General features: G+C 42.7%; 3 protein-coding genes across 5 annotated transcripts in view; 1 reads left to right on the top strand and 2 right to left on the bottom strand.

The window, feature by feature from the left end:
• Window positions 1–3962: 3962 nt before the first annotated feature.
• gstcd (glutathione S-transferase, C-terminal domain containing) lies at window positions 3963–42445 on the bottom strand. 3 transcript variants are annotated; one of them, XM_061244243.1, is made up of 13 exons: window positions 42351–42445; window positions 41450–41896; window positions 40538–40945; window positions 38292–38558; window positions 36139–36232; window positions 18363–18478; window positions 18028–18072; window positions 16750–16878; window positions 10408–10541; window positions 9247–9277; window positions 7620–7689; window positions 6755–6931; window positions 3963–4517 (listed from the first exon to the last, which is right to left on the bottom strand). In XM_061244243.1, exons 2-12 carry the CDS (start codon window positions 41855–41857, stop codon window positions 6780–6782), a joined length of 1854 nt encoding a protein of 617 aa, XP_061100227.1. In that variant the 5' UTR covers window positions 41858–41896; window positions 42351–42445; the 3' UTR covers window positions 3963–4517; window positions 6755–6779. The 3 variants fall into 3 exon arrangements, with proteins under 3 accessions (XP_061100227.1, XP_061100226.1, XP_061100228.1); XM_061244242.1 differs by lacking the exon at window positions 3963–4517 and having other exon boundaries at window positions 6016–6931; XM_061244244.1 differs by lacking the exon at window positions 3963–4517 and having other exon boundaries at window positions 6016–6931; window positions 38292–38555.
• A 229-nt stretch (window positions 42446–42674) lies between these two features.
• On the top strand, window positions 42675–46681 carry ints12 (integrator complex subunit 12). The gene is made up of 7 exons (XM_061246530.1): window positions 42675–42849; window positions 43246–43406; window positions 43522–43683; window positions 44299–44486; window positions 44616–44775; window positions 45104–45247; window positions 45953–46681. Exons 2-7 carry the CDS (start codon window positions 43251–43253, stop codon window positions 46487–46489), a joined length of 1347 nt encoding a protein of 448 aa, XP_061102514.1. The 5' UTR covers window positions 42675–42849; window positions 43246–43250; the 3' UTR covers window positions 46490–46681.
• Window positions 46682–50101: 3420 nt separating this feature from the next.
• arhgef38 (Rho guanine nucleotide exchange factor (GEF) 38) overlaps window positions 50102–64340 on the bottom strand; it is a 14327-nt gene continuing 88 nt past the window's right edge. The window contains exons 1-14 of the mRNA XM_061246191.1: window positions 64106–64340; window positions 60118–60299; window positions 59473–59590; window positions 58958–59105; window positions 58714–58731; window positions 58292–58491; window positions 56985–57118; window positions 56589–56693; window positions 56243–56365; window positions 54856–55173; window positions 54160–54291; window positions 53516–53717; window positions 52040–52278; window positions 50102–50756 (exon numbers count right to left, since the gene is read on the bottom strand). The exon at window positions 64106–64340 is cut by the window's right edge and continues 88 nt beyond it. Of these exons, the coding sequence (XP_061102175.1) occupies window positions 50574–50756; window positions 52040–52278; window positions 53516–53717; window positions 54160–54291; window positions 54856–55173; window positions 56243–56365; window positions 56589–56693; window positions 56985–57118; window positions 58292–58491; window positions 58714–58731; window positions 58958–59105; window positions 59473–59590; window positions 60118–60299; window positions 64106–64325 (2322 nt within the window). The 5' untranslated portion in view covers window positions 64326–64340 and the 3' untranslated portion in view covers window positions 50102–50573. The remainder of the gene's footprint in view (window positions 50757–52039; window positions 52279–53515; window positions 53718–54159; window positions 54292–54855; window positions 55174–56242; window positions 56366–56588; window positions 56694–56984; window positions 57119–58291; window positions 58492–58713; window positions 58732–58957; window positions 59106–59472; window positions 59591–60117; window positions 60300–64105) is intronic.

The raw sequence follows: 64340 nt of genomic DNA, 5'->3' as shown, positions 1-64340 counted from the left end.
TGCAATATATAATGCAATTATAAATAAATAAAAACACACATTACATTACAAGTATCAATGGTGCTTAAATAGCTCAACCAGAACATTGTGGTCTACCGTGTCTTAATTCGCTATTCACTATGCTGCGTCAGAATTGTAAAATCTCAGACAGTGTTTTCTGAGACCTGATTTGCATTATAATGTTTTGACATAAAACTTTCCATCTGTAGGATTCACAGGGTGCTTTTACTTCTTCATTATTACGGGTTTGTCTGTACAAAGCTTTCAGTCTTATCGAAGATCTGGGAAGACACTCTTACTAATTAGAGACTGGAAGGCACAACTTCTTAAGAATTCTTAATTGTACATAATCCTACATACAGACCTCGAAATACATGAATACAAAGCAGTACATAAATGGACAATCAGTATTTTTTACTTTATTAGGTAGACCATCAGCTCGTAAATGCAAATACCTAATCAGCCAATCACGTGGCAGCACCTCGATGCAGAGATGATCTTCACCATGGAACGATTTTCGTTGCCTGGGTGCTTTATGGCAGGTGGTTTAAGGGAGCTCAATGTATAATGGAATGCATACACGGTCAAGAGGTTCAGTTGTTCACCTGACCAAACATGAGAATGGGGATGAAAAGAGATGAAACTGATTAAAGTGACCTGACCATGGAATGATTGTTGGTGCCATCTGGGGTGGTTTGAGTATCTCAGACACTGCTGTTCTCCTGGGATTTTTAGAAACAACAGTCTCTAGAGTTTACAGAGAATATTGTGAGAAAAACAAACAAACACATCCATTGATTGGCAGTGGATGAAAAAGTCTTGTTCATGAAAGAGGTCAGAGGAGAATGGCCAGACTTGTCCAGGCAGAGAGGAAGGTGACAGGAACTCAAATTACTATGTGTTACAACAGTGGTGTGCAGAAGCACATCTCTGAACCTTGAAGTGGACAGGCTACAGAAGCAGACCAATAAGTGTAAATATGAGTATAATAAATACATAATGAAGTAACCGCTGAGTGTATGTTCATTCGTATTGCCTCGAACCAGCCCAGCAAAGAACAACCACACATTTCACATATGGCTGCATAGCTGCACATACATAGTGACTCTAATAACACAGTTACTTGAGGTTCAAGAGGGATTATTTTTACCATGCTTCGGCAGATTTTCTAGAGCTCTTTCCGATATATTGGTTTTCACTCTTGAATGCCTTTCTTGAGTTTGAAATAAAATGTCTGACTGGACTGTGCTGTGTTTGATTAGACTTGCATTTGGTATTCCAGAATATAGATTTTGCTCTCTTTATATCCAGCTTCAGATCATTATCACACAATAATGTCCTTCTCCAATACTGAGCCTCTCAACAGGGCAAAATTGAAAATGTCCTTGCTGACATTTAAATCAATTTTCCTTAGAATCTTCCAAAAGCACCAACATGTATATGACAAAAATGTAAATAAACCCCAAAGCAAATTACAGTATATCTGCCCTAAATGGTGACATTATTTTCTGCCTCATTTCTCTAGCACCTACTACTAACAGAAGCATACTGCATATCCATACTGCTGACAAGTGTTGTAAAGATGCTGTTTTTTAAAATCAAACTATTAGTTTGATTTTAGGGGCTCTGAGGGGCTTCGTTTTTACTCTGCCATGCATAACAGATGTGCCCAGGGCTTTCCATCCAAAGCACTCTCACTGAATGTCCACCCGGTAAGATGGCTTGCATCCCAGTAGCTTTGAGGTACTTCATAACATGCCCTACTTCATGCAGAAATGTTTAGCGTCTTGTGTTTTCCTAAATAATTATAAATTAAGCCGTGAATCAGACCATCTGAATAATGCAGCCATCTCTAACTTCTATCAGGGAAATAAATTCTACTCAGAGAAATGGCTTAACACCTATGTTCAACCCCTTTTATACAGTATGTTGTGGTTTTAAATGTGTTTGAAGTTTCGGAAGTCTCCATCCACTTCCAGGAAACTTGATGCAGAATTTCATTTACAGGATTTTATTCAGACAGCTAAGTTTACACATATTATTTTTGAAATTTTATTCAAACAGTATACCATGGCACTGTGCAATTTTTGGGAGAACTCAAATTGCATAGTAGAAATCTTCAATTATTAACGAAGAAAAAAATTATTTGTTGCATATTTGTTTTGTTAGTTAATCAAAATTCATTCAATTCAATACATTTGGTGGAGGCATGTGCATATGTGTGTGTGATGTTTAATTCTGAGTTATTATGCAGTAGAAATATTTTATTGCTGCATTTGACTCGACTAATCCACATTACCCTTCATCATTTTTTTATTCTTCTGAGGAATTTCCTAAAGGAGTGTCAGCAGAAAACTCAGATCTAATTCGAGTGAAGGAATTTGATGAGACTGCTGTTCAGTCAGTGTTTCAGTAAAAGAAAAAAAGTCTGCTGATACAGTAGCTTTGCCATGGAAACTTCAGTGTATCTTTACAAATGCACTACATTAATGGGTAATCTTTCAGTGACAAGTCCAACAGCTACAAATTATTAACGCATGCCTTACTGTATGCATCTTATTTTGGCAAACTAGTACTTGAACAAGGAAACACAGTCTTAAATGGATCTAATTAGGCACTTCTTCCTGTACCTTGTGGCACGTCTGAAGGAAGAAAATTACCTACTTTAGTACTTTCCAAAACAGAGATTTCAGTTCAATGTTACCACCAATTTGGACCTTCAGTGTCTAAAATCATAATTGTTTTTGCATGTTAAAATTGCAACAATTGCACATTGCTATAAAAATGTGCACATACTCAATTCAAATTGCTTCCGAAATATTGACATCTTTGAACATGACAAAGAATAAATACAGCCCCATCTTATTTATTATAGATATTTGCTATTTGCTATAGGTCTTCTATATTTGCTGTATAAGAGAAAGGCATCCATAGTGAAACAAAATGAGATTACCTATCTGTAATTTCTAATTAGCCATGTATGATGTCTATTGTAATTATCACACTTTTGTGTTGTCTTATTGCTGCTTCTTGGTTGGTTTGTTGGTTCAAGTTTTTATTTATGTGGTCACTTAATAGCAGTTGGAACTGTTCTTCCCTCTGTAGTGCACTTACAGCATACGTGTCCCTGGTTATGTTTAGGCACTTTGTTGTCGTTGCGCTGGATAAGAGCATCTGCCAAATGCCTATAAAATACAGCAATGTAAAAAATGCCTTGAGTGACAGTGAAGAAGGCCTGTGCCCTGCTTTAGAATATCTCTTACAGGGGGGTGATTTATTACCAAAATTCATGATTAAATTCAAAACCGCATTTAGTGCACAAGTTGAGCCTCTCCATAAAATGCTTGTTTTTATTTATTATTTTTGTTCCTGGCATCTGTGAAGAAATGGCTGTTTAGTCTTTCATTTGAATCCATCTTAAGAAAGAATCATTTCGCTCTTACCCCAGGCAGAGCTCTTGTCCCTTTTATCTTCATATCTTCAGCTGCATATTGGGCCCTGGCATCTATATATTTTACTTAAAAAAGCCCTTCACTGTCCCAAGTTCATATGGAACACAGTCATTAATATTCACAGTAAATTAGAAGGACATAGTATCGCCCAGACAGCAGGACCCTTCAGTCAATACATATTTGACTTAATTCATTTTCTGCAAAACATTCTGAGCCGACACACTGCACAGCATTTCACAACTGAGAACACACATCAAGGTGAGAGGTGTGGTGTAGTCTGCAGGGCGGCTGACTCAGAAGCCATTTACTGCATCCTCCAGCACAGTTGGATGTTCGATCCCCCACCATGGCACAGTCTGCACAGTGATCCCATCTTTCTCTCTAACTTTCTCTGTCTGACTAAACCAACACATATCAAAGACTGTCTGCTTTTCCTCTGTTCTTATTTTTTAAAGAAAAACCACATATCACATTCTCTGGCATGCCTTTCCTGGATATTTTATTTTTGTATCTCTTGATCGGAGTCATATTCATCTCAAAATGGTATAAAAAGGCACAGATAAGGCTTTTAAATTACCATAAATTAAAAGGGAAGATTCTGACATTTGGAGTATGCAAATTATGTGCGTCCACTAGACATGAGATGACATAGGGAAAGCTCAAATTAAAATTAAAATCACATTAAGAGAAAAACATATCCATATAAAAAACATTTTAAACTGCCACAGTAAACTGGATTATATGATGTAGTCATCAATGAGCACACATCCAAGATAGGGAAATACAAAATGTATACCAACTCCACACAAACATAAAACAATAACACACATCTCTGGGTGTGTACAGAAGAAAACATGTGTTGGTTAATTTTATTTGAATGGTAATACAGTCTGTGCTTTGTTTCTATTCATACACAAATGGTCATAATAGTTATCTTATTGTTTCCAAAAAATGAGCGATAGTCCCATCCACAGGCCAGAAAGCCAGCTTGTAGTGGAATGCACATTTTGCAGGCTGCTTGCCCCTCTCCATGCCCATGCGTTTGTCAGGTCCACACGGCCAGGGCTGAAATCCAAGACAGGGAGAGGGTGAATATCCTCAGAAATGATTCCAGCTCTGGGGTAGACCCTCCCTAGCCACTCGCCCTCCGACAGACTGCCTGCGCTCTTGGAATTCCGATGAGATGCAAGGAAAACCCGCTCCTACTGCAGCATCCATCTGGGTCTTACATCCTAAGCAGGGATGCCGCAAAGGTCTGCAGGCAGTGAGAAGGTTGCTGAGCTGCCTAAGCTGACATAAGTGAAATTAATGTTTACCATTTTGCAACAGCTAATGATTTGTCTACTCTTTAAATCAGGGTCTCAAGCTTTTTACCACCAAAACAATTAGGAAAATCTTTGCAATAGCATACAATAGTCAACCAAAGATGTGGATATTGCTAATTCAATTTTCATTAAAGTTTTATTTTGCCCATGGATCATAAAGCAACTTGTTGCAGAACACCAGTGGTACATGGGCCACAATTTGAGAACCACGGCTTGAAATCACACACTCAACATACTGAGCTGCCAGTTTGTTAATGGAAATATCAATGACTAGTAGAGCTAAATGTTCATATAATTACACTGTCTTTTGTGTAAGAAATAAGCTTCCACTCAGTGAGCACTTTACTAGGTATTTATTAGACATATTTTTTAGACTTATTCATCTTCTGCTGTTGTACCCTATCCACTTTTTGACAGGTTGTGTGTTCAGAGATGCTCTTCTGCATACCACTGTTGTAATGTGTGGTTATTAGCCCTTCTCCTCTGACCTCTCTCATTAACAATGTGTTTCTGCCTGCAGGACTGCTGCTCACTGGGTGTTTTTTTCCCATCATTCTCTGCAAACTCTAGAGGAATGTTGTGTGTGAAAATCTCAGGAGATCAGCAGTTTTGGAGATACTCAAACCACCCTGTCTGCGACCAACAATCATTCCACAGCCAAAGACACTTAGATCACATTTCCTCCATATTCTGACATTTGGTCTGAAAAACAGCTTAACCTCTTGACCATGTCTGCATGCTTTTATGCATTTAGTTGCTGCCACATGATTGGCTGATTAAATATTTTCATTAACAAGCTAGGGTACATGTCTACCTAATAAAGTGATCACTGAGGTCACTTTATAAATCTGAGCCACACTGAAACAGTTTGCTGAAATGTTTCATATTTATGTTATTTCCATAATAAACATACAGCCCTTCTCACATCAGATGAAACACAACATTTTTCAATACAGGCACAAAGCTCAACAATGCACACTGCACTTCAAAATGAATGATGTGATATGACTTCAGATACAAATTACAAATTTGTAATAACATGGATCAGAAGGTTTTGAGAAATAAGTGTTTCCCCCTCAAAATACTAATGGATTTAAAACGTTTTAGCAATTGCGTGTGGAAACAATTTCTATTTCCTTTTCACTATAATCCACAGTGGTCTCTACTTCGTTGCTTATCTACTGTGTTTTGCAGACCCACGTTGATAGATTCCATCCAATAACAGTCCAATTAAGAAATACAGTTCACATATTTCCACATTTATTGAAAGTTAGTAAAAGGTCAATGAAATAAAAAGGTAGCCGCCAGCCTTTTCCATGGCGGCTCTGAAATGATTCATATTTGATATGTACCATAATAAGGCAGCTGAATACACAGGTACATGGGGCCTGTTCTAGAGGTGGTAAAACAGTCTCAGCGGTGTTCACTGCTATTCAAAGGGCTCCATCATGCATGAAGACCCAGGAAAGCAGACAGGAAAGGAAGGGCCTTGCAATACCAGGAGGACCAGGACAGAGATCTGGGACTATAGGTGCTCACTGGACCATGAAGGCCCTCAGCACCTGTCTATGGTTTCAGCACGAGGGTGCACGGAGGCCACTCACATTACATTTACATCAGATAGCATAATAATAATAGTATGTCTCAGAATAATTTTAATACATACAACATGATAATAACAATAATAATGTCCATTTGAGTATACATTGAGCTGAAAAATAAAATGAAAAGTAGTTCTAAGATTTAAAAAAAGCGCAATAATAATAACAAATCAATCGTTTTTTCCATTCATGTGATTTTAGGGATCTGATGTCATTTCAGCTTCATGTTCACTTCTGGGAGAGGAGCTTGGACAATACAGAATTCACTGGCATGTCTTTCCACATTCATGACAGACCAGCTTGAAGAACCGTATCAGACAGGCAATCGTTTTTGCTCAAACTCCGACTCTCAGTGCATTACCAGGAATGGTCTCACCATAGGGGCTTCTGGATTGTGAGGATCAATTGAAGTTTTGGCCTGCTGGCACGCCCACCAGCATGTTGTTCTTGGGGGAGCAGCTGTCAGGCTCCATGGTCATCACCTGAACAGAGTACCCATGAGCCTCCGCTGTCCAGGATCGATCGAGGTCCACTAGGCCCATGCACTGCTTCCCTGAGCGAGGGTAACAGGACAGATACAGGAGGAGGCATTTCAGTAACTTCAACATCCATTTGTCAGGGACGCATTGTCATTTCAGTAATATCCACATTTCAGTCATATCCACATTGATTAGTCAACAAAACGTTGCCATTTCAGTAACATCCATATTGATTTGTCAACACATAACACTTCACTGGACCATGGAGCTCACATAATTTTTTATTCATTTATTTTTGTATCGACTTGTTCTGAGCTTTTATGTAACATGAACAGTTTATGAGTGGAATTCCGCTATGCTACCGAATTCAAGCGAATGAATACATTTGACAAACATCAAAGCCGTGATCAAAGCCTGTTAGCCTGTGCTTGCTGAGAAGCTGAGAGTGGTATTTCACTGGCTGTAAGAAGGGAAAGGAAGACAATGTGACAGGCACAGGGGATTTATTTGACGGCAGCTCAAATTGATGAGACCGTGGGGAGTTAGAAAGAAGACTTCATTTGGAGAAAGCATTATTAAGGTGAGTGGAGATCTGCTCACAGAAATGATCAGAGAGATTGCTATTCTTTGCGCTGTTCATGTTCCTTTCTTATTCTTGGTGATAAACAAACCACTAAAATGTGTGGGCAGCCAATCTAAGCCGGGCTGAAAAAATGTTCTAATTTTACTGTGAAAGGATTATGGGGAAAATGTGGTTGTTACCTATCAATCGTCGATCAGGTGGCAACTGGACGGCTGTCTGGTCGGCAAACCGGCAGAGAATCATGTGCTCCTGCAGTGGGGGGGGAGTACAAGCCAGACTTTATGATACTAAACTGCACATGGAACTGCATATGAGCCACTCTACTTCATGGAAAACAAACGTGAACTTTCAAAGGTCTCGGCTTGTGTTAACAGCATGTTTAGCACCAGGCATCCATCAATGAGCCCAGGCCTCCACCGAGAGGGGAAGGGGTCACACACACTTTGGACGAGTTCTGCATTGTACACCTGCTTAGCATGAGAGCAAGATTCACTCCACAACTGCAGACTACATTCCCCAGCAGTAAAACAAACTCTTGAGCATGGTAACCAATTAGGCCTATTGAGTCTAATGGATTCCATTCTTCACCGCTGACGTCAGGAGTCAACAAAAGGGTAATGTGCTGCCAATCAGATTTTGAATAAAATATCGATACTTCACCATTAATGATCTCCTGTAGCCGTATAGCAATTTGTGACCCTCATTTTACTCCGATTCCCTATTAGCAGAAGAAAAAAGAAACCCTACCTTTATCTTAAATAAATGAGCACATTCCATTTAAATGAACTTCTTCCTGCAGTATGCAAAAACTGTTGATGTTACACTAATAGTGCCACACTTAGGCAAACAGATTCAGAGCACTAAAACTTCTCCACAGAAAAGAGAAAAATCACACAGGTACTAACCTTGATAATGAATAAACAGCAAGCAAATTTTGTTGAAAGAAAATCTAATTGCTGCAGTGAACTATGAGGGCACAATTCAGTTACTCTTGTGGGCAAAAATCTTTTACTTTATTACCAATTAATTTACAGTATGTGTGTATTATCGTTGGTTTCCATGATACTGGACTGGCTGCAATAAAAATGTGTCCATTATATGGATTCTTAATGAAAGGAAAAAGTTAGGTTCAGGCACCATTAAGGATAGGTGTTCATTTATTTGAAGCTACTGTCATGGGAGGAGAATGTGATGTTTGTGCTGTGACTTTGTAACGTGCACTGAAAACTTTGTGACTGCTTTGTGAAATTTTGAGAGCTGATGTACGTCAGTTGGATTTTATTTAATCTCCTGCAGTTCAACGCAGTGTCAGTAAAGAAGATGGCACTTGATAATCTTGTGATTCCTGAGAAAGTTAGAATCCCAAGAGCTTACAGGACAAACAAAAATCTATTTTGGAACCCCAAGAGGAAACGGCTAATGTGTGGCTAATACCAAACCACAGTCACATGCCACAACGATTACATCAAACAAATAAATCTGCTCCAACCTGAAAAGCTAAACAGATAAAAAGCCCTGATATATGCTGGGTCTGGCAACTCAGAGTTTGTGTTGGAAGAATTTAAAATGAAAGGCTGCTGATTATAGCATTAATGACTAGCAAAGGCTCACATAGCTGGAAATGTTCATGAAGTACAGCAGAACCAAGGCATATGTCAAGGTGAGCTCATGGTGAACTCAGCATGAGGTTGCTGAACAACCTTGTGGTTGAGTTTATGCTTCAGTCAGGTTGTGATGCAGAAGAACAGCTGAAACCGTGCGTCCGGTATGCGTGCGTGCGACAGGCAGTGATCGCCGTCAACATACCTTATAACTGAGCGTGTCCAAGAACTTCTGGCTGCAATAAGAGAACATGAACACAAGAGACATTTTACAAAATATTTAGAAAAACACATTCAACTCAACTGCATAAAATGACTGTAGTTAATGTGCGACTGTAGTTAATAGATGTCATGTCAAATCTTCAATTTCTGAAACTTTATGAAGTACCCTTATACTCTCTCAAACTAAATACAAAAAAGTCTCTCAAAGAGAGTGCAGTCCATTTATAGTAAGGTCTACATGAGTCATGGGAAGTCCAGACTGGTTTGTGATGTTAAGAAGAACAAGTGAAGCAGGAATACTGCTGGAAATAAACTAATAATCAACATGGCATGAAGGGAAAAGGTCCAAGCAGTCAGGCAGTGCAGAACAGGTCCTAATGTTTAACTTGGCCTACAGCAGCACTGACACCATGGTATGTCTTCATGAGAAGGCATTTCTGAAATAAACAGGGTGCATCAATACAGTGCTTTAAAATGACCTCAGTAAGGAAAAGCACAATTAAATGAATATTAAGAAGTAGTACAGTAAACATCAGCTAAAACTCCATATTGATCTACTGTATAACACAGGATCACCCACTAGCAATTAGCACTTGAAAACATTTTTTTATACATCATACAGCACTAAACTGCATCTGACAGCAATGATACTTTCTTAAAATTAATCCAACAGAATCAAAAACCTGTGAATTGGTAATGGTATATTAAGCCATTACAACTGTAAACTCCAGATCAGCTCAGTGGAGTCCTTTGAGCCAATTCAATACAAAATGGGTAGCAGTTCACTTCATTCAAGTCCACTCAAGCGCCACTCAACATTGTTCAGAGAGTAACAGTCATTTATTTTTCCCCACTTTCATCCCACAACACACTGTGGAGCATTCTACAGTATATAGCGTACACTCAATGGCTAGAGTTGGGATCATCTCCTCAAAACAGGTTCAGTGCATTACGTCCAGTTATGAACCATGTGATTTCTCCTGCATGGGGGCCCTGAGTTCCATGGGTTAACAGGTGAGCATGCCTCAGCAGTTCATACAGTCAGCATGACTGCTCCCGTTTGAAGGGGACGACCGCTCACACAGAACAGAAAAGGTGCATGTGCCGGGTGGTGTGTGTGATGTGGTCAGCGTCGGGGGCTAACCTCCGGGGGAAGGTGAACTTGAGCGTGTTCTGGATGAATCCGTAGCAGCAGGGGCTGACCACGAAGGCTGCTCCCGCGCGAACGCAGTGGTCCATCACCATGTCCGTCGCCACTCCGCACGCGTGCAGGGCCACCTGCAGGGACGCCGGAAGCTTCCACTCATTCACCGGGAACCGACCTTTATACACGGTAGGCTGACTGAGCAAACCTACTCATTTACAGCAATGCCCTGTGAATCCCCTCCCCCCTCCAGTAGTCCCCCGACCAGCATGTCTTTGGACTGTGGGAGGAAACCAGAGTACCTGGAGGAAACCCACAAAGGCACGGGGAGAACATGCAAACACCACACAGAAAAGCCCAGGACCTGCCTTGCTGTGAGGTGACAGTGCTAATCACTGAACCACCGTGCCATCCACAAAACCACACTGTGTGGGGGCTCCTAAAAGGCGCTTGCTTTGGCAGTGGAGGAATTGATTTTCCATCCTTTCTGCAGTCTCCTCACTGTAAGTTGGAGAGGACTGACTTTGTGTGGTGTGCGTGTGTGTGCGCATATGTGTATACATGTTTTTGCGCTTGTTCATGCCTTGCCAACTAATTTAACACCCCATAATTTACCTACGAAAGCTTGTCTCACGTACCACTGCAATTTTCTATGGAACTTGTTGACTCTGTAATGAGTGTTGGTTGTTGCCATGGGGAAGACCAGCACACAGCTCTTTAAGTACGTGGAGAACTTTCAGCAGTAAACAGTCAAATTCACAGAATAAAAAAGCAAAATACATATAGCAAGCTGGTTTATATTGAACAGTGACCAACTGTAGAATATTTTTGCGTTGCATTTGTTCTGGACTTAATACACATTTATCAAAAAGGAATGTCCATTCACTCCTTATTTGAATTTAAAATTTTTACTTACACAGCCTAGCAGTATTAATATTTAAAAATAAAGCACGGTATCATCCATGGAATTTGTCGCAGTGTTTAATGCCGCCTTCAGCACCTCCAAAAAACATCTTCAGAAAAATATAAGAACGTGGGGAACAAGCTGTTCAGCCCATTTAGATCCGTCATGCTTCAGGCTCCCTGTACCCATAACACATCCCACATCCACAGCATAGATCATTCTGTGGTATAATGTGGGAAACATTCTCATTTCAGCAAGAGACATACTGTATGTGCCATCTCCCCAATCTTTGAGCTTGGGATCAGGCTTAATTTTACTTTGTTTTATTTTTTATAAACCATTGAGATCCACTAGCCATGAATACCTTGCTTCTTTCATATATGTATATTCATATCTGATACAGACCAATTGTCATTTATAAATAAGTCCATTATTGCAGTGCTGGCAGAATTTCCAACTAATCTTGTTTAGGCCCAATAAACATCAGCAAAATAGCTTTTGGTATCAAGTAATGCATATACCAGGCAAAATCAGAAATACATTTTAAGTGTTTTTTACTTGAACTGAGCATATCCAAATGGTCGTTGTTTATAGCCAGAAAAACAGATTAGCAGGTGGGGTAGTGGCTGCAGTTTATGATAATTGAACAAAATTTTGTTTAACAACAGTCAAGAAGAAGAAGACAAGAGGTTACTAACAAAGATAAATTATGTAGGTACATAAACACTATATGCTGATATACCATTACATTGGCAGCATATTATCGAAAGCAGAATGATTCATTCTTGATCCATCTCAGGAACAAAACCTCTGGCTGTAAAAATGATGCAGAGATGGGGAGTAAATTATGCTAAGAGGAGTTTGTTTTGCATAACTACGGGGACCTGTAATGCTCAAGAGCAGCAGCCTGTTTTTCAAACACAAAGTAAGCCTTACATTTATATATTCTGTTTGCATTTGCAAACAAAGTATATGAGGCAGACACTGAGGATCACTTGCACGGGAATTCTGAATTGTTAATATCTGAGCACTGGGTGAAAAGGGAAATGTTTATATGAGAGAACTTACTTTCATTTTCTTTTTTTTGTGCTGAGATGGTAATAAATGCAAAGAAATTATTAAGCACTGAAGAGAATTGCAAAAACAGCTCTCCTTATTAGAGCCATCAGTCTTTCAGAGCACTTTCTATTCTTGCTGAAGAGTTTATGAGCAAAGAAAGTTAACCTCAGCTCATAATTAACCAGAGAGCCCATACAGGCTTGGCCTTGAATGAAAGCACTGGAACCAAATCGGAATTCATTTCTCTGAGCTGCTGAACTCAAGTGACGACCATTCATTTCCTGTGCACAACAGAAACGCATTTCATATCTGCCCCTTTAGGGTCATATTTCCCTGAGATATCATACGGTGAACCTGGCCGAGTGTTTTCATACACTGATTTAGCACAAACTCTATGTTCTTGGTGATAAATCATTGCTGGCATATAATCAGCTTTCTCTTTTTTACTTTCCAAGAGCAATATCAAACTATTATTTATAATTCAGGTGACAGACATATCATCAACATTACAGAGACTTACCACTAAAAGTTGTTTTAATCATCACCCAGCCACCATAACTGTCTTTAACAACTGATTGGTCCATGGTGGGAGTTGGCAGTTTATCACCAATGAGGCATCAGTCTCCCAGCCACAAGTCAAGTTAGTCATTCACACTGTGTGACCCCCTGAGGTGTTCAGACATAACGAGGATCTAAACTTGATCTCATCTGGTGCAGGCAATGGTGTCACAGCATCAACTACTGTAAACATGCAGTCTTTTAACACAGTGAAGCAGGTTCCCTGTGTTTCGTCTTCACCAACGGAGGATCAGCTTGCATGCATCATTGCTACACTCCTGCCAGCTGGACCAAAGGCCTTGTGGTTGCATCCGTTCACCAGATGACCCATATCAGAAACTGTACTGATGCATGCAACCCTTCTGCTCAAAACATGCGGCACAACCCCATTCTCCACTATACACTTAACCAGCCCAAATATAACAGAAGAAGAGAGACACTAAATATACCAAGAACAATTCAGACCGTATCATTAAGCTAATGGATCTACAAATTACCCAATATATAATACATATTGCTGTATTAATCAACGTGATGTAACCATGTGAGGAGCAAGGAATAAGAAGCATTTAGCATCTGCCCAGGCCGGCATCGAAACAGTATGGTGTACTAGGAATGTTTTTAAAATTCAAAATGCTCCTGGCACAAATGACACACCTGGAGAAGCAAACGTCCATAGGGCATATCAGTGGCCTGTCTAAGCAGGAGACCAAATTGATGTGCACAACACACCTCCTCAGTTTCGTGAGTGCAGTGCGATTCCTTTTCATAAATTGGAGCAGGTCTCCAAGGAATGTTTGCTGGAACAATGAGCAGTTCTAATTAAGGGAAGTACAAATATAAGCCCATTTGTCTCAGCCACCAAGCAGCAAAACCCAAAGCCTTTCCCACAATTCCGTGCACAGATTCCCACATTTCAGTGGCGGGCATCTCTTTGACCTTACACATCCACCAGTGAAGAATTAAAGTGAAAATATTGATATCTCTGCCAATGAAATCTAGATTCTAAATATGTGCATTATGGTAAATGAAAAAAATTCTGAGGAGGAATACGCCTGAGGACATAGGAATTAATGATGCACTACTGCTTGCGTTAGTGAATTTGGTTTTCCTCTAGTCTACTCAATTCTATTCAAGTTGGAGTTGAGACCTTCAGCAACACAGCTGGGATTTCTGCAACTGGGACAAAATTTTCTTACTCTGTGATTTGGAATGAACTGATCCATTCTCATCTGTAGGCATATCACATTTTCACATAAAAAGGGCTATCATCTGTCAAGGTACCACTCGCCACAGAAAAACAGAAAAACACGTAGAGGGTACTAGTGGAGTCCTGAATAACAACTATGTAAAAAAATATATATATATTTATGTGGCCCTATTTTACATTAGAGCACAAAAACTGCAACCAAGTTTCCAGAATCATGGAAGATGTACACACAGGAAAAATTCAAGAAATGATTCTCAGGCAGATGTGTCTAAAGAGCTACTGAGTCCCAGGTAAAGCTTTGCATGTGAGTTTGCTTGGTAAAAATGATTCATTAGAAATAAATAATAAATAAAATAGGCTCAGATGATCATGATTAGACTATTCTTTTGAGCAGGCCATCTGTACAGCATCATCTCTGGTTCATGTAAGCTATGTTGCGTCATCATATTGGTATCGCTCAATACCGATAAGTTCACTTTAAGCCATTATTGGCCGATACCAATATGTCCCAAGATATTATCATGCACCCCAACAGCTAATCATTGTCCTGAAGGTACATTAATACACAAGTCACAGCAGCCAAAGTCAGTATATTCAAACTAGTCTGCCGCATTAGAATAGTGCAGGAGCCCGGTTGAAGGAAGTGTCGCAGGTACAGCAACACAGTCCAAGCTGATTCTGTGGCAACAATACCACAGATGACCTTGCTGCCATGTACTATATTGGTACAAGGGTTTGTGACAATCAAATATTTTATGAGGAACATTTTAAACCATGGACTCTGGATAGTTATAGACAGGAAGTTGCCTAATTATTTGCAAGCAGCAGACCCCCTATTACAAGACAGGTGTTCCATATCAATTTGATTGCAAATGGCAATTTGGATCATACAGATTCACCTATACTGGTATTTATGCATTTGCACAACAGGAGTCACAATTGATTTTACGATCGCTAATTATTATAATTCAGATGCACAAAAGTACATTTCACATTCAGGAAATGGCTGCAATATCCCTCCTGACTTAGTCAAACAAACAAATGAACAGGCAGGATTTTTATCAAATGGAATATAAACAGCATGCTTCACTCCTATAAATTCTTATTCAGGGTTGCTAAGTCCCTGATAAAGAGCAAATGAAATTGAAGAAAAAGAAAAGCACAACCCTATTCCCAACCAGATTTCATACTTTTATATTATATTATATATTATATTAGTGGCATTTGGCAGACGCTCTTTCCAGAGCGACGTACAGTTGATTAGACTAAGCAGGAGACAATCCTCCCCTGGAGCAATGCAGGGTTAAGGGCCTTGCTCAAGGGCCCAAAGGCTGTGCGGATCTTATTGTGGCTACACCGGGATTAGAACCACCGACCTTGCGTGTCCCAGTCATTTACCTTAACCACTACGCTACAGGCCGCCCCGTACACAAATACACAAACATTTCAGCATTCAGCTTTCTCCTCAGTCAGCAGATATTTTAGCCTTTGGTATTTTTTATCATTGCATATAAATTTCATCAATCTCCTCCACATGCAAAAAGCACAGCAATTGGTCATGGAAACATTCAAAACATTTGCTGTGACTAATGTTTGTAAACCAGAAATCGATCTAACAGGCCGGAGTCGACCACTATTGCAGAGGAAACTATTTCTTTAATATAGGAGAGTGGAAAGCCTACTCTTCTTTTGTATTGTTTTCTGTATTCAGAGAGGGGTCATAGGTCAGAAAGTGTCATGAAGAAGGATCGTTCCCCTCCCACTAAGGGGGACTCTTATACGGCCAGAGAATGGGCTGTCCTGTAGACCACTGACACACGTCCCACAGCCGTGGAAACTTATTATGGCAACCTTTATGAATAACTCCTAATACACATTCACAGACTATAGAAAGGTGTACTCTTTATTTTGGATAACGGATCTAATGGAGCTGTTAACACTGGGAATGTAGCACACTACTCCCACAAAGAGGAACCTAAGAGGTCTACACAATCAAAGTGAGAGGGTGCTCCCAGGCAATGAATCGAGTCGACGTCTGTTTGGAGAGCAACCGATTACGGCGGCGGGCATCTCCGCTCCCTGGGAACGGCTCCGCGTGGGAGTCCGTCTGTCTGTCCTCTGCGCCTCCTCGACCCATGCATCAAGGTGACAGGAGCAGTTGTGCGAGGCCTCAGATCAACACATGCTCAGATACTCCCGCTTCTCAACACGCACTACAGAAGCGCGCTTATGAAAACACCACTGACCCGCAGGGGGAGAAAAAGCACATCTGAGTCTGATTAAAGTCGCCGTGCGTAACCGTTTAAGAACGCCTATAAAATCCCAGGCTGATTACAGCCGTGGCGCGCAGCCGCTTTCCACATGTTAAAACTTGGCCTGGCTTTTATTCTGCTTCTCTTAAAAATAGCAAAACCCTGATCCAGCAGCCCCGTTGCACCTGTTCAATCGGTGGGTGTTTTCTGTGTGCACAATTAGCACGTTAACCCTGTAAAACCTGAATGTAAGAAACACGCACGGAACCAGCACTGTGCTCGGACGCAATGCCCAGAGCAGTCTCACTGTGGGAAAAGCTGCACTCGAGCGTGGATTTGGCAGACAACGCTGTACTCACGCCTATCTGAAAGGGTCCAGTGAAGTAGTCCAGGTTGGCCTGAACGAAGCCCACGTTCCTCAGGCCCAGTTCTGTACAACGACTCTCGGCCCGAACCAGAGACTGCTCCTTGTTTTCGATCAGAACCACCTGGAATTACCGTGAAACAAAAGGCAGCTGTAAATTAGGTTATCTTTCAGAGCACATCAAACTACCCCCTACAGTGAGTGACTGTTTCACACTTCTTTTAATAGACTTTTAAAACATTAAATACGAAGTTTGCAGTTTGTGGCTCTACATACACTCACTGAGAACTTTATTAGGAACTAATACTGGATAGGGCCTCCCTTTGCTCTCAAAACAACCTCAATTCTTTGTAGCATGGATTTCTTTGAGATTCTGTTCCATGTTGACAGGATTGCATCATGCAATTGCTGCAGATTTGTCAGCAGCACATTCATGCTGCAAATCTCCTGTTCTACCACATCCCAAAGGTATTCTATTAGATTCAGATCTGGTGACTGGGAAGGCCACTGAAGAACATTAAACTCATTGTCATGTTGATGAAACCAGTTTGAGATGACTTCTGCTTTGTAACATGGTGCATTATCATGCTGGAAGTACCCATTAGAAGATGGGATGCAAATGGTCAGCAACAATACTCAAATAGGCTGTGGCATTCAAGAAATGATTGATTGGTATTAATTGTCCGTAAATATGCCAAGAAAACATTCCCTACAAGATTACACCACCGCCACCAACCTGGACATGCTTTTGCAAAATTCTTACCCTAACCCACTGAGATCAGCAGTTACAGAAATACTCAAACCAGCCGCCTGGCACCGACAAGATGTTTTCTCCGCACTATGATGGTAGATGTGAACATTAACTAAAGCCTCTGACCCATATCTGCATGATTATATGCATTGCACTGCTGCCACATGATTAGCTGATTAGATAATAACATAAATAAATGTTCCTAATAAAGTTCCCAGTGACTGTATATAGCAATATAATATCTGCAAACATCAGCATTTATGCAGTGTACATAAAGCTACAGGAAAATGAGTTGGGCCTGTTTCCAGACAAACCATTGGAGCTGATTGTATTTCGGAAAAGGACGATCTGTGATCGTTCACAAATGTCTGCGGCTGTTGGCCACGTGATTGTGGTGGGAGAACTGCCATACCGGCTCCTGGCCTGTTTTTCTTTTCCGTTCTGGTCACTTGCGGTGAATGAGTGTGCTGAGCCTGAAGGAACCCCATAACAACAGACTGGGACGGTGAATCTAAACCTTACCTGGCAGTCTGGCAGGGTGTGTGCGAGAGCAATCCCAACATGCCCCTGTAAAGACACACATACATACACACAGAAAGAAGACAACCATCAAAGAGGATATCAAAGGAGTTCTGATCCAACCTCAGCTTTCTTTCAAAATACTGACCCATTAACCCCCACTCCTCCATGGATGAGGAGTCTCACTTGAAAGACTTTTCTCAGGCTCTTTGCTTGTGTGCAGCATATCAAGAGCACAAAGGCTGACTGCAGTACAGGAGGAGAAGAGGAGGAGCGGTGATTAGCCACTGGGAGGAGGAGGAGGGGGGGGTACCCGCGTTTCCCGCCGGCCGCCTTACCCCGCCGCTGCAGAAGTCCACCACTGTGTCTCCGGAGCGGGCCAGCCTCGTCACCATGGCAACCAAGTTGTTCAACTGTTGCCGTTTTCTCACTGCCCTGACATCTGACATTTTCCCTGGAAACAGACAGGTTTCTGTTTTTGAGTACAAGCTATTTATATATAAACTCAATAATCTGTCAATGAATTGCCATTTCGAAGGTATTGAATAAGAACAAGCAAAATGGTAGAATTGTGGGGGCTGCTTTCCAAAGGGGCACAAAGGTGTAAACCATAATATGTGTTGTTTGTGTAAGTGTGTGTGTGTGTGCGTGCGTGCGTGTGTGCGTGTGCGCAGGGGTGCATGTGTGTGTATGTGTGTGTATGTGTGTGGACAAAGAACATTAGATAACAACTTAGACATTAGACAGGACATAAATGCGGGTGTAACAGAAACCTAGATTATAATGGACACTGACAAAACGAATACCTGTCTGCATTTTTTTAAAACAAAAATGGCAATGAGACAATTTCTTCTTCTCCTTCCAGGGCAGAGAGAGACACTGGAATATTCATTGTTCTGTTTGATAACACATTGCATGGCTTTGCACACTTCTTTTGCTCCATTGTTTCCCACAGCACCAGTGCAAACACTAACAATTATTAATTATTATTATTATTATTATTATTATTATTCAGACCTTTTCTGTCTCGACATTAAAATCGGCGGGGAACAGATCTCTGAGCTGGCTGGTGAAATGTGCCGTTCCGGTGGTGAGACGAGGGGGAAATTGAGTTAATGCCGGTGACTACTGCGGCGAGATACGGAGCCTTCGGAGAGCACCTTATTAAAAAATATATAAAAGTAAAAAATCCCCAGCTGCTCTCCCCTGCCAGCCACAGGGACTTCTCCCTGCCACATCGGGGACCATAAATCACCGGTGACGATCGTTTCATTGGTCCCCGTGTCACGCAATTATATCCCTCGCTGGAATATCAGTATGGTATTATCTATGCTCGTGTCTCTTTGCGCGGCTCCCACAGATTGATGTATAGTGAAGTGCTTTAAGCAGAATGGGTATTCTCCCCACCGCAGGGCCATTGCCACCTCTGTCGTGAAGATGATTTCACCACGAAGACTTTCAAAAGCCCACACACAGTGATGAACAATGGTACATATTGAAAACGTACATTTTTTTTTTGCTCATGAAACTTATTTGCGTTCACTCTTCCTGTTCATTATAGCTGGCGTTTGGAGACCCTCTCAGTGAAATATCAAAGCAGCTGGGGTCTTTGTGCTAATATCAAAGTGGGGGTCTTTGTTCTACCTGACCATTTTTGGTGTTTATTTCTTTCAAATCCCTGCCTGCACTCCCACTCGGCATCCATTCAATTACACAAAACAAACTAAATAAATAAATAACGCGCGTCAATGCTAAATGGGGGGAAACAATGAATGGGAAAATTCAGGAAAAACAAAAATAGGAGGAGGTCCACCTCTCTCCTCACAGGGGTATACTCAAACAAAGATTTGCTCAGCAAAGTAATAATTAAAATTATAAAAATTAAACCCATTACCGACAAGAGTCACTAAAACGACTTCCAGAAATGGGGAGGAGAGTAAACCTGATCCAACTGGAAGACCTCTCTCTTATCATCAGGGAGAAAATTATAGTAATTTCCAGCCAGCAGTTCCTCAGGCCAAAAGGTTTCTATGAGAAAGGTTAATGTGAACTTCCTCCTGCTCTGTCACAGAGACCAGGGGACAGCACACAGCGCTGGGGTCTGACTCACCTCTCTGCCCAGCAGATTCGGCAGGGCCTGCAAGATAAACCACACGCGCTCACAGGTCGAGCACACAGTTGCTAGCGAGGTACTAGCAAGGCGCGACTCTGCTCTGCGCAGTGGCCCCCCGTAATTACAGATGCAAGCCGCCGGCCTTCCTCCCTCCCGTTTTATGTGGTCGTAGGGGCGAGTAGAAATGCCTCAGCCCCCTGAGAGACGCCTCGTTCAGCTCGTCTTCCCGTAGCTCCAACCCTGCAATTTCAGCTATTCAACACCCGCAATTTCCAACCCGACTGCTCATAAACAAAGGAATTTACTTCAAATAAAATCGCTCACAAGCCGGACCCTTGTCAGACAAAGCACGTATTTCGCAGGAATGTAGGCACTATAACAATACAATGGATATCCAACTGGTGAAAAGGTTGCGTTTGCCCGTTACGTGACATCACAGCGGCACAGAAATTCCTATTCAATGTAGCGCCGCTCCTGATACAGCATCACTGCCGTTCGCTCCGTATCAAATCCCTCACAGACGTCAACCCGCTCCGGTATAAAGAGCGTGAAAAACCATTCCGACAGCTTCACAGGAGCCATTTCACAAGACAGGCTTCAGCACTCTCAACAATGGGGGCGTAGGACATTTTTGACTGGCAAGAGTTCGCACCAGCAAGACATCCTTCAGTGTTATTTGAGGCCTTGCCTCGGCAGACCACAAGTTCCGCAGAGTTGCCTCGAAATCAGCTTGGCCGCATTGGCAATCTCACTCCGACTGTGCATGCGAGTTAGGATGCAACTCTTGCACCTCTTAAAAAGCATGTTGCATCATATTTAGGCTACATTCATATTTTTTACGCTGACGTGACGACTATATACCGGCATTCCTGCACACATGTGGTCACAACATTGGGCGTCCTGACGCGCTGGGTTTTGGTGGCCGCTCCTGAACAGCTCTGCAAACGGCTCCTTTATAACCCGCTTTACTCATGCGCAAATAAAGAAGAATAAGAGTTTGCTCTGGGGGTTCCTGGAGACAGGGCCGCCAGCACAGTGCAGAGCTGATGGTGCTGCAGGTCTGGAGGTGTTTTTTTTGGAAAAGCGCTTTGCGTGCGCAAACCGCAGCCTATCTTTAGTATTCTGGAGCGCTGGCGGCTTAATTCCTTTTGTTGGCAGGGGTTTGCGGACGCGCATGATCACACCTGAATAACGCTGGCTAAGGTGAAGGAGGAATATAATTATCTCATATAGCACTGAATAGTTTCATGAACCCTGTCAGAACCACCCGCAGCTACCAAACTGTAAATGCTGTCATTTCCAAAGTTGTTTTTTTTTGATGACAGGACATTCACTCATTTTAATATCTGATCCAGTTACCTGGTTTAATCAGACAGAACCCATTACTGGGAACACATCTTAACTCCTCAGGTTACCTGTTCATTCAAAACTAATTGCTGGAAAAGTCGCCGTGCCTTTTACCGAAAGCCATCGGATTTGTTTTCTTCACATCATTTGGTCACAAGCACCACACATATTAACAATCTTTTGATCCACTCAAGAATGTGGCAATTTCCTTTCCCATGCAAGTGTGCCAAGTCCTATTCCTCTAAACAGATTCTGCTTCTCAAAGGAGGAGCAAGAACCAGACATTCTGCCGCTGTTTTGGCAAGGGCCACAAATTATTTTGCGTCTGCTATTAAAGATGAGCTAGATTTGAACACCCAGCTCGAATAAAAAGCACAATAAACACAGTTCTGAAAGCCACCAATGTCAAAGTAAGGCCTCTTCCACTTGTTATACATATGTCTGTAAATACTGTATGATGCAAATGCTTGGAGCCTCTTAACAATGGTATATAAAGTTACCTCATTCCATGGCAAAGGACAGAGATTGCACAGAGATTAAAACACTATTGACAGAAAATACATCATGGCCTTCATTAATGAACTATTAAGGAGTGCTGCTAATGCTGTAAAACCAGTACTAAGTCGTTCTTTTAATGTAAATGGGATTCCCCAGGTAAAGTCCCTCAACAGACAATAGAACAGGAATTCACCTACAGGTTATAGTTAATAGAGGTGTGATTACTATAGACTACATCAGGGAAAGTCTGGAGGTCACAAAAAAAGCTCAAAAAGAACAATGTGCTGTGCAGAATAGGGTAGAGGGGATTAGACAAAGAATAAACAATGCAGGCCGAAAAGAGGTGGCACACTCCTGACGAGCGCCATCCATCTTGGGAGGATTTATGGCTCTTTAATGTTGTAAAGTTTACAGAGTCTTCTATAAACCTTAGGTTGGCACTGTGACTCATGTCACATCTCAAGACTGAAACGCCATCGAGCAATACTGAAGGAACCAAGCACAGCACAGCCAAGCTTTATCACACAGACCTACAGTACCTCAGGGACATGGTCAGCAAAGAGATTTTCAGATCGGCACAAAGAACATCATCAAATAAATAGATAAATACTGACCAACTAAAATTACATTACAGTCATTTGGCAGATGCTCTTATCCAGAGTAACGTGCAATAACACAGTGACAAGTGCTCTAAAAACCCTTGAGGGAAGTACAGTTCCAAGTGATCACATGGATAACTAGTAGAATAATCAGACCAAGTAGCAATCTGACCAAGTAGCAATACCTCAGTTTTGGCAACTAGAATACTAAATTATACGCAACTGCAATCACAACAGCATATAGTGTACATGGCCAACTAGAAATTACAGGGAGGTAGAGAGGGGAGGGGAAAGATGCAGCCAAAAAAGCTGTGCTTGAAGGTGGTCAAAGACACAGCTGTTCTGAACTCCGCTGTGGGGCCAGAAGTCGTGACCAGGAAATGCAGGTAGGTTGGCGTTTAGGGTCCAATGAGATTTTGGATGTATGCTGGGGCTGAACCCTTAACAAGCACCAGCTATGTCAAGCTGGTGGCAAGACAGCTCATCTGCCATCTGCTGTGGCTTATTTCAAACAGCCCACACGGCCGAGGGCGATAAGTGTCCAGTGAAGGCCTGTTACACAGCTGTAGACTTTTACTGGAACAATACAAAGATAATAGACCCATAGAGAAAGCAAGGGGGGGGGGGGGGGGGGGGTGCATATTCCAATCAATTTGACAGCTTAATATTCTGTATCTCCAATTTTTGAATAAATGAGCCCTGATTTGTTTTTCAGTCCACCAAGTAACGCCATGCCAGTTCTTTCAGTAAATAGGACTTGCCACAAAGAGATCAATACTCAATCCTGTTTGTTAGGAAGAAATTCTGAGAATTTCAATTAACTTTATGCAGACTTATTTTATTTTATGTGGACTCTCCTCCACAGCATTGATGCAAAACCAGGATTTTTATCCATTTCATGTTAATTAAAATGTTAAAAGCATTTGAGTATTGCGATGTTACTGCAATGGAATATTTATTCATAAATTAACTTTCCATTTATTAACAGTGACTGTCTTTTCATTTATTCACGAACAGCTTCTGTCAGAATGTAAAAGACAATATAAAACACATAAAGCAAGGTTGCCACTCCTTTCCTTCTCAGCACGATAAACATTCCCACATACACTGTGTTAGTGCACGGATGTGCGTGTGCACACACGTGTGTCTTTTTGTCCTTCTATCTGAATGTGTGCAGGGGTGTTTGACTTGGCTTTTGAAAATGCAGACCACACACCTCCTGCCAAAGATAAAAATTCTGTTGGTGGCAAAAGGAAATAAAATAATAAAAGAAATAAAATAAAAACGCGGGTGTGGAATTCCAGGAGTTTGGAGGATATCAGCGTATCCGCGCCCCCTCCCTCCCTCCCTCCCTCCCGCAGGCAGGCAGACCCAGCCCTGGCTCCCACGGGAGAATGTAAACAGCACCAGGAGGTGACTAGCATGAAGAGCAGGACACTCCCCCGCTGGTGTGGAGTGGTGAGCCCCGCTGCAGGCCCTTATCACCCGCACATCTGGGCTCTGCGCCTCCACATAGCACCTCCACAGACTGGGGTGGCTGGTTGGGGGTTTGTCTGGACACCCCAAGTAATTCATCACTTTTCCATCTCAGTCCACAAAATGGGGAACAGAAGTTTGAATAATTTAAAAATGATCAACAATATTGAGAGCAAGACAGCGCGATAGAGAGAGATAGATGTACAATATATTTATATTTTTAAGTCCACAGCCTAGGGACATGCAGAGAAATGCAGACCTGTTCAATCTGAACTGAAAAGAGGGGTAGAGTGAGAGGGTCTTCATTCAATTTCACTTTTATCAGCAACAGATGTGCCTCCACATTCATAAAATCACATTCTTGCAGATACTGTGACACAGAAGAGATACTGCTCGCGGGAAACTGTGCATACGGTTCATGATTAGGTAAATCCATTTAAAATGTGTGTACCATAAGACAGGCTGGGGTAGAAGATGTTTTAAGGAACTACAGTGAAGACAGCCAACATTTAGGCTATACTTCTTAGATTCTAGTTACTGACAATCTGAAGCCAGTAGCCTTTTGCTGTTAGCTTTAAGGAACACAAGCGTTTTCCAATATTTTCACAGCAAATTTTTGTTTTTTTGTTTTTTTGTTTTATCTGATTTTCCATGAATCACTCTTCTGATTCCCCAGCAGCTGACAGACACAGACTTGTTTTAAAGTCACGTGATGAATGAACCAAGCACCTTCCACAGCCCTGGATATGACAAGATGCTGGCAGACGGAGAGATTTTAAATGGAATGGTATCTGGCTGGCAGAGCCTGATTACTCCTTTGGCAACGCTGGGAGCAATTCTAAGAACCCTTCCCCGCAATTTGAGATTTTAAATGGCTTGCTAGCAGGGCACAAAATCAAACTATGACAAGAGCAATACAACTCACCATATGGTCTCTATTAGACAGTCTATGGACCGAAAACAAAGCTTACTTGGCAAATGTCTGATAATGACAGTAATCTATAGCCCTGAAGACTGTTTCATTGTACTCCTGTTGGTTTAAAAAAAACACACACACACACCCATACATACACACACGGACGGATGCATACACAGACACACACTCGTCCGTACAAACACACATGCATGAACATGCACGCACACACACGGACAAAGGCACGCAGAATTGCTCTATTTAAAAACAGTTATTTAAATGTTACAATTATTCACACCCTCTTCCTCACCTTTGTGCTGCCTCCCTTCACAAGGACATCACAGCTGATTGGTCCTCCATAGGGTTTTATAAAATTGATAAACATACAGGATGCACCAAGTATTAAACCAGGGGAGGCAATAATTATGGAACCTTGATTTTGGTGAAATCTATTTTTTATTAAATGAATGCTTGATTTTGGTTGGTTCCACTGAAACATTAAATAAAGTACAGTTTTTCACATGTTTGCATTTTGAGTTAATCTAAATAACTACATTGTTTTTATTATTTTTTCTGCATTGCCAGTCAGGGGTGCCCATAATTCTGGAGTCCACTGAATAACAGTTGAACATCAACAGAGCTCAAAAATACACTTTCTAATCCAGAACTATTTCTTCTATTGCTGGGACAAAGCACACCAGTATTATAGGGCAAAGGATTAATGTCTTCTTTATAGTGCATCATTGGCAACTAAAGGAGTTCCTATATTGTCTTGGCACAATTTTGCTAACCAGTTAGTTCACAGCTGGCTAATGTACACTAAGAGCTCAGCTGATGATTGCGTGTAACTGCGGCATTATATTTGGAAAGATATGTTGCTTTTGAGTTTTTCGATCGCAAATTGTCAGCGCATTGATTAACAGAGAAGAAGTGGTCCATAGAGGTCCATTACTGTATATCACAGCGAACTGCATCTAACAAGTTGTGAAATCTGATAAATAAAACTTCATTTTATATATTTTTACAGGCAAATAGCTGGTCATGTAAGCATGACAACAAAAATGGCCATGATTTACCTTGGGCTGGATGTGTATCTGTGAAAAAGCCCTTCCTAATCTTTCTTGGTCCAGTGTTGATGGTGCTTGGCCCATTGGAGTCTATTCTTCTTTTTTTACAGCACATAGAAAGGTCTTTTTGGCAGATACACATCCTTCTGGACCAGCAGATCGTAGTTGCTGTTTCACTGTAGTCAGGTAAAATGGTTTCTCTTAAGCTGCTTCGAGTTCTCCCTGATGTTTAGGTGCGGTTTTACAACGGTTTCTCTTGCTAGACACCACAAGATATTAGTCTTCTGCCTCTGGTGTTATCGGTCTTCCTGGTCTTCCGTTAACAATACTGCACATCAGCTGGACCCTATTGAGAGTGTACTGAACACTGCACCTGGAAACCTTAACCTTATGTGCCAGTTCTCGCTACCGAGTAGCGTACCGTTTTTGCCACAACATGTTAACTTGGCCCTGCACATCTAAGACCAAGTCCTTTTTCTTTGCCATATATCTTGCAACTTTAGTGCATATTTTACCTACACTATAGGCTAAAGGTATCAGGTGTTACATAAAGAACCAAGATCGGATTCAGTCAATTTAATGACCCCACCTACTACCATCCCTCCACCTCCCACTTTGCAAAATGTTTGGATTGGCTTCCAATGCTTTTCTTTAAAAAAATAAAATCCAGTTTTCTGTTTGTAGGAAAATCATGTGTTTTTTGTTTTTGTATTTTTTTTAGAAGAACTCATCTTTTTGTGTTATTGTAGGCTAAAGAAAATACAATTATATTCTGGTTTGTTATTCAATAAATGTGCATATATGAACTGCATTCTTCTCTGCCTAAACTGTAAAAACACAGGTTCCTAATACTTTTGGCCTGTATTGTGTATATATGCAATAAGAATAAGAATCAGCCGTATTGATTGACCTTTCCTTAGGTGCACCACTCCCTAATGAAGGTTTTCCATGTACACCTCTCCACCCATCGCCCTCCTACCTGGAAATGCTATTAGCCACCTGACATGCAATTTGTTTCGTTTGTTAGTATTTTATTTATTTATTTATTTATTTTTTCTACAGTGGACCCTTTGTTGTCTTTTCTCTTTGCTGTCAAGTAATGTACCATGATGTGCTCTTTATCAGAGGCCATGTCATCTTCTGCCTGCAGGGTTTGTAAATCATGGCCGATAGCATTCCCTACACGCACAATGTCCCATACCCCCCCAGGATTAGTCATTCTCTGGCTGGGCTCCAGATGCTGTCTCGGTCTTGTATGGGCCATGTTCTCAAATCTAGAGGGCTTGCAGGAACTGACAAAGCACAGTTCTGTCAGCAGTCCCAAGAATCCCGCTGCAACGGTAGATAAAGGGATTGGTGGGGCGCTCCTCGGTCATTAAGCTCCCCCGGTCGGGATGCAGAGTCGTGGGTATCCAGGGACCTCAGGCTCTGCTGTAACACACCCCCCGACCCCCCCCCCCCCCCCCCCCCCCCAATCATCCCACCAACCCTGGGCTGGGACCGTTAGACCTTCACCGCTATCTGCAAAGCGGATATTACAAACCAGGGGGACCGATTTAAAGCGAGTGACTGAGGCTTCCATGCCATTCGGCTATCATTTGTAAACGGCCCACTGAACTGTGAGCGCCCGTAGGGGTGCAGACCTGGGAGAATTGGAGGCAGATTAGAAGATGTCACTTGACTTTCCTCCATCGACAGGGACTGACCGGCGTCCCTGGTACCCCCTAATCTGCGCTACCTATTCCTCAGGGTCCAGGACCTCTCCCTACCAAAAAAGGAAAAACGGTTTTAGGCTTCAAAAGCCAACAAACCAAAGCTGGCATTCCAAATGACCTTTCACGTGTTTGTTTTCAGATACGCCTGAGTCGAGTCATGTCATACCTATGTGAACCGAAAATGCTCCCCTACCTTGAGAAGTGGGTTGGTCTCACTGGGAGCGTGCTTAACTGCCGCTGTACTTATGTAACAGAAATACTTTTTTCTTTTTTTACTTTTCACAGATAATTGATCTAAACTGTCTATCCGACATAAATGAACAAACGCTTTTTAAAACTAAATTAAGGCAGAGGTACCAACTAGTCCGTCTTCAGTCAAAAAGAGACTGTTCACTTACAGATGGGCAGTCTGGCTCAAAAGACAGAATCTGAAGTCAGTTAGATTCTGACCTTAATTTTAAGTCACACAGACAAGATGACCAGGCCTGCATTTTTTCACATGTACAGCCAAAGTAAGTCAGCAAGACGACAAAAAAAATGAGTCTTGTTACTCGTCTATAAAGCCATGAATGGTTTAGCACCTTGTTATAGCCAAAATTGTCTGTCATTTGATGTGCCAACGCGAGCACTCCGATCGTCCACAATAGGCTTACTCAAAGTACTTGTGCTTAAAACAAGAAAGTGGTGAGAGTGCCTTCAGCGATTATGCACTAAAACACCCACAACACATCCGAACAATAGACTCGGCTGGCCGTTTTAAAAAGCAACTCACAACATTCCTTTTTAATTTAGCATTTCATTGATTCCTTTATTCCGCTGTGTTTTACCGCTTATTCACATTTTATATTTTCATTTTAATATCTTACTTCATTTATTTATTTTACTTTTATTATCTCATTCTTATTTTTTTAAGTTTCATATTTTATTTTATTCCCTTTCCTAAAAACAAAATGACTATGATTGTTGTGTTATTCCCTGTCATTTATTATTTCTGTTAAGCACTTTGAGCTGCATTATGAAACTCTATACAGTCTATTATATACATTTGATACATTTTATTAACTTAACAAGACTGTGAGTGCACTGTCGCAAAAAAAAGAAAATCCAACACACAGTTCCCCATGTACACTTCTGTAGCTCTGTATCTCATTATAGGGAAGTTCTGTACCAAAGCTACAGAAAATTCAGGCCAAATTCTTGCAAGCTAATCCACTGCTCCTGGAACTCTGAAAATGTTTAGACTTTGGAAGACCTTTGACCCCAGTGAATCTTCTCCTAAAGGCAGGGATATTCGCTGGGTATGGGTATCGAACCCTTTCATGCCGGCAAGGAATTCCAAGGACCTGTCCTGACATTAATGGGAACAAACACAGGGCATAGCTGGAGGATGGAGTAGAAATGGCAGTTTATTCTGTTTGTGAAGGAGTCACAGGAGGTAAAGGCACTTGGTATGGAGTGACTCACAGGGACTGTGGGTGGTGTGCGGCTGGGGGGGGTCAGCAGGCCGCACACCACCTGTGAAGACATTGGGAGACCCCAGGCTGAATAATGGGCAGAGCAACAGATATCCAAACACAGCGCAAGCCCTCAGTGAAAACAGCCCCTAGCTACCGCGTATCAGATTCCGGCAATCATCCCAAGCCAGACACCGCCACACCCCACCCACACAAGACACAAGAATCATGTTTTTCAAAATAAATGCCAGCAAAACTAAGCATCGCCATTGCTAGTCCTGACTGGCTGAGTGTAGAATGTGTGACTAAGAATGCAAACTAACTTCACTGAGAGTTGTAGTCAGCAGGAGGTTTGAGAAAGACTGATGCCTGATGCTATTGCTAATGCTAGCAGCAGGCACTGCTGAATGTTAAATTCAGCCTTTGTACTGGATACCCATATCAATCGGCACCTGGCCACTGACGTCTAAAGCGCATTCTGTTTGCACTTGAGTCTTTACTGGTCACGTGTTCACGAAGACACTGCATTTCCCCTTCCAGCACTGTCACATAAACTAGCAGTTCTAATCAATACATTAAGACAGGGGTGCCCAATCTTACCCCGAAAGGGCCGGCGTGGATGCAGGTTTTTGTTTTAGCCCAGCACTGCGGCACCAGATTTCACTGATTAACTGATTGCGGTCTTCGATCAAGATAAATACAATCAGGTTCCTTAGTGCCGATTTCAGATAAGATGCACACCTTTTTGCATTAAGACATGTTTAGCACCTGGGCACAATACAGATAATCATAACTCCTAACAACACCCTCCCCTCCCCGTAGTTTTGACTAGCCTTGTTTTATTCTCCTGCTTTTTTTTTTTTTACCTTAGAGAGCACTTTGAATTCCACACAAGAATCACAATCTACATGAATTGAGAAATTAATTATCTTTGCTAGACCTCAGTTCCTACACTTTGCAGTGTGTGAAAACCTTTTTTTTTTCATGTGCAATTATGTAGCTCCCTGAATCTGCAAGAAGTCTTTATTTCATTTTTATTATTTTTTTTTTCAACTAAGTGCAAATTTAATTCCTGCAATTTATAAAACTGTTGACTAAATGCCAATTGTCACAGCTCCCTCAAAGACGACCCTTAAAGCTCCTGGATGATTTGTGGTGGCCAGAGTGGACAATCCGGGTCCACAAAGTAAAGACCCACTCAAGTCACCAGGATTTCTAATTTGCACAATTCTTCAGCCAGGTTGGACTAATTGGAGAAATCAACCGGCAGGAGTTTTACTTTCTGACCCTTGGACTTTTCACCAGGCTACCCCACGGGTCATGTTTCTACCAGGCATGTGGGGAGCCTGTGCCATTACTCAACTGCACCATGTTACACCGGAGATTTCCCCCAATAAACAGACACAGACACAACACACACACACACACACACACACACACACACACACACAAACACATTATTCAGCTCAACATGCCACATGAAAACTGCAATCATCCAATTATCATGGGAAGATCTGGCGCAATGGTACAGTCAATTGATCCTCATTACATGAAGGGGGGAAAGTCAGTGACTCATCCTGGCATCAAACCTGAGACACAATACCACCCCGGGAGCCACTTTCACAAAATAAAGTGCTGATTTAACTTGGTAATGTATTTATGGATTATGGAAATTATGTTTACAGACAATAGTGAATTGGGCCAAACCATACTGTAATATTTATTTTACAGGCATCATAACACAAATATGCTTTTTAGTGTGTATATTTTTTTGCAATTCAGGAGAGGTGGAAAATCCACCAATTTTATCATCAGTGCCATACAGTGTTTGTGAATAAGCATCAATTATCACAGATGACTAAAGTTAAAGGCCACCTGTGTAGAATTAATATAGTTCTAGTGAAGAGTAGTGAACAGTAAAGGTTAATAGAATCATTAAAGCTCGCCACTCAGACAGTCATTTCAGAAAATCCCAGGGTCTCTAATTCACACTTCTAGAAATAGTTCCATAATTCTATCTACGTAGGTGTTCAACTAATAACATTAAAGCTATGCCTCTTCCATTTCCACATGTGAAATAATGGAAGCCTCTTCCATTTCCACATGTGAAATAATGGAATTCTTACCTTCTGGTCCAGTCGCGGTATTTATTTATGATTTCTTTTCATTTTTAAATTTCTAAATGAGGACAGAGATGTTTTTTGACTGAGGAAAAATCATCTTCTGTGTAAAGGCAATATTTATACCTCTTGGTAAGTGCTTTTTTTATGACATTTGTAATCAAGTCCTACAAATTGATGTTATCTTTTTCTGTAACACTATGCCTCAGGTTCTGTAAACCACATAATATTATATCTAGTATATGTCCTGAAATTACATCTAAACAATATCGTTTTCACGTCACACCTGAGGTTTTCATCGCTCAATTTATTATTTGGTTTGCTTCTGCTTTATTGCCTCGCAATAAATGACAGTTTTTTTTCCCCTGTAGGAGAGAGAAGAACAGAAGAATGCACTCCTGCCCTCCTACCCAGGAAATGGACTCCCCCGTCTTTTCTGGCTCTGCATTGCTGAATGCCGTACCTACCAACCGAGATGCCATTGTGAGAACTTAATAGGCATGATGACCAGGGCATGACAAGCATGTGGAGGAAGTGTGAAGGTTGTATGAGATATACGGGGGTCAGCGGGCTAATGCTAACACTCAACCCTCATTTGGGGGGGGGGAGGACTTGGACGTGTGCCTTCCTGCCAAAGGTCTTTGAGGGAAAGGACACCTCCAGTACCAAAGACAAGTGAGGAAAATGTAGCATTCGCCCTCCGTCCTGTCCACTTCAATTAGGCAACTTACCATCAGTGATTAAATGCGCTGCTTCAATCCCAGACTAAATGTTGAAGGCATTATCCACACTCCAAACAGTGCATTTAGTAGCTATCCTATTGCTATTTTTCCACACAATACACCATACTACAGAGCTCGTAACTGTTTCCAATGGTTGGCTGCACTTTGAAAAGCAGGAGAAAATAAGAGAGCCATAAAAGTATTACTTCTCCATGTAATGACATTCAGAGAGCATTAGCTCACTTCCCTGCGCCACACTGGCAGCAGCATTTACCGATTATGGTGATGTTCATGGAATCGCAAATTCTGTGGCTCAAACCCGAGGATCATTGCGTAAGCGTTAAAATAAGCCTGTGCAGGCCTGAGAGCGGTGCCTGCTGTAACCACCGTAAGTGTTATGATACGATAATGAGAAAAGCCGAAGAAAACAGGAATAAATAAAGCAACACCGCGCGTGATGTCTGCCAGAAGGAAAGTGCGCATCTCGCCTGACTGTTGTGCATTCAGAAGCAGTGCTCCCTGTGGTTTCATAACCGCTGAGATTTAATAGGATCCGCCAGAGTGTCAATTGTGGTCGAATTAGTCTGCACCGGCAGAAATTGAGAAAAGAGGTATAAATAAAATGCAAAATAAAGTGGCAATTAAGTGCTAATCAGCAGTAACAAACCTGGAAGCCTCTCCTCTCCTCTCCTGGAAGCCTTTTTTTACTTCATTTTTTTGCTTGGCCAGTTTTATTGGAATCTTTAAATCTTCCGATTAGGGTGCATAATGAGTTCAGTGCGAATGAGGAACAGAACTCCCTGCAGACATGGGATGGGGGGCCAGTGTCCTAATCCCTGATAACAACCACCGCAATTACCAGTGCCCATCTCTGCATAAACAACGCTGAGCGCCCCACTAATGGAGGTCAGAGAACCACCCCGGTAGACTATCAATCCATCTTGCCGTAAGACCAAATGTAGATACCAATGTCATTTTCAGATACTGCAAGATTTAAAAAATATTTTAATTGTCCTAAAACAGGACGTGTGTGTGAGACATGCGTGTGCGCATGTATATACACACACACACACACATTCACATACACACAATATATTTCACTATATTCCATTTACATAAGGGCACCTGTATAGGTCACTCCATTGCACAGCAGTGCTGTCTGTGTGGCTGTTTAATATTCACAGGCCTGCCTCCCCCTCCTTTAAACAGGCCGGTCTGACAGTGCTGTGATGTGCTGGGTTTTTCCAGCTCGCAAACGCATGTGAATAACCCAAGAAGGGCCACGGCGCGATGGCACGGGGGTGCGCCCCAATTACACGCTTCTGCTCCTCACATATTATCAGTCATTACACTGGGAGAGGAACCCACCACCGCGTGCACTTTTTCAGAAACCGCCTCATTATTTCATCAAATAGCACTTCTACAGGATGAAGAAAAGTTAATACAACACACAGTACAATCGCTGAAAAGCTCCTGCCATTGCAGCATTCTACAGAAGGATAGTCTAGTTAGTGTGATAGCCTTTCCCCATGTGTATACTGAATGAGAAATCTAGAAATCCAATAGCCACTGTATACAATGTGTGAAAAGTATCAGGTTAGCACAACATATATATAATTGCTCTTTGGAAACATGCCACAAGCTTACAGATTTATTTCTGCATGCAGAATATCTTTGACGGTGGGGTTTGGACTACCACGTGCACTGCAAAAACAAAAGAAATTGTATCATAGTCTTATATACTGAGACTTCAAATCTTATTGAACTTTTTTGATAAAAAATATTTTGCTGATATCGCCAATGTGAGAAGACAGTTTGACTAATTTCAAGACTTGCCAATGGAATAAGAAAAAATCACTGTCAAACAAACATTAACTTAAAACAAGCTAATGTTCTACTTGAGAGAAAAATATTAAGTCTTATTATAAGACTAAAACTTGTTTCTGCAGTGTGATCTACTGTTTAGGTTTAGGTTTATTTATTTAGCACAAATTTTAGTACAAATCTGTGCAAGGTGGGAGCGAAGCCCTTACAGGCTTGTACAGAGCTCCACACCTAGCCAACACTTATTACATTTAGTACATTTACCGGGCGAAATAAAATGTAGCCAATCCAAATCCAACATAGGATGATACGAGAAAGAAAAGAAAATAGAATGTTTAAGGATTCTACTGTAGAAGAGGGAACTTGGTGTCCTCCGAATATAAGTTAACTACTAAGTACAACAGACACCGACACCCCTAAATCGGTTGTTCAGTCAGTTCCAAAGCATTTAGTCACCTGCAAATTCCAATATAATATTTGTATTTATAGTTTTTGTGCAATCTCCAGTCTGGTCTCAAAGAGCAGCTATGGATCCGACACAATGCTGGGAAAATGTTTTTTCTGGACCGACAGGAGTGATATCCCCTAATAAGAATCTGTTAGAGGCATGACAGTGATGTGCCTCAGCCTCCTCAGGGCTCCTCAGGGCTAGCGGTGACGCGGTTTATAGGCAGGCGCTAGCAGCCACCCCTGTCTCCAGTTACAGGATACCTGCAGAGCTTCCCCGATGCAATTAGCCGACTACTGGCCCACGGAACCCGAAACAAACAAGGCAAATTTAAGAGGTGTCCCTGCCCGCTCTCAAAAGTGAAGCCGTTCTTTGTTTGCCCGGCTTGTTAGCGTCCCTCGGTGGGGGGAGGGGGCTCTGATAAACGGAACAGCCCCTCTCCCTGAGAATCCTTTACAAATGGGCTGGCTCTTCCCAGCGCTTGGGCTAATTTCCCCAAGCCCCATAACACGAGACGCACCAAAACAGCAACTTGAGATTTCAAAGGGCCCTTCATACACAGGCGGATTCCCCGAGGGCCGGCAAAATCCGCCAGCTTCCAATCCATCCTCGGGAGAAGAGGAACATTTTCGTCCGTGTTGAGCTACCTCCTCTTTCCGGTGACAGAGTGTAATTGGGAGCAAAATTAAATGTGGCATGCCGGACACTTAAAATAACATAAACACGGTACAAAAATATGCTGCCCCTATTTGTGGTTTGGAAAAGCTGGGCCTTAAAACTGGGGGATAATGAACATGTTTTCCCTTGTCAGTGGCTCCCACTTTAATAGTCTAAGACGCTTCATCCCTTGGTGATGACAAGCAGGACAGGTTCCCTCCCTAGGCCCATGGACATACATAGGCCTGTCAGTGAAACATGCTACGCCTGTTAGTTTTACAATCCACTGTTCATTGTGTTTCCAAACAATCCCGGCTTATTGCTGAGCCTTGGCTCTCAGGAAGACATAAACCATACGCGCTGAGCTAACCATAGCCCTCATTTTGCTGTTACTGCGCAGGTTACCACCGGCATGTATCTGCTACAGGGACGCAAGCCCCGTACACAGCCATGACATGACCAAACAGTCACTGCTGCATGGGCTTCATCACGGTCTTCTTTAAATGCTGTAGTGGTGTCATTCAGTTCCAAGATTCATTGTTATTAGAGGGCACAGAAACACGTTTCAACAGAAAGTGTTTTTACCTCAATATTGTCTCATTCTCTATGGTGAACGAACCAAACCCTGTTGAATGTCTCCTGCTGATAAAACTACACAAATCAGCCGTTTCTGAAGTCTGAGTTTGAGGAGAATCAGAAGTATTCACAGATCACTGAGGCCATTCTTAGGACTCAAATGCATTACAATAAATACCACAGCCAGAATCTGGAATAGGCTGGTTTTGTAGACTGCAGTAAGTTCTCTCACCTGGGTAAGTTAGCTCTCATCATTGAAAAGCCCTTGGCATCTTGACCATTTACCAGAATATTAATTAAACTCATTTGATGTCCCCTTAAAAGGGTGAGAAATATACATTATTAAACAAAGAAAGATTTTGCTGCTTTGTCCAGCTGCCGAAATAACTCTAGGCATAGTAACTTACTCACAGCGACCATCTGGATTAATACGCAGAACATGCTTTAAAGAGCTTTGTGTGGATGACATATTCCTAAAGATGGCGGTTGGAGGTTAATGCTTTTCTTTGAAAATGAAGCAAACTCAAAATGGTGGGGTAGCGAGGTGAAGAGAAAGGGAGGAGGAGAAAGCCAGAATGTATTTACCTTCGGTAGGATTGACCGCTGCTGGCAGGCTGTCCCAGTCAAGGGCCCAATATGGGCAGGGGTGAGGAGAGAAGACTGCAGTGATGCCACTCTCCTGGGACACACAAAAGCAGTGATCCTGTTACCATAGGAACCTCCCAGGGCTTCAAGGTTTTTTTTTACAAAAATACAAATAATGAAGAGGCTCACAATAGGAGAGTGCCCCTTGAGGTGCCATTACCGGGCGTCTGAATGGTGGAAACATTATCATTACAGTCATAATAGGAATAACCTTGCTCTTGCCTGTCACTGTTTACCTCTATGTGTATAAGTAGTTTGTTAGTAGAATTGTAATTGTAACTTATGTAATTTTCTCTGAAGGCCCTTTTCTGATAAAACTAGTACTTTTGCATACTTATTTTAGCACTGTATGACGTGACTCCACCATTTCTGTCTACTGTACACACATTTCCTTGCTGTTCCCTCCTGTGCATTACGCAGGAACCTGGTATGCCGGGTAAGTCACTCTGAAGAAAACAAATTTCTGAATAAATAAATAAGAAACAAAGGAGCCCCAATAAATCTCTGTACTTGTCATTGAGAACAGCGACTCAGCACCCGGTCCAACCTCATCCCAAATCTAACAGATATACTCCAGGGAGAAAGACAAGATTTAAACAACACAAAGGAGCCTGGCGCGTTAGTAATCCCATCCATCACTGGCTGCCTCTCTCAGTCAGCACCGGTCGCTCTCTCGCTGTCTTCAGGAAATAGAGTGCAAAGTTACTGTGCCCGGCACAGCTCTAAAATACAGTAGAGGCCTGAGGCCCAGCTTTAGTGTATATATAAAAGGTTACAACCGAACCAGCCACGCAGGCCCATTCAGCCATCCGCTTCCCTGTGAGCAACGCGCAGCTGTTACCTTCCTGGCAGTCCGCGGTTTAGGTATTTTGGGAGCACATTTCACTGAATGACATTTGCCAACTATCAAACCACCGGGCCCGAGGTGCGAACGAGGGCACGGAAGGCACTAGAATGTGGCTACGCTTCCAGACAGTGTCCTTGGCCACAGCACTGTGGCTGACAGCTGGCAGAGCGATAGACTCCATATCTAAAAACGGAAAGCAATACAAATTACGAGATGAGAGTTTCTGTTTATGCCGCGGTGCATGTGGGAGTGAGTCTCTGAAATCGTGTTGTGCTGTTGGTGTGGGACATGGTTTGGAGGGGGGGGTCCCGGCCTTGGCTCCAAGAGAGAGGGCCCATTTGCTCCACAGAAGGCGGCTGGCGAAACAGCTGCAGAGGGGCGAGGTGCGGGACATGGGCCGACCCATAATCCCTGGCGACAGACGAAGCAAGGGGTGGGGGTTGGAGTTTATGAGGCAACGTGCTCCGCTCACAGTGGTCTCGATTGGGCCCCGACTGCCTCCAGCAGCCAGCAGGAAATCTCTGATTTATACGGGCTGAATGCAAGGATCTGCACCACAGCTCCCTGCAAGGCCAGCTGCGCATATTTATCTGCGACCCAAAATTAATGAGTATTAAAGGATTAATAGGTACTTCCGTAGGGCCTGACGGGTTACGAAAATCAGGAGCAGATGGACTGTAAGTACACATTTCACACTGTACGGTTTATACCCCCTTTTCTCAATCATTAATATATCATTAATGGCCCTAAAGAATTTGAATGCACATGGCCGTAAGAAGGATAAACTAATGGTTGTTTCCTTCGTGGTGCCTAATATTCTCCTGGTAATTGGCAGGAAATTAGTCATGTAAACAAAGCTCAGTCATTGGACTTCTATCATGGGGTTACGATGAAATTAAAGGAGCAAGTTTTCTTTACAGCAAGGAAATGCAGAGCGACTGGGAGCAAGTGGAAGATAATAGGGACTGTGGCCAATTTTACAACCAACCGAAATGCATAAACCCTTTATCGAGGCAGTGCAGGGATGGAGAAGGAGGGTGACCATAAAGGGACAAAATCAACCTCTTCGACGGCATTCAGAAGGCAGCCGCGCCGTGTGCTTAAGAGTCTGCGAATCTCACACTGCCAGGTTTACTGGAGCGCCAAATGTGGCCCCAGCAGCAGAAATTGCCTCCCAACAGCTAGCGAGATCCTGCTTAAAAAATGCAACTGAAAAAAAAAACCATGGGAGGAATATTTCAATTACTTTCAGTTTAGTCATGGTGGGCCTCGGGCCTCCAGTGAAGGCCACCTGTGGCTTCTCCCCGCTCTCTTGATCCGGCCCCGACCCCGACTCCGGTTCCTCTCCAGCAGGCACCGCTGCCCCCTCCTGCAGGCCGGCCGCTAGCGCCTGGGGGCTGAGGAAAGCTATTCCACAGTCCGCTGCAGCCCTGCACACCCCGGGCACTTCCTGGACACGAAGGTACCAGCGGCACAGGAGAGGCAGCTGCACAGGCTTACTGCAGACCTGCTGCTGAAGAGAAAACAAACACACAAGCACACACACGCAAACACACACATACACATACACACGCACACATGCACATACAGATGCGCACACACATACACACGCACAGATGCAAACACACGCGCACGCACACACACAAAAACACACACACACACACACACACACACACACACACACACACACACACACAAATACAATTAAAGTGACAGTTGAGGACCCTGCCAAAGATTCATCCCCAATTAACCCCCATGGCTTGTTCCACAAGGCTGACTCTCACACATTGCAGTTGCACTCCTATATTCTGAAGCACAAAGAGAGGAGGTCACAGCAGATAATCAGGGCTCTAGCCCCCTACATTACACATCTCTGTAAATATCTCCAATCACAGGAGCCTGAAAGTTACTGACACAAAAAACTATCACTGCAAAATTGCCCTTTCTGCCCAGTTAAGGGTCATGGAAACCTGATATTCACCTTACGAATAGGCTATACAATAGTGCAACAAGCCAATACAAGAGCACAACTACAGCTTGTTCAGTATTGAAATGTGCGATATCATGATAAGGGGGTCAAAGCCTGTTAAAAAGCATTGTAGGGCATACGTTGGGTGTGCTCATTAAAATGCCAACGGCAACGCCTGCAACAAAAGAAAAGCCCAGTCCACAGTCAAGCAGAACTTCTCACCCTCATTGTCTCATTCAGAAAACTTGCTTTGAGGAAAACCAAACAAACACAAAAGATTATTTTACACACGTTTTGTTGTGAGGTAGCACATTGTATTGCAAATCTACTACACAGAGCACCGAGCTCCACAATCACCCAAGGAGACCACCGTGGAGGAAGTGAACTGTGGAAGCAGTGTGACAAAGTCTGAGAGCCAAAGGACAAGATGTGTCTGGAATGGAAGTCGGAACAACCCTGGTAGCAACTGACAGCACATTTATCACAGGCTTAATCTAAAAGACCTTTACTGTAAAATAAATAAATAAATACTGTATATCCACAGAAACAGCAAAGTGATATAGATCAGTTCTCAAAATTATTTGTTCAGTCTCATCTGCACAAACTAATTTACCATCTGATGAAAGATTAAGGAAAATTAAAAATGCCATAGCGGTTTTTTTTCTTAAAAATGCCAGGGGGCAGGCAAAGAGTACCAAACAAACGTATATTGTCTAAATGAATGATGCAGTGGCACACTGTATATAAACATTCACAAGTCAACAGTATTCCCAAGAGCACAAATTGGGCAAAAAGGCAAAAAGTAAAGACGAGCCTTCAGTTGAATGAGGCTCACTATCATGAGTCTCACTATCAGTGCCATCAGGGTGAAATGTCTGCTGTATTATACACCTTTTTGCAGTTTGGCATCCTGAATGGAATATATATATTTTTACAGATTATCTTCAGCTTGAAGTGGCCAGCGGTTCTCCTTTGTCCAGATCCTTTTTATGTCTATTAAAAGAATTTATCTTGCTACAATGCATGGATATGAAAGTAATGCATGTGTGTATGTGTGTGTGTTCTTCCTCGATGAATGTTCAGCTGAATGGAACAGTTCTATTATTTTCCCAGCATATGGTGTTGAGATAAGCAGCTGGGGATTTAGATGAATATAATTTGGCACTGAGATGTTTGTGGGTTTGGGAAGTTATGGGGCTCAGGTGCTCTGGTGCAAGTGTCAATCAGCCTTTCCCTCTGAATTAAAAGGTGTGTGTAGAGGAGTACTGCACGGGCACAACAGCGGAACAGTTTTCAAGATCTTATTAACAATTTACTTTTTTCATTCAGTGAAAATATTACAAGAACTCTGCAGAAATTTTTGCAATAATGTTTACATTTTAAACATTTGTTTTGTCAGTTTAAGTAAAGACAGTACCACTTTTGGATTTGGTAAAGCACTTAATTTACCAATTCAATTACTAAAATGATATGGAATTGTACGCCTGCATTACTGTAAAGCTGGTCACTGAAAAAGGCCTTACCAAGTAGCTGTGCACACAGGGCAGCAAAACCACATCTGTGAGTGTGAAGTACAATCCCTCTGCAAAGACGTGCTCCAACGGGGGCAGCTCTGTGGTCTTCACTTTCCTAATGTCAGAGGGCCCCCTGGTGGTCAAAGACTGAAGTTCCGACAAGTTGGCCAAGGCAGTGCTGAGTTCTAAACCGTCAGCTGCCGGAGCCTCCTGGGCGTATGAGCTTTTCTTCTGCTGCAGCTGCAGCTTCTGCCGACGGATCTTGTCATCGTTGTGCACCTTAACGGGCTCCGCCAGCTTCTTCTCCAGAAGAAGGATGGCACCAGGCACCTGGGTGACCCCATCACCCGGCTGCCTCAGAAACTCTTGCACAGCAGAGGGAATACTGAGCTCGCACAGCCTGGTCCACTGGCTAACCTACAGAGAACAAAGGCAAGCACACAGACAGCTCCATTCAATATTACAACAGTATTAACAACTGAAATACAGAGCTGCTCCCAGAAACTGTCACTCCTTCCTACAACGTACAAATGCTTGTCGCTGGAGAAGTACCCTATAGGTACATAAAATTGTCAACAACATACAATTAATTTGTATCTTATTTACAGGAAAAATGTACTCATTTGTACCCAAAGAGAACATTTTCAGGGAAATATGATCCTTGAGGAACAAAAATGTACCTCCACTCTCACTTTATTTCTGAGGGTCTGTGCTACTACTGCTGTACAGTCTTGGGGGTTGTGATAATCCTAAAAGTGGCCTGGATTGCCAATGATCAGCATCCCTAAGGGCCTTTGATCACTGACATGATTTCCATGTTTGCTGGATGGGTTAACAACTGACAGTGAGAATGAATTAATCCATACAGAGAGCATCAAACTCACGAGTGCTCATGGGCACAAGGTGGTCCTGGCACCTCACCTCAGCACAGGCCTTCAGACAGGTCTTCTTAAACCCGAGCAGAGCTGCCACATCCTTCCGAGCGGGCTCGCGTTCGCAGGTGCGGGCGATAATGTGTCGCAGCACCACCGCCAACCCAGCTCTACAAAACCTGCTCTCTCTGTCCAGCACTGCAGGTAGGCGACAGCTCCTCACCAGCGCAGGTAGGTCCTGCACCTGAATCTCTGTGGCTCCTAGTCCCTCTGGTATAAGCCCCTTCCTGGGCTGCCCGCTGTCTGCCTGTGTGGAAACTAAAAAAACGCGGAAGGACCGACAATCGCAGTACGATAACAGAAATAAAGTTATGGAAGTGTGGAGTGGAAGCCGCTGCTGAGTGTTTAGTTCCAAGTACAAGCTCTCATGTCCCTGCTCTGGATCTGAGGACGTCATTGTGTCCAGTCACGGTCGATAAAGTCGGAGGAATGGGTGCTGCAGGAAAACAAAACAAAAGTCATAAACAATCTTGAAGTTGAAGCTGAATGCATTTGTAAAGATAGCATCTGCTATTTCATTTCAATATTGCTAGACTGATCATTCAATTCATATAAACATTCACCAAACAGTCGTTGTCACGATGATAACTAAACGTTAGCCCCACCAACAACGTGAATAAACTTTTTATTGACATTGTAAGGTGCTGTATTCACTCTAAACTAATGTGCTAATGTGTTTCCACGTTTGTATTCAGAACCCTAGAATGATGACTGGTAGCTAACCATATAGCTGCTTGCCAGAAAGTCATGATCTAATGGGTGAGTGTGGCAGGGCATGCTAAGTTTATATACATATGGTTTATTTTGTTGACATTTTCTGACTAACTAGCGTTCGATCGCGTTCATCGATAACTTCACCAAATGCAGTGTATCCATACGTTAGTACTTACAAATATATTAAAATTGTGAATTGAAGTTCCCAAGCATGACTCAATCACGTTGCTTTTCTTGTAACTGGACTTCAGTGTGTAACATTAACTGCTGCCCGACTTTCACAAAGGAAAATATTAACAGCTCTTCCATTTTTTAATTATGTGTTAATACTTTTGTGAGAATATTATGATAATAACAAAATATCTATATAATTGTGTCAATTTATAAAATAGAAGCTAAATGTCTGAAGACAAAGTCAAATTATGTACACACTAACACTGGTTCTAAAAGAATGATATAGCAAATGTTCCATACGGAACTATTTTAAGGTGGGACTTTAAGGTGGATGGTTGAATTATTTTGTAGCTCACATAATGGGCGGACCTGAGTAGCCGGCGTATTTTTAATTTGTGAGTCTGTTATTTTGTCTTGCCTTTGTCTATTTTCTTTTGCTATCCCAGTGGCTTCAGACGACCTGTCTGACCGAGGAGAACACATTTCAGAAAAGGAGTACAGGTAAAGTTATTACCGTACTGTGTTATGTTTATTTGACCATGCATATTGCATCTAGCAAGATATGCCCCATGCTAGGCTATGTCGATTGTTTCCAGCACCGTTTATTTTAAGCTAGCTGACATTCAACTTTGTTAAACGTTAATGTATGGTGTATATTATGCTAATGTGTGTATAGGACACATTTAAAACGTATTACCACTAGCTTGTTGTCGAATCACTAATGGCAATTGGCTAACTAGATAGCTACTGTAGCTGGCTGCTGAAGTAAACGGGCGTGTGATTTGACTGCTAATTTTCTTAACTTTGAGTTGTTTTCAGAATAAGCTGCCTATGATACAGTAGTAAAAACTGCACCAAGATGGCTAACAGACTTAAATTCTGTGTTGCATCTTGCAGAGGTCATGGCTGCAACAGTTAGCCTGGAGCTGGACCCAATCTTTCTCAAAGGGTTGGGATACCTCAATTCGAAAAGCAGAGATTCCGCTGACAAACTTAAGGCTCTATTGGATGAATCCTTAGCCAGAGGGAGTGACTCCAGCTATCGGACTTCACCAAAGGTATTCTGTCAAGACTTCCTTCTGTTTTTTATTTTATTTTGTATTATTTGCTTTCACAAAATCTTTTTTATGAGTTTTTTAAGTTTTTTAATGAACCCTTTTTCCCCTCAAACAGGAAGTGGAAATTGCCAAGGTATCTGTCACGAAAGTGAACGTGAGCAAACAAGATCCGAAACAAAAAGGCACTTCTGGTTCATCTCTATTGAGCAGCAATAATGGCAAATCCGGAAGCTTTGAGAAGAGCAAAAAGGAGAGCGAAAAGAAACCTGCAGAAAAGGTGACTGCTCTATATTCACACTATGGAGTACAGAAGGCAGTTTGTTTAATGTAGTTTGTCTTGAGACATGGAAACATGTTGCCCTGTCACAATTGCTGCACAGACACAGTAATGTTTTGAACTGTATAGGAGGAAAATCCAGGTTCAGAAAACAAGTCGGCCCCCTAAGTGTGGGGGCGGCCTGTAGCATAGTGGTTTAAGGTAAATGACTGGGACACACAAGGTCGGTTGTTCTAATCCCGGTGTAGCCACAATTGCTCCAGGGGAGGATTGTCTCCTGCTAAGTCTAATCAACTGTACCTCACTCTGGATAAGAGCATCTGCCAAATGCCAATAATGTAAAATCCTCCCCAGTATTTTGTTCCAATCACTTGATATGCTAATTAGCCCAGATCTTCAGCCAGTAGAACTACTTGGCCATATCAGCTGGCTGTGTTCATGGGTGGAAAAAATACATGGCAGGACTATTACTTTCTGACCCTTGGAATGTCAACCTCTATTAAACAGTAATGTTTTTGTGCTTTTGTATTTCATAGCTTGAGAATTTGAGCAGGACTGCATTAGTGACAAATTCTGCCAGGTGCAAATGTGCAGCCTTTTCATGCATGCCTGCAGGTGAAGGTAGATCCTGGTGATGGGGTGGACCCACCAAAGAAACCTCGACTGGAGAAACAGGAGAACCGATCCTCTCCGATCACGGTTCCGGCCAGTAAAGACCTCAGCCTGCCTTACCTGTCCAGCTTTGACGAGACCAGTGCTGACGACTTCGCCATGGAGATGGGACTGGCCTGCGTGGTTTGTCGGTGCGTTGTGTTTATTGTCATTATTTGCTGGATAAAAAAACGGAATTTTGTGTGCTCTCATGACTACTCTGAAAATGCTTATTTTGTGAGATGAGTTTTGTTTGTGTTCTCTTGTCTTGTCCCCTTCAGGCAGATGACGGTGACGTCAGGAAACCAGCTTGTGGAGTGTCAGGAGTGTCATAACCTGTACCACCAGGACTGTCACAGGCCTCAGGTGACCGATAAGGATGTGAACGACCCGCGGCTGGTGTGGTACTGTGTCCGCTGCACCAGGAAGATGAAGCGTATGGTAGGGCACCATCTCATCCTTCCACTAACCAAGCCTGTTTCCACAGTTTGAGTGTCCTCATCAAGTGCAACCAATGATTGGTGGAAAACAAATACCATGACCAATCATTGGTCATTTCATTGATTTTGCATGTGCTAAAGGTCTACGTTAATCAGGCTTTTTGTGCCTTATTTGTTTGCGTGGTGTAAAATTCAGAACCAAACAGTACCTACAGTAAAGTGTGAAGGTGAACATTAGTTCAATTGTAAATGGACAGCAGCAGATTCTTGCAGTGTCTCATGTTTGAAAAGCGTGTGCGTGTGGTGTGTTTGTGACTGCCGTTCCCCAGACGCAGAAGGCCCCACAGAAAGCGGCCACTGTGCCAGTCTCGGTGGCCCCCGTGGTGAAGGACACGCTGGTGAAAAAGCCAGAACTCAAACCCAAACCGGACACAGCCAGCACCTTCCAGGCATTCAAGAGGACAGAGGTCAAGGTGAGCATTTGCCCTCTGTAGTGTCCAACTGAACATCCACCTTGTATTGGAATATACCATGTCTGCTGCATCCCCACTTTTTTACTGAGGTGGAATTGGACTCTTCTATATTCTATTCTATAACCTTGTCCAAAATGAGTGGCTGAATAGCTATCCGGCTGTAAGAACAGTACAGCTACAATCTCTGTGATTGGAACACATAAGTGTTCATAATTTTGTAAGCAAAGTCAGTGTACACAGTGTACACAAAGGTTTCGTAATTGAACCTTTATTGTAATTGTTACTCTTGTCTTTTAAATAGGCCACTTATTTTGTTGAAACAGATTTTGTTTTAGCACATTATACTATTCATTCTAAAACAGTTTTCCAAATCACCATTCTGAATTGGACTGCTGGTAGCAAATTCTATTCTTTACCTGCCCCATTGGCCAAATTTGGTTGTATTCCAAGGTTGTTTTTTTGTTTGTTTGTTTTTTTGTTTTTTATCACTGGAAATAGCTGTGCGACTCGCTTCAGTGTAATGCTTAATTTCTTGCATCTGTGATAAGAAAATTGGTATTGATGAAGCAAAACTGCCTGCTGCTTGACTGGACAGTCTGTATCTCTGAAGTTGTTGTGTAATATCTGTAGTGAAAGAAAGTCATTTAAAAAAGACCTGATGGCAGGGCGTTCTCTCACAGTGGCGTGTTTCTCTGCTCTATCCAGGCGTCTGCAGCGGTATCGGTGAGCCCCTCCGGCGGTAACCCCTCCCTGCAGTCCTCCAGCGGCCTCACAGGCTGGGCTGCCTTCGGTGCCAAGACCTCCACTGCCAGCAGCAAGCTGGGCCCAGCCACCCAAAGTGCCGGGGGAAGGTCCAGCCCGGCTGCCCAAAGCGCCGGCGGAAGGTCCAGCCCGGCCTCCTCCGCACAGAAGCCAGCCGCGGGGCTGTCCGGAGCCAAGGCCGGCCTGGGGGCCAAGGGGCCGGGGGCCGGCGGGAGCTCCCCCAGCCAGACCCCGCTGAAGCCCCCGCCCCCCCTGACCCTGGGGAAGCCCGGACTCAACCGCTCGTCCAGCAACGACGGAACGGGCAAAGGGCTGGGGGCCGGGGCCTCTGGGGGCAGTGCAGCCAAGGCCAGCGGAGAGGCCTCCGCAGGCAGCAAGAACCCCACCTCCCAGGAGTCTCAGCTCAACGCCATGAAGCGCCTGCAGATGGTGAAGAAGAAGGCCGCACAGAAGAAGAGTGGAGCTGGAGGACTTTACTGAGAGACTGTGACACAGCGCTTCTTTTTCTGTTTTCTATTATCTGGACTAATATACACAAGGAAAAAAGCGCTTTAATTCCTCTGTGGCAAGGTGTGCTTCATTTATTCTCATGGATGAAGCTGGCTTTTGTGTCATTGAAATATATATTTTTTGTGGGGGAAAGGAACATTGAATAAATAGCTTATTTTTTAACTCAAGTGATTGGTTGTCAATCACTGATCTTGATCTTGATGTGATCATTGGTGTATTAGTGTTCTGCAGTGGGTTGGTAGCATTTTCTCCTGGATTAGTTAAGTATCATTTGTTTGTTTGCTGTTTCTAATTCAATTTAGTTGTCATTATAGTGTTCTGCTGTGTATTTGTTTGTGTGTTAGCTAAAGCACAAGTGGTGTTTATTTAGATTACAGTGAAACTGGGTTAGGTGTTTGTTTCTCTTTTTTATTAAGTTAGGCTATTGTTTTTACTGGCTGGCAGGCCACAGCTTTTGTTGTAGGAGGAGCTAATAGTTTGCACCCTGCTTAGGGTATAATTACTGACACACCTGAACTCACTCCAGTGTGCATTAGTGTTCTCTGCGTGGATGAATTCCCACCACCTGAAGCTCAACCTTGCCAAAATTGAGCTTCTCTACATCCCTGCTAAATCCTCTCCGTCAATCGACCGCTCACTGACTGTTGAGGACTTTGTAGTTTCCTCCTTCCGTACGGCAAAGAATCTTGGGGTGACTCTTGATAACTGCCTCACCCTGGCTCCACAAGTATCCTCCACTGTCAGAACCTGCAGGTTCTTTCTGTATAATATACGCCATATCCGTCATCTCCTGATGGAGAAAGCCACCCAGCTCCTAGTCCAGGCGCTCGTCATTTCCCGCCTGGATTACTGCAACTCCCTCCTAGCCGGTCTCCCAGCGTGTGCCATCAAGCCCCTCCCGCTGGTCCAGAATGCTGCAGTCCGCCTGATCACCAGTCGGCCCAGGTTGGCTCATCTCACCCCGCTTCTAATTGGCCTCCACTGGCTTCCTATTGCCGCACACATCCGTTTCAAGGCCCTAGTGTTGGCATTTCAGGCTACTAAGGGGACTGCCCCACCTTACATAAAATCCTTGATCACTCCCTACTCCCCAGCTAGACCACTCCGGTCTGCCAGCTCTGGTCGCCTTATGGTTCCCTCTCTACGTGGACCTGGCGGTCGAGCTGCACGTTCACGCCTGTTTTCCGTTCTGGTTCCTCAGTGGTGGAATGACTTGCCTACCACTGTCAGGACAGCAGAATCCCTCCCCCTATTTCGACGCAGACACAAAACCCACCTTTTCAAACTCTACCTTAGTCCTCCCTCCTGATTTCCCCCGCCCCTCTGATATCCCTATCCTAGAACAGCATTCCGTGTATTTTCCTAGTTTTGGATGTGATGCTTTGACTTATGGTAGAACCTATGCACTTGTAAGTCGCTTTGGATTAAAAGCGTCTGCCAAATGACAAAAATGTAAAATGTAATGTAAATCTTTGGGAAATGCTTGGCATATAGAGGTTATATCTTCAAAGATGTGACTTGGCCCTGAGGGCTTTGGTTTGTGAAAGGATTGTGATTTCTTAGGTAAATAATTATCATAGTATTTCATGGTGTTAGGAAAAAATTTAAACCATAGTAAATCCTACACTGCAATACTGGCAACTTGCTGGTCCGAACCTTACATTACATGACATTACATTATTGGCATTTGGCAGACGCTCTTATCCAGAGCGACGTACAACAAAGTGCATACCCATAACCAGGGATAACTGCGCTGAAAGACCCTAGAGGGAAGTACAATTTCAATTGCTACCCGTACAACAAAGATAAGGACCAGGGCTTATCTTTGTTTATCTGTTCGTTAAAAAAAAAAAAAAAACAACAAAGCAAAAGTGACCAAACTTAACTATCCAAATACTGCTTACCTACCAAATTCACAGGGAGGTAGGGAGGGACCGGGAGAGGTGCTGCTTGAAGAGGTGCGTCTTTAGTTTGCATTTGAAGGTGGGGAGAGATTCTACAGTTCTGACCTCAACGGGGAGTTCGTTCCACCACCGTGGAGCGTGAGGTGGAGGTTCGGAGAGGGGGAGGTGACAAGCGGCATGTGGAGGCTGAAAGAAGAGGTCTGGCAGGGGTGTAGGGTCTGATGATTTTTTGTAGGTAAACTGGGGAAGATCCCTTAACTGCTTGGAAGGCTAGCACCAATGTTTTGAATTTGATGCGAGCCATGACAGACAGCCAGTGGAGGGAAGTAAGCAGGGGGGTGACGTGTGAGTATTTGGGAAGGTTGAAGACCAGACAAGCTGCTGCATTCTGGATAAGTTAGACGGGTCTGATGGCGGACGCTGGGAGGCCAGCCAAGAGGGAATTGCAGTAGTCCAGGCGGGACAGAACCATCGCTTGGACCAGGAGCTGGGTCGAGTAGGGGGTGAGAAAGGGGCGGATTCTCCGTATGTTGTATACGGAGTATGTTGTATTACCTTATAGTGTAAATAACGTTACCAGGCTGTATATTTGAAAAATGTTAAATGTATTTTGGTATTTCACGTACATTCACTATTTTACCAAACAATTCATGGACATTTTTTCAGTGAAGGGTTGTGTCCACCAAATGGCATTTCTGGCACCCTTGTCATCAAGTGAAAGCTGTGCAGCTGCTGTTCAGTTTCCTGTATCAGTTTTGAATATCAGGGCAGATCAATCAAATGTAAGGTAATGTATCAAAAACTACGCGTAGAATGAGCCCAATACTTATTCAGTATTTAGAAGAGTGTAGCAGGTAGGGAAGTATTCATCTGAAACAATACCAGGCACCATATTAAAACCACTTGTGGGATGTTGTGTTCCAAAGAAAGTAGAAAGGTATTAAGCTGAGCCTTTCTTTTGTGACGCATTAAGCTTATTACTTTGAATTTAACGTAAAATACCAGAAATTGAAATTGAAAGAAAGGTATGCAGATGTCAACAGATGTCTTGTACCCTTGTGCACAGTACTTAGCCTGAGTTTCTTCAGTAAATGTCCAGCTGTATAAATTTGCATATAAAAGGATTGTATGTTGTCTAATTCACATAAGGGTGTCAGCTAAATGCTTAAAACTTGGGATTTTGTGTGGAATATTTTCATATGCAGCCACATCAGATTTATTTTTTAGGGCCCATAGCATTTCTGTTCATCCAAAGTTTGAGCACGCCCTCTTTATTACAGATTTCTCAAGTTTAAGTCAAGTTAAAATTTAAACCAAATCAATGACCAATCAGTCAGTAATGCACTGGCTGTTAACGTTATATTGCCTTGGTGTAAGAAGCTGTCTGGGTATTCCTCCCTGCCTTTTGGAGCTTAATGGGAACTCTTATCACAAGTCAGACAGCTACTCCAATGGTGAGCCAGTGAAGTAAGGACAACTCAGGCTGGTTGTACACTCGCTCAAGAAATGTTCTATATCTTTCTCATAGCCATAGCCCTGAGGGTTTTCCTTTGAACTGTCTTGGGCCATGATGGCTGTTATAAGTAGTGCCAAATCGCTATTAGAAGGCCGAGGTACATAAAAAGGCCTATTTATATTCGTTTACTTCCGAGAACCATCTCTCAGCCGTCAATATTTAGGGACAAGGATAAATCTTTATTCATAGTAAAGTTGCGATATTATTCAATATAGACACATCAAAAATTGCCATCTCATTCATTATAAAGTTAAATCTTCCAACAATTAGGTAATATATTAATTATATTGATTTATATTATTTAATTTTTATATTTCTTCTATATTTCTTCATATATATATCAACTCTGTTAAAATACATTTGTTTGGTGAATATATGTATGCATATATGTGTATGCTTGTATAAAACGTACTTCAATATAACAGACTTCAATCGACATTCAACATTGACAATTCGCACAACATAACATAATTAAACACTGCAGGTAGCAATACTAAGTGCCTTGAATTAAAGTCAAAGTGCAAGGTTAGGCTTCTTTTACATTCATATCAAATACAAATGTGTCAAATAAAAAAAGAAACGAATAGAATAGAAAGATCAAGTTCTCTCCGGATGTTCCTTCACTTATCGGCGGCTACGCGTAAGACATCTTCCCGAGGTAGTTGGAGGGGACGTATCCCCTCTGTCCTTCGGCCTCCGCCAGCCACCATTCCTTATTGCCACTGAGATCACAGAATCTGATGATGCGCACGTGCTGGTACTTCTGCATGGTCAGCTCTTGTTCACAGCGTGCCTGGAAGGCGTACACTGCGTAGAACTGCAATACAGACAGCAGCCATTTTCAATCAATCCACAGCCCACCAATCAATACATGCATTGGTTAATCCATATATAAACGAATGCGCTCAATCGGCCAACAAACAAATGTATTAATGAGCCAATAAACACATGTATCAGTCCCTTGTATTAGGCTACTGTTTGTACATTCATAAGATACAATGAACTGTGTTTTATCATCATAGTGTTTTTTGTATATTCTGCCAGCAGATGGCACTGCTTACAAGCATGTAAAACGCTGACTTGCAATGCTCCATATTTTTATGTATCGTGACATAAAGATAATTTCAGAAAAGATTCCCCCATGATTACTCTGAACCTAATTAATTATTATTGCGTCACTACTTAGAATGATGCTAAAGAATTAAAGACACCCTCGGCCTAAAATTACAGCCTGAACAGGTAGTGCAAAACGGACGATGCATTAAGGCATTTCTGAGATAAATATAATACCACTGACAAGTCATGTAGATCTGACATTAACCTCTTGACCACGTCTGCATGCTTTTATGCATTTAGTTTCTGCCACATGATTGGCTGATTAAATATTTGCATTAACAAGCTGGTGTACAGGTCTACCTAATACATTGCTCACTGATTGTTAGATTCTTCAGCAAGTTGTTCAGCCAATAATGTAAGATATTGCAACATATGCATGCAAATCATACAATTTTGCAGATGTGAATGTTTCTTACTCAAAGCACAGTAGAATAATCTATTGTGGTTATAGATAAACACAATAAGATCTTACCCATAAATTCCATACCCTGCCTGTGTCACATTGTGATTTTGAACATTCGGAAAACAAACAGCATTTTATTTTAATAAAATATCCTTCAGATACTTTTGGTAAAAAAGAAAGTAGAAAGGTATCATGGACTATACACTGGTCTTGTACAAATTAAATTCAGTAAATACAATCTCTCAGCTGTGTGAGATGTTTGTTCTTTATAGCACTAAAACCATCAAACGCAGGTCACAGTTGGGTTTGTTCTGTCACTTCATTTGCCTGAAAAGGCCGCTAATCATCTGCGCTATAAAGCAGCACATTTCACTTTTACTGCCCTATATCCTGCTTTATGGGCTGGCTCAGTTTACAGTGAGAAGAATGCGGCCCATGGGATCACCCTGCTTTGACTGTGCGATTGCAGGAAAGACGCCCGTGCGTTGCGTTTGCGTCACTCTGTCTCCCGCGGAGACTCGAGCCGCTCGGCCCTCGTGAATAACACTCGAGCGAGAGACATGAAAGGCACCCCGCCTCACCTGCTGGTCCTCGGGGTCTGTGTCCTCGGGGGACTCCAGTTCCCCCTGGAGGCCTACCAGGGAGCCACAGCTGCTTTCGGGGGTGGCGAGGCTGAAGCTCCTAAGGCTGCTGCTCCCGCTGCCGGACACGAACAGGCTGAGGTTGTCGAAGTCGTCGGGAGGCTCGGCCTGGGCCCCGCTCTGCGCCCGACCGGGGTTGTACTGCTTCAGGAAGGAGGAGTAGACATACCCCTGCGTACCTGCGCATGCGGAGCACAAAGAGAGGCTTGTGTGAGGGAGGGAAGCGCGCAACCCAAACCCGGCCCAGGAAATGAATGGTATCTTTGTGTGGCTGAACAATGGTTGTGTGTGTACCTTGCTGGCTGGTCTATGACAAGAAACAAACAGATCAAATAAATATATTTTTCATATGTAATTACATACATCTCAAGCAATTCCTTTAAAAATATCCTTATGCGCCATCCTTTGTACGTATGGATTGTATAGGTACGTACAGTATAATAAATTCAGGCCATGTCTTTAGCAAGCAGTGCAGTACTTTTCAAGCTGAACATGGCGGCGTCCAACATATAAAGTGATATAAATGTAAAGGTTCCTCTGCTCACGTCTTTTTTTTCCTTTTTTTTTCTTTTGCGATCACAAATGAAATGCGCATACATTTTCCAGGTACTCTTACCAAACTTCAGCAGCACTGAGGCTGCAGTAACTTTAGGACCTACAGTATTGCGTGCGGGAGAAAGAAAAAAAACAAAGCTTCGCTAGTGTAATACCTCTGGGGTATAGTTTATGAAGCTCTGAATAATCTAAACTGCGTCAGCTCCACAGCGAGAGAGAAGCTCGGCAGGGAGGCAGACATGGAAACAAGAGGCGAGATGGCCTTGTTGTGATGCGGTAATCTCCAGGGAGTTTCCGTGAGGCTACTTTCATTTTTTCACGCGTTGCGACGTCTCCAAGCCCACAGGGAACTCCTGCGAAGCTGACTGTCAATAGTGTGTGCGTAAGAAGCAAGAATCTGCCTCTCCTGTGAGCCACCTGCAGCCTGTAATTAGAGATAAATGCTGATAGCGGAACCATGGGGGTTCTTGCCACAAGAGCGACCGTTTAGTATGGTTCTAAGTATCCCGTAACCAATCCTTTATCACTGGGACGCATCTTTTGCAATAAGGGGAGTTGAAAATAAGAGGTACTAATCTGACCACAGAGAAGACGCAACCTGTCATATTTATAAACTACATAGGAATACGCTACCAGCTACAGCTGCTACTAACTAAATGAGGAGAAATCTAAACACACCTCTTCCCTGGCAATTGTCAGTGCTATCCACAACAGCGGCACTTACACAGTCTGTGAACATACTCAGATGTTGGTTTAATGACTTTTGAGGTGGGTTGCTGCGGGTTGCTCGCACGCGTAGCAAATGCAGGATCTAAGGCGCAGGTGCTGTACGGCGGTGGCAGCGAGCGACGCTGTACTCACCGCCCGAGTGGACCAGCCACCGGCTGCTGCTGCCGTAGGGGTCCCTGTCTTCCAGCAGCGCCACCAGCTCCCCCTCCAGCAGGCTGATGTCCTGGTCCTGCGTGGCGTTGCAGTTGCGTTTGAGCTGGTACAGCCGGTCGGCCGCGTGGTTGGACAGCAGCGATGCCCTCTGGGCCTCGGTCTGGCGGGTGACCTCCGGCGGCTGTGAAGACACGGCGGACTCATCAGTTCTCAGCCCTCGGATGGGGGAGGGGGTCAGGAGGGGGGGCTGTTAATGAGGCCCCTGGGGATTGTCAGCTCCTGTGTACCTGTCTGTCTTGCGGGAGCAGTGGCCTATGGGGCTTCCATGTTGCCAGGCTCCTCTTTAATCACAAGCTGAAGCACTAGCCAGTGTCTGCTGCCTCAGATAAGATCCACTGCATTGTACTTTAATTACGTTTTAATTGGTTCTGTTAAATGAGATGGTTCGTAAGTGGGGGAGAATCTGATATAACTACTGGAATTCCCACTATAATCAATCACCCAGGCCGCAATATAAGAAAATCGTTTTTGTTGAAATTTCATTCAATGTAATGTTCAAGATTTTGATGACTGACAGTTATGTGAGGTGTTCTGAAAAGACACACATTTTTTGTTTTGCTTACCAATATTTTCTTGGTTTTATCAAAGCTCACTTTGCGCTCCATGAGCTTGGGTGCGTTCTCCTGGACAAAGCCCAGGTTATTCAGCTCATCCATGATGCAGTTCTGCACTTCGCTGATGTTCGACAGGGGAGCCTGGGAAGAATATCAGATATGAAAGACGGGCACAGATGGTAGACACATTACCCTGCAATAAAACTGAACCATACCCAGGGTTCTAAACATTGGCCAGCGTGCCAACACACAGGTACTGGGTGCCATTGCCTGTAGCAGCAATACGAGTAGCACAGCAACCTGCAGAACCTTATCAGGGATAATAAAGAAGGGATAGGATAGACATGGTAATCGTTCTTTGCAGGCTTCTTGGAAGGAAATATCCACCAATCATTGACAGCGCAATGTTTTCTATTGTTACCAACTCAGCTTCTGATTGGTGGAGCCCCCCTCTGGTTTCTAAGCAAAAGGTGGTATTTACAAGTGTTCAACGGCGAGGACACCAACGTCCCATCCTGTTATCCCTACTGAAAAAACAGCTCAAGCTAAGTTTAAAAACAACTGCTCGCTGATTGACCACCTCAATATAGTTACACCAGCTGAAGCTGAAACAGCTGGTAATTAAAAAATGGTCATAGCAGGATTTTACAGCAGGGATGATTGACTACATGAACATCTGGTCACACTGTGGACTCCCACACTCACTGGTAGCTGCTGTACAGGTGGGCCTTTCTGCTTGGCCGAGTCCATGAGCACCCTCAGCAGAGCGACCAGACAGTACACACAGTTTGTGAGGATCCTTCTGGCTGCGTGGTTGAACCTCTGCAGCTCGTCCACCAACTGGGCATTGAGGGCCGCGTAGTCGCGGCAGGCCACGCCCTGCTCCTCCTGGGAAGAGCGCTCCAGGTGGCTGCAGTAGTCCAGCAGCTTGTCATAGCGCTTCTGGATGAGCTTCTGAGGGGCCAGGAACATGCCCTGCAGCGTGGACAAGGGCGACAGCACCAAGCGCTCCATCCTCTCCTTCTGCAGACACAAAGAAGCACCCAGAAACCCAATCGCATTAGGTTTACCGCTTTGTCAACCTTGTGTACAAGGTCTGGAAGTGATTATATTAATTATATTAAAATCTTGGGGTGGAAATGCAACAGTTTTGCAGTCATTCACAAAATAATTCACAAAATAGTGTGTGTGTGTGTGTGTGCCCTTGCATGCACAATTGCACACGTGTAGTGTAGGCGTTGCTTCGGAAATAATCAGCTCCGGGCAGCTTTGGCTAATGATGTTTCCACTCGAAATAACACAAAAGGAAATGTCATCAAATGTATTAATCCCAAAGAGAGGCTTCATTCTGTGCCTACAGGTGCACTCAAGATTGGGCAGCTGGACCGTCTCTGGCCTATTAAAGCTTATTAATAACCCGGGTGAGCCTGGAGTGCGCTGAGCAGCCATCTTCTGGATAAAGCACAGCGCAAGTCCCATTCAGCAGCCCATTATCACCGTGGGCAACAAATTAAAGGCTGAATGATGGCAGAGGGCAAAATTGAGGGAGAAAGAGGCTGAGGAGAAAAGGGGGGGGGGGGCTGCCTCTCTCAGAGGAAATGGCCTTTAAATTCTCACTCTACTTGTCCAAAACGGACTGAGAGACAGATCACTCTCACAGAAGGACAGAAATAGTTCTGTCAGCAGGCCAGCAACAGGACGCATGCAGTGAGTAGCATTCAGGTGCAAGCATGAAAGCCATTTAAATGAGAGATAGGAAGAGTGAGAGAAAGAGAGTGAGAGAGAGAGAGGGAGAGAGAGTGAGAGAGAGGGAGAGAGAGGGAGAGAGAGGGAGGGAGAGAGGGAAAGTGAGAGAGAGAAAGAGTGAGAGAGAGGGAGAGTGAGAGAGAGACTGTGTATATTGTGTGAAATTGGGTGGGTATTGATAACAGCTCAGCGATATCTGTAGATATCTGTAAATAGACATATGGCATGCACAGCACATACAGTACAATGTCATCACATAAGTTATCATCTGCTTCTGAGCTTCATAAACTAGTGCATGTCTATTTGTCTCTACTCCACGAAGTTGCTGTTTCAAAATAAAACTCACAAAATGCTTGTATGGATCGCCACCATTTTTCTTGTACTGGGAGCCATTTGTGTCGATCTTGTCTGGATCCTTCATAATATCCTCAAGGTCCTGAACGTGGTGCACTGTAACAGAGATCATTTCCTACAAGACACAGATGAAGTGAGGAATTAACAGTGTACTTTCCAATAATAAAACATTTCCTCATGCAAACACCAATGTTCTTATTTTATATAAGAAAATTAGTATTATGTATGACCATAATCTAATATGGCATGACAATATAATTACACTGGCTTTATGTCATTTTTAACAGGTTTGTATTGTAATTGGGATTCTGCCCCGCTCATAGGTAAATTGAAAGTACCTGGGCATATTGGAGATAGCAGCATACATTCTTAACCAGCTGCCTTACAGCTTTCTCAAGGCTCCGGAACAGTTTTTCCTCCTTGTCGAAAACTTCATCTTTGACCTGAAATAGTAAGAATGTTCAAGAGCACAGCCATACAGCGCCCTTGGGGGGAGTTTACTCTTGGGCCTTTTAGCTTTCTATTATTCTTTTAATGAGGAATTGAGAAATGCAAAGAGCACTGCTTGAGCACAGAGTACATACTGTAGTTGTAATTGGACAAAAGTACATTCAGTCCTGCACCATGAAAACAGGTTTCACTGAAGTGTTTTCAATGTAGACAAATGAATGAGGGCAGAGGACTGTGTGCAGCAGTGTGTAAAAACAGATTACATTTTCACTGTTCTACAGTACCTGAGGCTCCACCCCCGTGAGGATCTTCAGGTAGCCAGTCAGCCTGTCTGATTTCTTGCGTATGGAGTGAATGTTAAACTTGTTCAGCTTGCCAATCAGGGTCCCCTCTTCATCACTTCTTTTGTATTTCATCACTGGGGATACCACAACAATGACGGCAGTGTGAAAGCTTCATTAACATTAAATGCAGAGCCTGTTTTTCCGCTTTAGGGTCGGGGTGAGTCGGGAATCTTGGACCATGTCAAAAGTATACATGGCGTAAATAAAAGGAATGATACAGTCCAATAATTAATCTAATAGCATGGTATCAAATGCAAAATGATCAGGACTTTCATGACTCTAACAATCAGGATTTTTGAGTATAAAATATATTCCACAATATATTTTAAAACATTAAAAGACAATTTAATATTGATCCTTCATTAGTCAAGGCCTGAAAAGAAGTTTGTGGTGAAGAACTACCAGCATAATAACACCTGACAAACTTCCAATGGTAAAGATTCACTAACATCACACCAAAAAAACAATACCATTACATTACAGCTACAGTAGCTATGATACCAAGACAACTCTTTAGCAATAATTTAGCTTTTCATTGCAATATGGTTTTCTTGTGAGCTAAGCTAAGCTATTGTTCCATAAAATAGTATACTTCTTCTTTCTTATAGGCATCATTCCACAGTGACAGATTCCACATTCCATTCTGAAGAAACCTAACGAGTCCTGATGATCCAGTTGGTTTGCTCACATGACTGGCAACAATTCAAGTCTATTATCTGTGTCTGCAAGGAGAGTCATTCACAGAACGCCAGATCTGGAAGGCCTCAGGGTATGACTGCTTGAACTACAGTCCTTACACGTGACAGCAGTCCAATGAAATTAGCACACATAGACTTATACTTATACAAACATTTAGTATGATGAATGATACTAGATGTCATTACTTCACTGTAAAGGCATGTAACACACAAGAACAAAGGATAGATTGCACTGATATTAACTGCACAACAAGACTCACAGATATCGGTACATAGCCCAGGCCTAAAAAGACACCTGAGGCCACAGGGTAGAAAGCAGACTGGTGGGAGCAGACCTAAACTAAAGGAGAAGGCACTGCTCCAGCTGTTCCTGTAGGTTATGTACATGAGTAAAATCCCGCTTCTGAGAACTTCATGCAGACATGACGGATAAAATGCTGATCTGAGTGAGACATGACTGTGGAAAAAGCAGGAATGCTTGCATCACCGGGTCAGACTGAGGCTGAGGGCACAGACTAGCCTGGGAGACCACAGGGTGCGGAGCCTCACCAATGTCTTTCCTCCTTTTGAACTCATTGATGTTGAGATTGATGGTCTTGGCAGCAGTCTGGGCCTCCTTCATGGGCTGGTTGTCGGGGTGGTCGTCGGGCGTGGCCTGCCATAGCTCCCCCAGTAACAGAGGGTACTTCATCACTCTCTGAACTGGTTTGATCAGCAGAGATCCCATGTCCAGCAAGTTGGGCTTCCCTCTACCATCAACAAAGACGGGACACACAGGAGTCAGCAACATTATCGTTAGACATTTTTAGAATATATTCACATGCAAATGTAGTTGCCGATAGTATGACATAAAGTGAGAGCTGGGTAGGTAAGCCAGATATAGATGCCAAACATATTCTATGATGTGATATTTGTGGGCATATTTTATTTGATGCCTTGGGATATTGCACAGAAAGACAAAATGTACTTACTCACGGTCATATATTTCCCTGTGAAAAGAAAAAAGATGAAATAAAATTTATTATTAAGGCCATTTTAAATTCCTGAACAGTATCACTTATAACTGAATCAAAATCAGTCAGGTTTACTCGCTGAGGAAAGCTCTGTTGTTCCAGCGTATTCTGCTGGGATCATTATAATTACATGAGGCTTCAGTTTTCCTCCTAGTTCATGGTCATAGTAGAGAAAGGAACATGGGGTGATGGGGACCCTTACTTCAGAGACGACATACAGCTCTTGAAATGCTGTCTAATTTCTTCATCTTTTTCATAGGACTTCAGTAAAATGTTGGCTTCGTCGTGCTGGTAGCAGTAAACCTTATAGACATCCTCCAGCACTGCTTTGGCCTGTATGAAAACCTTACCTACAGCACAGAAAAAGAAAGCACAGAATTTACCTACCCACTCAAAACTAGACTGCCCGATTTACCTTCCAACTTTAACAGCATGGGATCTGGTGAAATATAGCTCTCATTCAGGTTTTTATCTCAGACTGGATTCAATTATTATTTATCTTTATGGTTAATTCAATGAAAGATGTTTGTTTTTGTCTTCACTTACACAAAATGGCAAATTCAAACTCTGTTTCTAAAGAAAAAACACTTGCGTATATGTTCTACTTCAAAGTAAAGGGTAAAATGTTGAATCAGACCACGGCAAGCCTCAGGGAAATATTCCCCTCAGGAGAGAACATCCTTATCCTCATATCACTCCAGCCCCCTCCAAACTCACCTATGACCTGTTTTTCAGGGTCAGGCTCAGCTGTGGCCTCCTGCAGCCTGTGCAGGAGCTCGGCTGACACCTCATACACTGACTCCATGTTGGTGAAGAGCCGATCCACGTCCACGACCTAGGGGTTCCAAGGGTAGGAGTTACACTTCTTTATCATTCAGCCATTATTGAAGAACAATGATGACCATAATTACTTGGGACTACCCCCCAAGTAACACTTGTAAAAAAACATTCAACCCAGATAATTTTCTTGAGGGCGGTTAACTGCACACAGGTATAGGACTTGAATTTTATTTTAGTTCTTCAGTAAATAAATCAGCTGACCATGCCACACTGCAAGAACAGATAGCATACAAATACATGTTGCGTGCACATGGGAACAATTCTGAGACATCATACATCCTGCCATGAGCGTTGTCAACAATAATTTTTGTTGAGATTGTCGAATGATTTCAGACAGACCGCTTTCTTTTCTGAGCATGTATACAGCATAATGTTCCTTTGACTGGAATATCCATTATTGCACAGCAATACAAATCCTCCTTGGCACACATCAGCAATAAAATTTGGATTTTTACCATTGGTCTTTATTTTCAATATTAACAGATCTTAAAATGGTTGCCCTTAACTTCCCAGTAACATTACCTGAGTATCTCTCAGTGGCTGGAGTACTTCTCTGATACAAAGCTCTGTATCAGTCAGGTAGTCTTTCTCAGTCTGCACCAGCTCCTGGATGACCTTTGACCTTTTCATCATCTTCCTGTGTCTGACTTCTTCTGCATCGAGGATTGGAGTAAGGGAGGACAGCATGTGTGGTGCCATTTTCTCTGAGTGACAGGGGCAGTGGAAAAAAATGTTAATAAACATGGATACTATCTGATAATAGGTATTGTTTGTTCATTGGAAATGTCCTTTGCAGGTGTGGCTGTTTAAAAACCAAACCATTTAAGTATTGATCAGTCAAAATGTCATTAATATCATTTACTGAAAATGTGTGCAAAACATATTGTTTAAATAATGTAAATAAGCTCTGTATTCCTGTGTGCTGAAGTGGCACATACTGTATGTATGTCATGTTCATTTGTGTGTGTGTCATATGCATGTGTATGTGTCTGTGTGTGTGTGTGATGTGCATGTGTATGTGTGTGTATGTGTGTGTGTGTGTGCCTGTCTGTGTGTTTGTGTGTGTATGTGTCTCTGTGTGTGTGCCTGCATGTGTGTGTATGTGTCTGTGTGTGTGATGTGCATGTGTGTGTGTGTGTGCCTGTGTGTGTGTGTGTGTGTGTGTGTGTCTGTGTGTGTGCCTGCGTGTGTGTGTGTGTATGTGTCTGTGTGTGTGCCTGTGTGTGTGTGTGTGTGTGTATGTGTCTGTGTGTGTGCCTGCGTGTGAGAAACATGCAGATTTATTGTCCTTTTGTGGCACGCTCCCGATGGATTCCGACCTGGCGGCGCATACCAAGCAGCTCAGTTAGGAATTACAGTCAGGTTCTTATCACGCCGCGCTCCTAATCTGCCTCTCGCCGCCTGGGCTTTGCGCTGGCAGGGTGGCAGCAGCGGGGGTTTAGGAAGAGGGATGATTCTGTGCAGCATAATTATCGCAACGTTCAACTTCCTTCTCCCGCATGTGAGCCAGGAGCTGGGTGTCGGGTTACAGAACTAATCACCTTGGTGATGTAATGCCCGCGACTGCACAGGCATTCCATCTGTTCCAGCTGGAGAGGCATCTGACGTGGCGCGTCCAGACCCTCACGCTCCACACTCCACATGCTCAGCCCCCCCCCCTCCCCCAAACAGCCTCCCAATATTTGAAGGAACACATTTTGGTTGAATCCCAAGTAAACTGTGGCTCACTCTGCACTTGCTTTAAAAGATATTATATTATAAATCCTCAGAGGTAATTATTATTTTTGGTGGAATATTATTCTTTTTGGTCATTGAGATTGTAATATTTTTTTTTTTTTTATAAACTTCCTCTAGTGCTGGAAAGACGAAGAACGCGCCAATTGCTATGTTTTGTTATATTGTCTTATTGAATTCTAATCTATAGCCACAATAAACAAACAAATCCAAATAATTGACATAACTCAACCATGAAAAAAAACAATGAATAACTATTTGCATTTTTACTATTTATCAGTAGAAACAAAATGATCAGAACTGGTGACAGCAGATTACTTTATCATACACTATATTCATGTGATATGTTCATGGTATGTGTCAGTGTTAATGGCTGAGATAGGAAACTGCTCTCCAAAGGCTCCTAGACACCGCAATCGCAAGTGTAAACGCCCCCCGTGAGAAAATTACCACACAGTGCATATTGAAAGCCGCTTCCAAATCCAAACCCTAGGTAATGGCCTTCTGTTTTTTTGTTTTTTTTTAAATATGGCAGAATATTTAAATATTTGGCCAAAGACTGGTCGAAGCACAAATATTCAAAATATCATATTCTGTAATACTATAGCTCCATGGGCAGAGCCATGCAAAAAGGGAGCATTGTTCGCTCAGCAGTCCACCTTCGGCCATTATGTGCTCTGCGGTCTGGTTCCAGCAGTAAAAGTTCCCATGAAAGTGGATACAGGTCTTTCACTGAGGTCCCCATTCAAACGCCTTAACGGAAACCTGCCAGCCGGGCCAGGCCCATAAGATCACATGTCAGTGCGGTGGTGGGGGGGTGGATGGACAAGCCTTCCGCAACGGCTTTAAGAAGAATAAAATGTCTGGGATGAATTTCAGCTCACTTCCTCTTGAACAGTGACCATTTCCTCTGCAGATTGGCTAAAGAGGTTGAGATGGAGTAGCCAGTTCATAGGGGCCAAGCTCCATTGAGCTCTCCATAGGCCAGTAATGACCACTCCCTCAACAGGGCTACATTCTATTTGATGCAATAACAAGAAGTAAACACAATGGATGGGGCATTGTTGAAGCTTTAGACATGGGGGAAAACCTGCTTTGCAAGTGGACTGAGTGTTCAAAGGAAAACAGAATAGACACATCTTTATAGATCCGTTTGTTTTAGTGAATTTTTGTTTTTCAGCAGGGGGGAGGCAAGAAAACTGTGTGAACACCACATTAAAAAACTGTAGTAAAGGCAGCAAATATTTGCCTTACAGGCTCAAATCAAAATGACCCACTGGATCTGGATCCATATTTATTGAGAGCCTTATTACTTTCCATGAATTTACCATTTTTGCTCCATTCACATTAATGTTGCATAGTTATGACAGCTGGTGTTCAAGTCACTTAAACATTTATTCTTAAATCAAATGTGCACTTAGTTTTAATTGTGACTTCCGATGCGCATTGTCATCAACATGCGGCTTGACCAACCTGTTACACAGCAGTAAAGGAACTACGTTCAGGAACAATTTCCTCATTCATTAATGTAAATATTTGATCGGGTGACTCAGTTTTTCATCTGTGCTAAGGGAGGAACTAAGTAGATCCACGAGAAAGACTCAATTGAATCATTAAGTCTTGGCAGTAGTTTTCCTCCTCGCGTTATTGCCGTCTTTTTAATATCTCTTAATTTAGCCGTGCCAAATTAACAAATTAACAAGACAAACTTGGGCACAAATGAACTGCTGACACTGATTGCTGTGCCGTAAACAGCAGGCGAACTGATAAAGCAAATGTGATTGTGCTACTCAGCAAAGCATTGTCATTACAAAACAAACACACATTGAGTGATAACCTGTTTTTGTTTAGGGTAAATAACTAAATACCAAAATAATAGCCCGCAATATTCGTTTAATGCATTGTAAGGGACGCTGAATTGTTTGTCTCATCAATTTGTCTTTAGTTTCAAGCTGTCAAATGGTTTGTGAAATGCTTTCTGAAGCTCTGTACAGTAAAAGGCTCAGTGTGAAATTACAGAGAGTCTAATTAACAATGGACATTTTACTGCTCACATTCAGTGTGATAATAGCATGAGGAACAGGGAAATAGGACATTACTGACGCACAGGCTGATGCCTTTATGAAGCAGAAGCAGAACTGAAAGGAGGTTAAAGCTCATTTTGACTGAATGTCAAACAGTACATTATATAAACAGCACAAGAACATAATCACACCTTAAAATGTTTTTCAAAAACAGAAAAATATTGTCCTTTGACCTATCTGTACATAGTAGTAGTAGTAGTAGTAGTAGTACTAGTAGTAAGGTAGTTTGACTGACACTAAATGCCCATCCAAATCAGTGGCCTAACAATTAGTTTATTTTTGACATCACCATTACAAATGCTCCTATATGTTTTTAGTCTAAATTATAATAACCTATTGGTCACACATTACTTGTTGTGACATTGGAAACTTATGTTCCTCTACTCTGTTCCCTTGCCCAAGCAACATATTTGCTCTGAGGCTTTAACACAGTTTGCATATATGACATCATTCCTATGGGAATGGTTCCTGTTCCATCACATAACAACACAACAGGTGTTCAGGGCAAACAAGTACAATGCTGGTACCCACTTTTTCCCCTTCACTTTTTCCCCTTCGAGGTAAGAAAATATATTGTCCTGGGGTCTACCACAGGTGAGATTGCAAGCCAGCAATATTAATAATCACACAACTATTATATTATAAATCCAGAATTTTGTGAGAAGTTGATGGCCCCCAGATAAGGTGATTACCTTTGAGTTTACTGCTGTATTCTGTCTTATCAGACTGGCTCCTTCTCACTAGGGTACCGATGTTGATGTCACCATTCCCACAGTCATCAGCTACAATGGTGTCTGTCTTCCTTCTTTCTAGGTACCTCTGGAACAACTTGGTTCTCCTCTTTATTCCTTTATCTTTCTCTTTATCCTTCTCCTTGTCTTTGTCAGAGCTGTTGGCCTCCTTGGGATCCATGGCCAAGCCCTGATC

The sequence above is a fragment of the Conger conger genome, chromosome 6 (assembly GCF_963514075.1).
Source record: "Conger conger chromosome 6, fConCon1.1, whole genome shotgun sequence".
NCBI classification, from domain to species: Eukaryota; Metazoa; Chordata; class Actinopteri; order Anguilliformes; family Congridae; genus Conger; species Conger conger.
Note: the sequence above shows the minus strand (reverse complement) of the source record. Positions and strands in the feature narration are given on the sequence as shown.

Excerpts from the sequence above, each read along its gene's own strand:
- gstcd (XM_061244243.1), bottom strand. The coding sequence starts at position 41,857 with ATGACGTCCTCAGATCCAGAGCAGGGACATGAGAGCTTGTACTTGGAA. Across the intron at positions 40,946-41,449 it reads GTCTGAAGGCCTGTGCTGAG|GTTAGCCAGTGGACCAGGCT; the intron begins GTGAGGTGCCAG and ends TGTTCTCTGTAG. Across the intron at positions 7,690-9,246 it reads TGGACACGCTCAGTTATAAG|GAGCACATGATTCTCTGCCG; the intron begins GTATGTTGACGG and ends CCCCCACTGCAG.
- ints12 (XM_061246530.1), top strand. The coding sequence starts at position 43,251 with ATGGCTGCAACAGTTAGCCTGGAGCTGGACCCAATCTTTCTCAAAGGG. Across the intron at positions 44,487-44,615 it reads CTGGCCTGCGTGGTTTGTCG|GCAGATGACGGTGACGTCAG; the intron begins GTGCGTTGTGTT and ends TGTCCCCTTCAG. Across the intron at positions 44,776-45,103 it reads CCAGGAAGATGAAGCGTATG|ACGCAGAAGGCCCCACAGAA; the intron begins GTAGGGCACCAT and ends GCCGTTCCCCAG.